This window comes from Lissotriton vulgaris, chromosome 4_1 (genome assembly GCF_964263255.1).
Source record: "Lissotriton vulgaris chromosome 4_1, aLisVul1.2, whole genome shotgun sequence".
In the NCBI taxonomy this organism is placed as follows: domain Eukaryota; kingdom Metazoa; phylum Chordata; class Amphibia; order Caudata; family Salamandridae; genus Lissotriton; species Lissotriton vulgaris.
In genome coordinates this window covers 1,490,848,714-1,490,920,802 of record NC_141691.1, presented here as the reverse complement: position 1 = coordinate 1,490,920,802, position 72,089 = coordinate 1,490,848,714, and positions in this window count along the sequence as shown.

Below are 72,089 nucleotides of genomic sequence, written 5' to 3'. Positions count from 1 at the left end.
GCGGCGGGTTTGGCGCGGTGAGTTTAAAATGGCAGTGCATCAATTCCTAATTCATTTGTGACATTCAGATTCAATCAGTGTCAATGTTTTTAAAAATATGCGGGCTTAGCGCTTCGCGCAGGCAGCGGCACATTTAGAGTGGTTATGTATTGTCTGGTTTGGAAACAGGAAACAAAGGATTGTTCATGGACGAAGTGCATGTTTCAATCACCCCTTGGTATTCAAGTTGGTTCTAGGACGGCCCTGATCTGTATTAGATGTAACAAATGTTTGTGATGAAAATCAGATTAGTTACTTTGGTCCATCAGGAAGACAGTGGAGAAAGTGAGAGATTAATAGAAAAAAATGTGGAAGAGAATGTAGGACAGTGCAATGTAGAAAATTTTGAGCAAGAAATTATACAGTTTAAGGTGATTTCAGGTGAAACACAAAATTTTTCTTGTATCTGTTGTCGACAAATTCCTTATATAAATCATACCAGGACTGTTGATCTGGATTTAAAAAGGAAAAAAATAATGAGTGGGAGGATTTTGCAACTTATTTGTTGGTAGAGAATTGGTTTGATTTGGATTCTGATCAGCGTATTTGTAAATATCGTTATAATAAATTAGATGAGAACAAAATGCCTGCTGGAGCTGTGCATAATAATCTTGATTTGGTAAATATTCCTTCGGAACTGATGGATTTAAATACCTATGAGACTATTCTTATTCAATGTGTGCATCCAATTCAGGCTATTGTTCGTATGGAGCCTAAGAAATGAAAATTGCCTCCTTCTGATTTACAGAGAGGATTAAAGTGAAGAGTTGTATATTTGCCTCTATATTTAAAGACAAATATTGAGACTATTGGTGTAGAAAATGTAGAGGATGAACGTTTAGTTATTCTTGTTAATGGCGTTCCTACTAAGAGTAAGAAAATCTGGCAAGAATTAGTGGATGTTAGGAAAGTAAAAAAGGCAACGTTGTATCTGGTAAAAAATATTCAATATTACAAAAATGTGTATGTGGGAGATGAAGAAATATCTGTACAAGAAGATAGTGACTTGCCATCTGGACAAATTGAAAAAGTGGTTGTGTCCAGAACTGAAGAAATCTATGAACATTACAGTGTTCGTCCATTGTATTCCAAAGAAATGATGGGGAATGCTATAGAGTTATTTCAAATGAAAGAAGCAAATGGAAGTCCCATTAGTGTATGGGAAAAAAGCTTCGAAGCTCGTTGTTTCCCTCAGTTGTTTCCTACAGGAAAAGAAGGACGATATGATGAACGACCTGTACAGATTCCTGCATCTGAATACCGGACATCAAATTTAAACGCAGAAGATCCAAGATTTCGACAATGTACTCTGTATTTGTTTCATCTTTTGTTTGAGAGTGATTTGTCTGGAGTTTCTTATGCAGTAAACCATATATTGAAAACAGGTGTATATCTGCAAAATGTTTCGGCAAAGGAATTTATGGATAAAGTACAGCAGAAAGATAATGTTTTGGAATCTCAGCTGATTAATCTGACGGCATGTCAAAGTGGTACTAATGAGTACTGGTACCGTCGTCACAGAGAACTCAATTGTATGCTAAGGAACTTGGGGGCATATTAACAACAACTAGCGATAATTTTTGTCTCTAACTTGTTTAGAGACAAAAATTATCGCCGCACATCGGCGATTTTTATCGCAGATAAACCTTGCTATTAACAAGGTTTATCGCAAATGCGATAAAAAACGGCCGAAATGCATGAATATCGCTGAAAAGTCAGCGATATTCATGCATTATCGAGCAAATGCTCTTAGCCATGTTATCCACCTCCCATTGGATAACATGGCTAAGAACTGCTCAGGGCAGGTGTTAGCTTTTGGAGATATTCCCGCTTAGCGCGAATATCTCCAAAAGTTGGTAATAGGAGATAGCGATGTTAGCGACTGTTTCCAGTCTCTAACATCTTGGCACGCCCACTTTGCATCTCATTAGTGATAAATATCACTTACATGCAAAGTGGGGCCCAAGATGGTCGCTATCTCCTACTAGCTGTCGCTAACTGGTGTTAGCGACAGCTTGGTAATAGGGAGATAATTTTATCTCCGCTTTCTTGGCTTTTAAAGCCAAAAAAGCGGAGATAAACCCCCTTGATAATATGCCCCTTAGGAACTCCTACATGGTTCCTTACTCTAAGCTGTGCTGAATATACTTGGGATGATTTACTTCAATTTCTTTGAGAGGCAAATCCAAATATACTAAATATCGAATACAAGACACCTGGAGAATTGTGCTTTTTGGATCCTGTTAATGTATGCAGGTATTTCAATCATAGATTCGAAGCTATGATGTCTTTATCACCAACAAAAAAAATCTTCCTCTTGGGGAAGTTCTGGATTTCTTTTGGAGAAAGGAGTATCAAGCAAGAGGTGCTCCTCACATACATATGCTATTATGGATCAAAGATGATCCCAAATTTGGAACAGACTCAGATGATACTGTGTTGTCTTTTATTGAAGAATATGCTTCATGTGAAGTAACCAGAAGTACACAAGATAAGGACTTAAGACAAGTCTTACGATTCCAAAGCCATCGTTGTGGGAAATACTGTCGTCGAAAGTACAAAGCTAAGGACAAATTCTACAGCAAATGCCGTTTTGCATTTCCTCGACCTGCAATATTGAAATGAAGAGTGAACAGTTTTATGTCATCTTTGTCACATACTATCACAAGAAAGTCTCCTAAAAATACCTACAACTTGAGAAGAAATGAAGAGTTAAAATACATAAATGACTACAACCCAGTCATTTTGTCCATGTGGAATGCTAATATGGATATTCAATATGTTGCAGACAATTCCATTGCTGTTGTGCGATATGTGACTTCGTACATAACAAAGTCAGAAAAGACGGAATTAGAAGGAAATGTGGGAAGAGATTTCCCATGAGAAGAGTATAATGAAGAAATTATACAGTTACAGTTTGAAGATGTTATCTCATCGAGAAATTGATATGAATGCTCGAATCGCTTACCATCTGCAAGTCTGTACTCTAAATCTAGAAGAATAATTTGGGTTAGTCTAGGTCTTACTGCAACACGAAACCGAGTTCTTAAATCTGTACAAGAAATTTAATATTTAGCTGAAAAAGAGCCAGAAAGTACAGATAATGCGAAAACAAATATGTTGGATACATATTATCCAAATAGAAGTAATCATCTTGAGAACATTTGTCTCTATGAAGTGCTGCAAAACTATATTTTTAAACAGAATATTACCAAAAGCATCATTAATGGTATATATGCCATGATTGGTTCCGAAGGATGTCTGGTGAAACAAAGAAAAGGACATGTGATTAATCACCGTAAACTGAGTTGCGAAACACCTGGCAAAAGGTAATTTTACTATTTAGATCTTTATCAACATTTCAAGCCATGGTGTTCAGAATTGGAATTACCTGGAGATTTTGAGAGCTATGAAGATTCCTTCAATGCAACTAAAGATACTAGAATGTCCTGTTTTTGCTAATTATGTGAAAATGTTGAATGACGAAATTGAGCAAGAAGCTACAATTGCAGCTGAGATTGCTAGAGACAGTTATCAAGACAGTCAAACTTCTGCTCCATTGAGTCAGAACTCATTAGGAGAACCAATTGTCCAAATGAAGCAGCAACTGCTATGGAAGAGGTGGAAACAGCAATGTATCAACGTTAAGAAGATGTAACAAACTTAGGAAACTTGGAAGAACAACTAAATCTTGAGCAGAAAGAAATATATGAGCAAGTTAGAGAACAGATTGACCATGGATTACTTCATCAGAAGAAAGAATGCTCTTGCTCATCATTTGAACCTATCCGTATGTATGTGAGTGGACAAGCTGGAACAGGAAAATGTTTTTTAATTAAAGTAATCACAAGTTTTCTACATAAAAGAACTAAGTCGCATTTGTCTTGTGTTGTCACTGCTCCAACTAGATTAGCAGCTCACAATATTAAAGGAATTACTTTACATCGTTTATTAATGCTACCAGTAGAACATGACAACAAATTAGAATACCACAAGATATCTGAAGAAGCGTCTTGTGAAGTTTCAAGAGTGTTGAGGAAAATGAAGCTTCTCTTTATTGATTAGGTAAGCATGGTCTCAAACTTAATGCTTGCCTTTGTGCATTTAAGAATGCAGCAAATTCTTAAAACAGAGTATGACGTATTATTCGGAGGAAAACATGTCATAGTTTTTGGAGATCTTCTACAACTTACTCCTGTAAAAGGACAGCCAGTGTTTAAAACACTGGTGCATGAAGATACTAGAAAGTCTCTGGGAAGTATTGGCAATGTAAACATTTGGTCATATTTTCAGTATAAGGAACTTACTACAAATATGCGACAGGCAAATGATGTTGATTATGGAACTATTCTTCAAGATATAATATTATCCAAATAGAAGTAATCATCTTGAGAACATTTGTCTCTATGAAGTGCTGCAAAACTATATTTTTAAACAGAATATTACCAAAAGCATCATTAATGGTATATATGCCATGATTGGTTCCGAAGGATGTCTGGTGAAACAAAGAAAAGGACATGTGATTAATCACCGTAAACTGAGTTGCGAAACACCTGGCAAAAGGTAATTTTACTATTTAGATCTTTATCAACATTTCAAGCCATGGTGTTCAGAATTGGAATTACCTGGAGATTTTGAGAGCTATGAAGATTCCTTCAATGCAACTAAAGATACTAGAATGTCCTGTTTTTGCTAATTATGTGAAAATGTTGAATGACGAAATTGAGCAAGAAGCTACAATTGCAGCTGAGATTGCTAGAGACAGTTATCAAGACAGTCAAACTTCTGCTCCATTGAGTCAGAACTCATTAGGAGAACCAATTGTCCAAATGAAGCAGCAACTGCTATGGAAGAGGTGGAAACAGCAATGTATCAACGTTAAGAAGATGTAACAAACTTAGGAAACTTGGAAGAACAACTAAATCTTGAGCAGAAAGAAATATATGAGCAAGTTAGAGAACAGATTGACCATGGATTACTTCATCAGAAGAAAGAATGCTCTTGCTCATCATTTGAACCTATCCGTATGTATGTGAGTGGACAAGCTGGAACAGGAAAATGTTTTTTAATTAAAGTAATCACAAGTTTTCTACATAAAAGAACTAAGTCGCATTTGTCTTGTGTTGTCACTGCTCCAACTAGATTAGCAGCTCACAATATTAAAGGAATTACTTTACATCGTTTATTAATGCTACCAGTAGAACATGACAACAAATTAGAATACCACAAGATATCTGAAGAAGCGTCTTGTGAAGTTTCAAGAGTGTTGAGGAAAATGAAGCTTCTCTTTATTGATTAGGTAAGCATGGTCTCAAACTTAATGCTTGCCTTTGTGCATTTAAGAATGCAGCAAATTCTTAAAACAGAGTATGACGTATTATTCGGAGGAAAACATGTCATAGTTTTTGGAGATCTTCTACAACTTACTCCTGTAAAAGGACAGCCAGTGTTTAAAACACTGGTGCATGAAGATACTAGAAAGTCTCTGGGAAGTATTGGCAATGTAAACATTTGGTCATATTTTCAGTATAAGGAACTTACTACAAATATGCGACAGGCAAATGATGTTGATTATGGAACTATTCTTCAAGATATAAGAATTGGAAAATTGACCAAACATGGCAAACAAACTTTACAGAGACGATTACTTTCCAATTTGTTTCTAAATGCAAATATTATCCCAGAGAAAATATACATGAGAATTGCAGAAAACAAATATGTAATCTGCTTAATGCCAACACTGCGTGAATGTTCTATATTCAATGAAGAAATGTTAAAGTTGGAAAATGAAGAAATTATAAAATTGGAAGCAATTAATAAAATAGAACATGAAGGAATCAGTATTATTTTGAGTGAAAAGTTGAAGAGGAAATTGGACTGTTTAGAGAAATCGATAAGTAAAACTGCTGGTTTAGAAAATAATTTATATGCATGTGTAAATTGTAGGGTAATTTTGCAACATAATTTGAATGTGGAAAAAGGTTTAGTAAATGGAGCAATGGGTAAAATTGTTGATTTTGTTAATTATGAAAATAGAGGTGGGATTGAATTTTTGAAAATCAAATTCGATGAAATTGCTGAAGTACAACAAGTTAGTAATTGTGCAGCTCATATTTTTGCTTGTAAAAGATTTGTATGTCTGCAGAAAACAGTTTCCTGTTTGTTTGGCATATGCGGTGACCATTCATAAATCTCAAGGTTTAAGTGTAGATTGTGCTTTAGTGAATATTGTAAGTACTGTGTTTAAAGAAGGTATGCTTTGTCGCGAGTCAGAACTTTATCTGGATTGTACTTGATTGATTTTGATGAGACAAAGTTTTGTGCAGATGCAAACTGTGTGAAAGAGTATAATAGGTTAAGAAGAGAATGAGCACCCAATTTAGGTCAATATCCAGTATTTGAAAAGCGTGTGGTATGTAGAAAAAGAAGATTTGAGGATATCTGTTGTGAAACTGTAGAGAAAGAAAAAAAAATGAAGTTGTGCCTGCAAGCAAAAAGAAAAAGAACAGTGTTGAAGAAAATGTTGGTTATCGGCTTGAAAATAGTTATGGTGTCAACTGCTATGCTAATGTAGTTGTTAATGTTGTTTTTTTTCTTGAAAGTTTGCAACAACAAATTATAGAAAGTCGGGACAAAAGATTCTGTTCATTGTTGAATTCTGTTTATGAGAAATGTAGTAGTGATAAAAGTAAAATACAAAGTGTTTCTGATATTCGAAATGTTTTGGACATATGTTCTGGTTGTACTCAATTTACGCAGAATATTTAGCAAGATTGTCAGGAATTTTTAATGTTTATGCTTGGTGACCTGGAAGATGAAGGTATAGATATTGAAAACCTTTTTGGCCTTTCTTATAAATGGCAACATGACTGCCAAAATTGTTTGTATACATGTAGCACTGACATAGACACTGAGAGTTTCATATATTTGACTTTACCTGACTGTGAATCAGTGTCTTTTAACAATCTAATTAGAGGAGCAAGTCAAAACATGGAGTGTAGCCAATGTAAATCAGAAATGTCATCAACATTACTTAAAAAAAAGATATGGACAGTATATTATTTTAATGCTGCAACGTTGTAGAGCTGATGGAAGAAAATTTAAAACTTTAATTAAAAATGTTGTAGCTGGTCAATATTCAATATCAGGAAGAACTTTTGTAGCTGTTGCTATTATTTGTCATGATGGACCTTCTACCACATCTGGACATTACATTGTTTATTTAAAATGTCTGAAAGGTTGGATACATTTTAATGATACACAATTAGTTTTTAAGCAACGTTTGCCCAAAGAGTTACCAAATTCTTAACTTATATTTTTAAAGGCAAAATTTTAAGATCAAAATTTGCCCTTTAGGATTACTGCTGTTAAGGTAGATTAGTCTGGTGTTATAGAGTATTTTGTAAGTGAGAGTAAGAGCTTGAAGGTGATCCTTTTGTTGATATTGAGGCAGTGTAGGTGTATCAGGTGGTGGATGATGTGGGTGCAGCCGGAGACATTGATGATCACTCAGGTGGAGGTCTTTTGGATTTTTTGTAGTTGTTGTAGGTATTTGGCTGGAATTCATGTGTTGAGTGTTTTGCCACATTGTAGTCTGCTGCTGATGAGGGCCTGTGTCACTGTTCTTCTTCTTTTAGTTAGGATCTACTTGTAAATGTTGCGGAGCATGTGGAGGGTGTTATAGCAGTACGAGGAGACGGTGTAGACTACACATGGAGAGGGAGGAGTTGAGGTTGAATCCTATGTTGTGGACATGGTTGGTAGGTGTTGGTACTGTTCACAGTACAGTCAGGTAGCAGGAGTTGTCTGAGGCTGAGAGGGTGGGTCTGAGGATGAGTACCAGTTTGTGTTTACAGTGCTGCTCTTTATTTGGTTGGTGACGTCCTTCATTGTGTCGTGGAGGTTGCTTTTAGTGGTATGTGGCTTCTTGGTGAGGAAGAGGATGAGGTGGGTGTTCTTTGTGTTGGAGATGTTGTTGAAGTTGTGATGGTGGGCTACTTGTGTTAGGGTGGCCATGTAGATGTTGAACAGAGTCGGACTGATGGATGAGTCCTGGGGGACCCATAGTCGTAGATGATGTCGGTGGTTTTGGATCAGAAGGCTGGGAGGCGGACGTTCAGGATTACTATTGAACAACTTCCAAACAAAGGACTTGATGCATACTATTTGGTCGTAAGGAAAAGTGTGTGAAACCATTAAGGAGTTTTTGCTGTGTAGTTTGTCAGCATATATTTGTAAGCAACAATATTTACAGTGTAAGAAAATTAATCATAATGTTTTGTTATTTTATGATTGTGTCAGATGTGTCATATTTACGTAGGAAATTGCTCTTAAAAAAAAACATTTAGGACATGTTTTATTTCTATTTTTATATTGTTATTGGGAATGTTGACTGTTTTTTTTAAAGATATCCTTATGGATTGTCTTTTTTTGCCCGCTGTTATGTGATGGGTTCTATTGAACTCACTGTTTGTAGTGAAGTTCAATATATTCTGAGAACAACAAAAAAGGCAAATGAAATGTTTCACAAATTATTTTGTTTTGTAAAATATATATTGTAACTATGTTTTTTTGTATCTACCACAGGTGATAATTTTATAATATATAATTTTTTTATTATTTATTATGCTTAAGGTAAGTACAAGTAACTGACTCAGCCGCGGCCCGTGTAGGGAGTTGTGATGGGGTAGGCAGGTGGGGCAGGGGAGGGGCAGGGTGGGGGGTTATAAACAGTGGAATCTGGATGATTGCAGGTAAGTAAACAATTAAATGAATAAAATTAATTTTGTATCCTGCGCCCTGCATCGCAAAATGCAATGCAGGGCACGGAACGAAGGGGCATATTATCCACAAAAGGTGATACATTATCGCCGCTTTTGTCGGCAGGAAACTGCCGATAAAGCGGCGATAATGGGCTTGATAATAGGGCCTTGGAAATTCCCATAGCAGCCCAGGTTCTGGTGTTAACTTAGGCTGTTATGGGAATTCACAAGGGCCTTCTATCAAGCCCTTTATCACCGCTTTATCGGGAGTTTTCCTGTCGATAAAAGCTGCAATAATCTAATATGCCCCATAGTTCTACCACGCATGCTTTTACAAGTACTATCCATTTACCACGCATAATCGTAATAATGTCTTTGTGTTGACGAACACGCGTTGTAATGCCTGTGACTTACATCCTTCAAATTACTTTTTAGGTATACGTGTGACCAAGTCTGATAACATCAGAGTTTAAGGACAAACACCGTGGTGTCCGTGCCTCGAAATTTCGTCGATCACAAAGAAAGTTGCAGGACGATAAAATGAAAGTAACAAATATAATAAAAACAACGGTGAAAAACTACTAAAATGGAGCTGGACGAAGTACGTGATCAACGTTTGGCGCCTCGACACTACGTTCCAAATAAATCTAGATATAATACGATTATTAATATATTACAAAAGTACAGCAGCGGAAGACACACACAACCCGAAAAACAAAGCAGCAAATTTAATAGCTGAAATAAAGAAAGGTTTATTTGTTGTACTTGAAGAAAAAGAAAAAAACGTGGGCTTCGAAACGAGGCTGCGCATACGTACAGACTACAACTGCTACACAAAAAAAGGAAAGTTTTACATACTATCATGGAAATGAAGGAGCATATTATCAACAAAAGGCGATACATTACCACCGCTTTTATCGCCAGTAACTGCTTATAAAGCGGTGATAATGGACTTGATAATAGGCCCTTGTAGTTTCCTGTAGCAGCCCAGGTTCTAGTATTAACATGGGCTGCTATGGCAATTCACAAGGGCATAATATAAAGACCATTATCGCCGCTTTATCGGCAGTCTCCTGCCGATAAAAGCGGCGATAATGTATCGCCTTTTGTTGATAATATGGCCCATTGCTCTTTTTTTGACCAGTAAACTTAGGTGCATATGATCAAAGACCGGTGTAAAAATTATCACCGTTTTATTGGCAGGAAACTGCGGATAAAACCACAATAATGAGCTTGATAATACGTCCTTGTTATTTCCCATAGAAACCCATGTTAACACTAGAACATGGGCTTCTATGGGAATTAACAAGGACGTATTATCAAGCCCACCCTCCCAACATTAATAAAAAAAACCCAGACAGTGCATATACCCTTAGCTGGAAGATCATTTTACATATTACTGCCCTTAAAACGTGGCATTCCCCGTGATGTGTACGGGGATAGAGACAAAAAAATAGAGCCTAAACATCCATGTATGACCCCCTGAGCAAGCCTAGAGGTTCAGAATGTTTCTAGCCTGTCCCTTTCCCTTATTTCTCAACTTTATTTTACTGTTTTCTTGTGACTCGGTTCTACCGAGGCACAAGATGACCGCCAACACTTCCTTGTTTTGAGTGTTGACACACAGTTCACAGCCAATCAGCATGCAGCTCGCACTCTTAATTGAACGGATTTCCGTACGCTTGCTGAACTCTGGGCCCGATTCACAGAATGAACTTAAGACTCAATCCTAAATTTACTACTATTTTGGTATTCACAGAATGCACTTACTACTTTTGGCATTCATAGAATGCACTTACTACTTTTGGCATTCACAGAATGAACTTACTACTTTTGGTATTCACAGAAGTTAGGATTTTGTCTTAAGTTTGTCTTAAGACAGACTTAAGACAGACTTAAGACAAACTTAAGACAGACTTAAGACAGACTTAAGACAAAATCCTAACTTCTGTGAATACCAAAAGTAGTAAGTTCATTCTGTGAATACCAAAAGTAGTAAGTGCATTCGGTGAATGCCAAAAGTAGTAAGTGCATTCTGTGAATACCAAAATAGTAGTAAGTTTAGGATTAAGTCTTAAGTTCATTCTGTGAATCGGGCCCTCTGTCTCTAGATATCGCTATGATTTTACTTGCAATTTTCTCAGAAACTAAAGAACGGACTTACACCATTTAACAAAAAAGCACAATCTGCAAACAGAACTCTACCTCTCTGCCGAATTTTGTGTAATTCCGTTCAGCCGTTCTAGCTGTAGCCCTGGCTAAATGTCCCTATGAGTGGAGTGGTGTGGCTCACTGGTTAGAGGCGGCAGACCCGTAAGCAGAGAATGGCCCGGGACCAGGGTTCAATTCCCGATGCGGCAGGGTCGTGGACCAGGGTCAAAACGGACTCGATAATTCTCGCCTCGGTGCCTACTCTAACCAGGGAACACACTCGGCAATATGGCCGGGATGCCCGCCACCCCCTCCCAACACCAATTCCCCATGGCAGGAGACAAACACAAGTTTGAGTTTTTGGAAGGCGGGGGGAGTTACCCCCCCTGCCGTATTTATTAAAATTTGAAACAAAATTTAAAACTTTAAATTAAAACGTTTCATAAATTATGTACAATTTTACTTTCATTACATTTTGATGAAGACATGTTCTTTGGCTAACCTTAACAGATCTCTAATACAAAAGTTTCCTAGCCAAGTCTAGCATCCTGAAAATGCATAACATTCTAAAATAAAATTGTACATCCTAGCATTAAGGGCCAATGGCAAGGTCTTAACCGGTGTCAGATCCCTACTACCAAATTCCCGCCCTCACGGTGTGAGTGGCGCATGCGCAGAGGACTTTACCCTCGTTGCCAACTGTAACTTCCCTTGTCGTGGGGGCCCCCTTTCACTCGACGCCATCTTAAAGGTCGTCCGAGTTCCCGTGTGAGGTATCTGTAAGAAGGACAGCGTGGACTCCCCCCTTCCCCACACTCTCTTCCGCCTGAGCGGATATCTGGCCCCCGGGAAATTCGTAGGAGGGGCATATAGCCGTCTCCCCCCTGGGAGGGGCGTATGGCCATCTCCCCCTAGGCGACCCATCCATAGTGGGTGCCGCCTCCCTGTGGGAGGGGCCAATGGCCACCTCCCCCCGGGCGCTCCCATTCGTACTGGGTGGCGCCCCCCCTAGGGACCTTGAAATCACTGCTCACCGATCATGACCTTACCGCCACAGGCCGGATAGTTGACCGACTATCCGGCCCCCCACACCTCCTAAAGGTCATGCCTCCTCAATCCCACTAGCCAAGCTATGAAGTCTCCTATGAGTAAATCATTCCCCGCCCTGGACAGGTGAACCCCATCATTCAAGTAACAGTGATCACCCCGAATACACCCATGGGGAATGCTTTGCAAATGCGCGGAGCGAAACAATTTCCCAATTTTATTGTTGACCCTCTTTACCGAGTGGTTCAACGCTGTTACAGAGAAACCCCCCCGCCAAACTCTCCTGGGATCATGTGGGACCAGGCAATTGTGCACCCCGGGAGCCTCCTAGCCAACCAGCTGACTGCCGACAATATGTGTTCCACTAACACCCGTCTTCCCAGTCTTACCAAGTCATTGCCCCCCAAGTGCACTATGATTACAGATGGCGGTGACCTTTGCCGCCCTAAGAGTCCCTCCACAAACGCTTGAAATTGGTCAAAACAGAGGCCTCCCTTCCCATGGAAGGTCACTCTGAACCCGTATTCCCCAGATGCGTGAGTCGCGTCACCTGCCATGAATATGTCCCCAGCACGCCTCACGTATGAGTGGCCCACGACCCATACCACTTGATCTCCAGACGGTGATCCTTGACCGCTGGTCCTCTGGTGTTGGGTCGATCCCCAATTCCGCCCGCGTTACAGGTTTGCAAAACTGTAATTCAAACAAAAGACAACAAGCGTGAGTGCATTTCATCAGTCTTTTACAACATGTGCAGTCGCACATACCTCTTGAAACAGTTCGAGGACCAATGGCCCAGCTGTTTAACCTCTTCCGCACCCAGACCCCGGGCCGTAGCTTCAGTAGCGGCCCCTATTCTGAATGAGTGGGTCCCAAAATCGCACGGGTTCAAGCCCGCCGCAGCAATTGTAAGTGCCAGCACCCTCTGAAACTGAAATTTCGTCAACGGAGTGCCGTCCTTGTGTCTAAGCAGGCTCCCTCCCCATGTCGCAGGCCTCTGTGCCAGGTAGTCCTCTAAATACCTTATCGGACAACTGGGGCTCCCTCGGGCGCGCTGCACAACAACACTACTCCCCAAAGCTTCCTGGTCTGTCTTGGACCTGGCTATCGAGATTAACATAGAATCACCCCGTATTTGAACGTTATCCCTGCATAGGCCTCCCTCCACATCCTTCTTGTTCCTCGCCACGAGTTCACTTACCCGCATGGCCCTATGGAATGCCAATGCGAAAGCCGCTCGGAACAGAACTACCTCGGAAGGGGAGGAGCATGTCTCATCAAGTTTTGATAGTAGCAAAGACAATCTCTCTAAACCAATCAGGTGCCTTGTATCTTGTCTGCAACCCTCCAGGCGTTGCCAACCGCGGAGCGCCTTCCTGAATAGGAAGGAACCCGTCGGGTCCCGTATGCCATGGAGCTGTGCCATGAATGATATGGCCGCCCTATGTCTGTTGGCAGTTGCGGCTGATCGGCCTTCTCTATGAAGCGCCACTAAGAACCCCAGGAAGGATTCCTCCTGCCCCCAGCTATGTCTCCCTACCGGCCCTAAAAAGGCGCAGTATGAACAAAACGCTCCCTCATAGGCTTTCCTCGTCCTGGGCGCTAAGCTGGCTGCCACGAGGTCCTGTAATCCAGGGCACCGATCAGCCATAGTGCTTCTGGGAATGGTGCCGCCACTAGATCCGCTGTAGGTAGATAGCCCCTGAAAGCCTGCATGTGTGAACGAGAGAGTGCATCAGCTGCATTATTCAGTACACCCGGCACATGTTTTGCCCTGAACTGTACATTCAATCTCATGCATCGCAATACAATTTCTTTCAACAGTCTTAAGATCCACTTGCAGCGTGCTGCCTGGTGATTAATGCACTCGACCACCGTCATATTGTCAGACCAAAACACTACTGAGCGGTCCCTAAAATCTTCTGGCCATGCCAACAGAGCCACCCAAATGGGAAATAGCTCCAAGAACCCAATGTTACCTGTTAGGCCACTGGAGTGCCACCACGTCGGCCATACTTGCGCCGACCATCTGTTACCAAAGATTGTGCCAAATCCCACGCTCCCAGCTGAGTCGGTCCATAAACCCAGTTCATCAGACGATGCTGGGGGTTTGTTCCACAACACCCGACCGTTGAAGTCCGCCAGGAATGCCAACCAAATGCGCATATCCTGGCGAACCTCTGCCAACAGTCTCGTGCAGTGGTATCCCTCCTTGAGGCCGACCATAGCTTCTGCAATGGAACGTGAGAAGGGGCGAGCCATCGGTATTACTCTTAAGGCAAAGTTAAGCTGGCCCACTGTTTGTTGTAACTGGTGCAGGGTCACCTTCTCTTTACCCAGGCATTGTATTAAGGAAGCCCTGAACTTAGCCACCTTCTCCATTGGCAGACGGAAGCATACCTCCACAAAATCGAGCTCAATTCCCAGAAACTCCAGTGAAGTAGATGGCCCCACTGTCTTACCCGGTGCCAATGGGACCCCAAACTCCTGCATGAGAGTGCAGAAGTCCTGCAGTGTCTGTGCACATTTTGTAGTGCCTGCCGGCCCTAAGAACAGGAAGTCGTCTAAATAGTGCATCACCTGTCTATGCCCAGTGGCCTCGGTGAACGCCCATTCCAAAAAACAGCTGAACATTTCAAAATAAGCACAAGAAATTGAGCAGCCCATGGGCATGCATTTATCCATGTAATACTTCCCTTGGAACGTGAATCCTAGCAAGCGCTGGTCCCGCGGGTGTACCGGGAGCAACCTGAATGCTGATTCGATGTCTGATTTCGCCATCAAAGCACCGGGGCCCAGGCGATTCAGTAGCTCGACGGCATCGTCGAACGATGCGTATCGAACTGAACATACTTCAGGGTCAATGGCTTCATTCACCGAGGCCCCCCTCGGGGCCGACAGATTGTGAATGAGTCTATACTCCCCTGGGTCTTTCTTCCGAACCACTCCTAGAGGTGAACACACGAAATCCCCCACTGGCGGGCATGGAAAAGGCCCTGCTACCCGTCCCAAGCTGACCTCTTTGGTAATTTTCTTGGCGGCCACTGCCGGGTTGTGTTGAACAGATAGCTGATTCTTACAAAAGGGGCTCCCCCGAAAATTCCCCGCCGGGATGTTGAAGCCATACATGAAGCCATTCCTCAAAATCCCAGCGGATACATGATCAGGGTATTTGTTCAGCCAGGGAGTCAAAGCCAGGATGTCGATGGGTGAAGATGATTGCTTCCCAGGCATCACATCAATCCTGCTTGGATCCCCCCTTTCCTCCCGAACTACCGCTCTTGGACCTACAGCTACTTTCCGGGTGTGAGGAGTTCCCACAGCCCGCACAAGCATGCCGGAACCTACATGTTCCCTGGGGCCTGTTACAGTTACCTCTGTTGAAACCCCAACAAACCCCACGCTTGCCCCCATTCCCGCCGGTCTTGGGCTGTTATTCCCCACCGGCGCTTGCTCGAAAGGGCTGCGCCGGTCTTTGTTGGACTGTCCCAGACCCACTCCCACCTGGCGAGGACGTACCCGCCGATCCAGGCAAGAGCTGTTTGTGCCATGACACCGTGTCGAGACAATCCCACGTTAAAGTCTCATCAAACTCTTTAGATTTTCGAAAGTGAACATCATAACCCTTCCATTCAATCCCCCCGTACATTGTATAAAAATCCATGATCCTGTTCTGGTAACATGATAAATCGGGCAACACTTCGGATTTACGTTCCCCCATTACTGCTGTAAATATAGAAAAGGCCTTCACCAAGTTCGCCATGGTCTCATCGACCCTAAATTCTGCCATCTTGGCCCGCCATACGCTGGGGTGCCATAAATCTTTCTGGGTCTTTGCGTACTCTATCTCACGATGGTCGGTCAACAGTGAAAACATATTAATATATTTGTCCCCCCATATCATTTCCTTCGTGGCCGCCGGGATGTGCTGAGACAACCTTTCCCGCCTCGAAGGCACTGAACTCTCCCCAACCATTGGCAATGGGTTCTTACCGGGTTCAACCGCTGTGTCCGCTGTCTTTGCTCGGCCATCCGTCATGACTCCCGGTGCTACCTGTGGGGGAATATAAGGAACATTCGCCGTCCCGGCTTCCCTTGACTGCCGTAACTGCTCAATTATTATTCTGGCTTCCTCGGCCGGATCCCCCGCAGCCACTGCCCCCCCTGCTTTCTTCTTTAGCCAGGGTAACACTGCCGCTAACTGAAGGGCCAGTTCTGGGGGCATCTGATCATCCTCAACAGGCGTTATCACAACAGGGATTGGTAAACCCACGTCTGGACCTGGTACCGGGCTGTCCACCGGTGCGACTGGGCTTGCTGGGGGCACCTCTGGGACTGGGCCCACCCTGGAACCCGCCCTCCTCTTACTACGCTTCCCCTTACCCTCTGGGGCGACGTCCGGCAAGGCCGGTCCTATCACTTTCTTAGGCCGCCCCGAGAGGTTGTTCTGGGCCGCCATCTGCTTCTTAACCTCTGCTAAGCCCCGACCGATTGAATCCACTTTACCCAGTTTTCGGTCCATCACTGCCATTCGGTTCACCAAGGTGCGTAGCATCTTCTCCATCTCGGAGCTCTTTCCCGCTTTGTTGCCAGACATGCCTTCGGTTACTCCGTCTGACTTGATCCACAAGGTCCTAGATCCTCCACACGCCTGACACTGAAAGAGAAACAACAAAGATTACAAGTTCTCAAAATTGCTTCTTGTTCCGTCGAGGGCTCACGAGCAACGAGTGGTGCAGCCTTCCGAGCACTGGAACAAGAGGACGCTTCATTGGATTCCCGCTCTATTTATCCATCTGCGGGAGGGCGGGGGCCCTCCTCGGGTACGCCCATCCGTGCGCGGACTTCCGGGCGGGTGTCTAGGACAACCCTTTCTGGGCGGGAAGGGAGTGCTCCGGCTACGCCGCTTTGGGCATACCAGCCGAACCACGCCCCCGCCCAAAATGGTTTCCCGGGGGGATCAGGGCACCCATCCATACGTTCGGGGGGACCGAGTGGTCTTCCCTTTCCACTCTGGGCTTTAAGCTTGCCTCATCTCTACAACGGCCCCCCACAGATGCCGGGGATGCCTGGTTTCACCTTGGAGATACCCAGAAAGGGACCATCTCACAGGGAAAACCAGGACTGGTTCCCCAGTGGTCTTCAGCGCCAGGATACTCCATTGAGTCGCAGTGCGCTTTACAAGTACACCCACACATATGGATAATTGCATGGGGAAAACACGTTTTGGGAACCCCCTTTTTTCTCAACCCCAACATAACGAATCACACCCAAACTTTCAGGGAAGGAGCGGAACCAAGCAGGCCATTTTCTTGGAGAAATTCATGAAGATACGTCCACTGGCACCAAAGTTATTCCAAATAGAATGTTGTGGATTTCCTTTGGAAACTAGGTCCTAACTATAACTACCTACTGGCGACTGGAGGATCGTACGCAGCAATTGGTCACTAATTGCCAGTGATCAAGTTTTAGGAGATCAACTGCGTACCCCTCCCAACATAACATTCAGGAAGGCTAAGTCTATGCGTGATTGTCTGGTTTCCAACAGCCCGGAGATAAGATCATCTGGAGATTGGCTTTTAGGGAGCAAGGGATTTTGTAAGTGCTCAGTGTGCAAAGCGTGTAGGAAAGGCATCAATAAGAGCGAGTATTTGATTCCCTTTAGTAACCAACCTGTGCGCATCCAAGCTAAGCAAACTTGCAAAACAGAGTACGCAGTGTATGTGCTGGAGTGTCCGTGCGGCCTACGGTATGTGGGCAGTACCAAGTTACCAGCACACAAAAGGATACTCCAGCACATAAGAGCCATCACCAACGGTGACACCACGTACCCTGTTGTAAGGCACTTCAAGGAGGTGCATAACAAGAATCCAGAAGGGTTGAAATATTTTCTGATCAATGCAGTTCCTCCTTTAAGGAGAGGGGTGACCGTGAGGGCCTCCTGCATAAATTAGAAACACGTCATATAATACTGTTCGATTGTAAGATCCCCAACGGAATGAACTCTAGTGAAGATACGTATACCCATCTATGAACGTAACCTGTTGTCCTGAAATATTAATCCTTGTACTTATTAACCACTCTGTATATATATATATATATTTGCTGCTTCTTGCACTAACTGATTGAAATATTTTAATATTTATCATTAGATGTATTTAGTTTTAAGTGTGACACTTTTTTCAAGTATTTTTACACTGGGTTTGATCTAGCGTGGTAAGGTTTCATGAATTGTGCAATTTTTGTTAGTTATCTATCTTGCTATTTTGCACAAAGAATATGGCCCACTTGGGCTTTATTGCTCCCTGATTGCACGTATGCTTTGCAAACACACATAGGACATATTATTTACAAGAGAGCGATGATATAATATGGTTTGATCTGATTATCAGGACAAATTATGCTCTTTTGTGATAAGTGTCAATATCACAGGCTAGCGCGTTATGGAAATCATTTTGGTAAAACAGTGAGTGGGATAGAACATGAGAACATATAGATATGTAGAGATATGTTTTACAGTTTTTACATATTGTTATAGTTTTTACGTTTTTATTCCATTCTCATCGTTTTAAAGATTGTAAGTTTTTTACCTATATGTGCCCTCTTTTAACAACCTGTATTGATTGTATTTAAAAAGTTAGTATGTGTTTGCATATTGCTCAATTGTGCGTAACGGGGATGTTTGGTATAATGGAGGAATTGACATGAGTGTATCTTCTATGTCTACCTAAGTTTGCAGGCACGCTAGCACTTTAAAAGGGTCACCTCACCTGTTCAGTGTTTGTCATGTGATCAAGGCACTTCGAGGGCTGAAACGCGTCATGGTCGGTGTGGTGTTTGGGCTCCATTAAACATTATCGCACTATTTACGGATTTCAAGACGTTGTATGCCTCATATATATATATATACATTTGAGATGTCATCAGTGATGTCATGAGTGATGTCACTGACCATGTCATGAGTGATGTAATATGTGACATCACCAGCAGTGTATTGCGGGCGCGCATGTAATAGTTAGCTGAGCTAACTATAATGGAGGAATTTCAAAGGTTTTGTATGAGAGAAATGTTCAGCTAACTATAACGTGTGAATCCTATGGTTTTTTCAATTAATTTACATGGTTTTTTAAATGCTAATTCCTAACTATAACGTGTGTGAAACCTATGGTTTTTTCAGTGAATTTCATAGGTTTTGTAAATGATAATTTATAAATGTATTAATTATTATGTCTTTCTTTTTATACTAATTTCTTAAATTTTTAATATAAATATTTATATTTATTCAGTTTTTTAGATTATATTTCTTATTCTTAATATAAAATAATAACAAAACTAAATTGCAAAGTAATTTTTGGATGAATTATTGCAAGTATATCACAGCTCCAGCAATTCTCTTGGGGCCCTATGCTCACAATGATGTATCAATCCCTACACCTGCTTCAAGCATGTGCAAGGTTTTGACGCAGCATAAGCTCAAAAGTCACTGAATAAAATGTTATACATTTCACTCAGTCACTTTTAGGATGACTTGCTGCACCCCCTTCTGCACAAGAAACCCTCTTCTGGTGCAGCGCTTTACAATGTAATACACCCTCCAGATGCGTCACATTGTTAATACCACACACCCTGACACATCTTTTGCACCACTGCTGTGTCACAAAAGTGACACATCGGCTGTTTAAAAGAGGTACAAGGGGATTGTGAATCCACCCCTAAGACATACAAATTCAACCAGGCACTTTCACCAGCAACGCAAATTGAAACATAGACTTGTAACATATTTATGTACATATGATACATTCAAGTGCTTTGGACATACCACAGTATACTATTGATAAACACCTTATAGATTTATGCTGTAGCAGTTCCTTATAGTTCTGCACTTTCACATTCTCCATACACTAGTAACATATTCATTCATTAATTTATGAACTACACATTCATTCTGACAAACTTTTACACACTAACATAGAAACATAGTTCTTTCTTTGACCAGTTAAGGTAGTTCTAAAAAGAACTGTTTTTTTTTGTTTTGTATTTTTTTTTTGTGTTTTCTCAACAAATTTCAAGCGGAACAAAAGAATGAAAAAAAGAACAACTAATGTCGAGGACAGCAATGATCCTGCTTCCTGCATTTCATCAAGTCTATAGACTGTTCTGCATAACGCAAATGTTTATCGCAATAAATGCATAGAATTTTTACTTTAGCAAAGTCAGAATCAATATGTGGGTGTGGACTGCTTGCTAAAAATCCTGGTGCCGCAGTTGATGTGCTTGGTGTAGAAGCAGGTGGGTTCTCGTGCAACCTCCGTCTTGCAGCTCGAGCAAAGTTCTTGGGGTGCAAATTCTTCACTTGTCGCACCATATTTGCTGTGCCAAAGGAGTATTTTTTACATGGATCACCCCTTGAAAGAGTTGTTTCGCAAATTTTACAGGTTACTTTTGAAGCATTAACCTTTTTTTGATCTTCTGGAAAAGTGAAAAACTTCCAAATTAGAACTTCTTTCCTCTTCTTTGGAGGTTCTTCAGGAATGAAATCTCCCTCTAAAGAACTGCTGGAAGATGACTCCATTGCTCTTATTATTGTGATCTCCTTCTTTTTAAGAAGATTCTCAGAACAAATGTTTCTTCTTAGAAAGTCAAAGTCGAATAATTATAATGGGTCGGAATTTCAACAGTCGCAATAGGAAAAGTTATGAGCCAATCAAATCTCTACTTTTTAAGTCATATGGCTTTGCTTACTCTTATGATGCGCTTGCGCAACTCTTTAAATACGAGTACGCATGATGTTCCTACGCGATTTGTGTAATTCTTTTTAAAAGTAATACATGAATATTACAAGTATTAAAAAAATTCATAGTTATCCCAAATGTCTGCCCTTAGTATGTATATTAAATACATACATGTTTTAACCAAGTAGAAACATTGCCCCATTTCGCGTACAGAACGCCGTACATGACGTCATACCGAAGCTTTAATGTGACGCGTAACGTCAAAGCATATTCGTACTGGATGCGTGGGTACACGCTGAGTATGATAAGCAGTACAAACTATGGTGCGATCACCTTTCAGTGACAAATCAGAGCTCAGGGCGCGCTAAGGAGAACGATTAGAAGTGCTGACTCATAATACTATTTTTTTATTCTTCATATGGCTTTCCTACCCCTCAATGGTTTTAAATTGTACTTACATAATTGAAATATTTCTTTATAAGTCACGAGGTCCTATACACCTCTAATCTTCAAAATTGTGCGTGCATAAATTTCTGTGTCGTATTTCTGTACTACGCCACGTGCTTAGGCCTCTATTATTATTAATTGTGCATCCATGATAGTATTTTTTTTTCTGCGTCACGAGGCAGTCCCAGGCCTCTATTAACCTATTGATCTTCCTTTGTTTGCTGGAGCTGCAACAGTCTTAACTATGGAATATTAAGAACCCACATTAAAATTCACTTTTGATAGTAGTTACGCAACTCAGTTTACGATGACTAATCAAAATGTCCTTTTGTTTCCTTCAGCAAACATCTTTCAGAAGCAACCATGGCCTATCGAGCAACAGCAATGGAATTCTCTACAACTTATTGAATATACTTTGACGTATAGAAGCAGAGTTCAAGTGGAGTGGTGAACTCCGGTGGCCGCACTCTTATGGCCGGGATGCCTGTCACCCCCTCCCAACACAATCCCCAAGGATGGGAAGACGGACGCAGTTCTGAACTTTTGGAAGGCGGGAGGGAGTTACCCTCCCGGCCGTATTTATTAAAATATGAAACAAAATTAAAACATTAAAATAAAGTTTCATATCATGTACAATTTTCATTTATTACATTTCGATGAAGACATGTTCATTGGCTAACCTTAACAAATCTCTAGTACAAAGGTTTTCCTAGCCGAGTCTAACATCCTGCAAATGCATACTTTCTAAATTAAAATTGTACATCCTAGCATTACGGGCCAACGGCAAGGTCGCAACCGGTGTCAGATCCCTACTACCAAAACTCTCGCCCTCACGGTGTGAGTGGCGGCCACGCAGAGGACTGTACCCTCTGTGCCAACTCCAATTTCCCTTGTCTTGTGGGGGCCCCCCATTTTAACTCGACGCCATCTTAAAGGTCGTCCGAGGACCCGTGTGAGGTGTCTGTAAGAAGGCAGCGTGGACTCCCCCTCCCACCCCACACTGTCTATCACATCCGCCGTCGCGGATATCCGGGCCCGGGGAAATTCGTAAGAGGGGCATATAGCCGCCTCCTCCCCTGGAAGGGGCCTATGGCCGTCTTCCCCTAGGCGACCCATACTTAGTGGGTGCCGCCTCACCGTGGGAGGGGCCAATGGCCACCTCCCCCCGGGCGCTCCCATCCATAGTGGGTGGTGCCCCCCTCTAGGGACCTTGAAATTACTGCTCACCGATCATGACCTTACCGCCCGACCAAAAAATAAATACGACATTTGATTACCTACTAAGGGAGAAAATTATCCTGTTTATTTGCAATATTTGTCTATACTACCAGAAAACAGTACCTTCAGACATTCATCATATCACTAAAATAGACCTTTATATACCGCTAAACAAAGGGAAGAAGATGTTATCAGGAAAAATACTTTATTGCAGTACTAACATTGCCATAAGGGGCTGGTGGGTGGGTCAAAATTGCTCCTTGTTCCGTCGAGGGCTCACGTGCAACCAGTGGGTGCAGCTTCCAAGCACAGGAACAAGAGGATGCTTCTTCGGATTCCCGCTCTCTTTATTCCTCTTCGGGAGGGCGTGAACCCTCCGCTGGTACTGGGCGTGGCCATCGGTGTAGGTGTCTAGGACAACCCCTCTTGGGCTGGAAAAAGGCGCGCCCCGGCTACGCCGCTTCAGGCATACCAGCCGTGACACGCCCCCCGCCCAAAATGGTTTCCCGGGAGGATCCGGACCCCCAACCATACGTTCGGGGGGACCGAGTGGTCGCCCCTTTCCATTATACAAGGTAAGCACAGCAGCCTAGATCTACAAAGCCTTCGTAGGAATGCATTAGAAATAAGTCGCCATAACGGGCGTCAGTAACGCAGTAGGCACTTCCATTTAGACACCACTTGAACGCGGCACTATAACAACTGAAATATACCAGGTACACTGCACTCGTAAAACTTTAGTGTTAGCTTTATTTGTGAAACGAGAGAGGGCCATATTATCGAGCCTGGTCGACAAAATGATCGCCACTTTATAGGCAGCAAACTGCCGCTAAAGTGGCTTTAATGGGTTTCATCTATAATTACCTCCAAGCAATGACAACAGATAGGTTACAAATTTGTTCCAGGTGCATAGCCCTATTTCAAATACATTTTCAAAAAAGGCTCCAAACAAGTTTGAAAGAAGTTTTTAGGTGTTCCACGGGTGGCGTCCTCCGTCCAACGACACCTATTAAACATGAAACTGTGCTTCTAATGATCCATTAGTCGCATCCCCATTGGCACACTAGCGTATCTCCCCAGTTGAGAAAAATGAGAATTCCACTCAATTTCGTCTTTAATTAAATGTTCTTTAATTCATTCCACTTTTTTCTGAATTACTTTCATGCATTGGTTCATCATGATACGTTTTATAATCTGATAACATTGCTGTATTATCTCCTATGCATTTCGGGCATGATAGGGCCCTTCCTCAGGGAGTAGCACTAAAAATGTCAAAAATTAAAGTGTATTATAATCCAAGAAACATAATAATTGTTATATACAATCCAAATAAAACATGATACCCAAGTGTTGGTCACACGTGCATTTGAGTGAAAAGAGTGCAAAAAACATAACATCGCACAGTGAACTAGCGGGTGCAGTGAATCAGTGATGAAAAAACTGTACGCACATAGTCTGAACACTTACATGAAATCCATTAGTGTCCTCCAACAAACACCATTCTGAAATGAGCATAATGACAAGAAATAAAAAATAGAATGTCCGAATAATACTCGAAATTCCCATACACGTATTCCAAGATAGTTTAACCAACCTGAAATTCACACAGAATTCTCCTAATCTCAATTCAATCGTAAGGTTTCCAAAACCGGGACACCGATCGTCCTACCATGTAGTATGACCCAACGGTCGAGATTGGTTTAAAGTCCGATCATGTGATCGGTTAGTCATCATGAAGAAAGAAGAAAGACTCTGAGCTGGTGATCCGACCCATACTCTCCAAAACTTCAACATTAATTGCCGTGATCCAAAGATAAAAATTACTCAATAAAATAAAATAACGGCGTCAATGGTGAGCTCAAAAACCTAGGTTAAACATGCTGTTAAAAAATCAACGGAAAAAATCTGCCCAAAAAGTGAATGTGAATGAAAGGTTACATAAAAAATCATGTGTGTGTTGTGACCAATAAAGTTATCTGTTTTGAAATATAGAAACCACATGTTAAACAATAAACCACATGTTAAACAATACATGATAATACAATATGATTCACAAATCTATCCAAGGATACAGAAAACAGTTTGTTATAGTTCATTAAAGATAGCAAGCTAGTTCAATCCGATCATTAAGACCATTTGGTTTGCTCGAATGAAGTCTGTGGATCCAAACATTTTCTCCTTGTATTAAATATTTATTGTTGTCTCTTCCTTCTTTTTTATCCACACATACCAGTATCAGAAATTTCAGTTGAGATATATTGTGATGTTCCTCATAGAAATGGGCAGCAATGGATGATTTCATGTTGAGTGTTCGAATAGACTTGTGTTCTGTCACTCTGATTTAAGTTTTCCTCTTTGTTTTGCCGACATAAACTTTTCGGCAAGGGCATTTGAGTAAATATATCACATTGTGACAATCCTTTTGAATTTTCCACTGAGTGTTGAGCATTTTGATACTGCCACTATTCTAGTGTCATCAGATTTCTTTCTTTCTTTCAAACCAATTTACAAAGGAACAAGACCTTGCTTGAATTGTGGAAACTGTAATAGTATCATCAACGGCAATACTATTAACCACCCAATGAAGGGACATGCAATTAAACTGAAAGTCACTGCAACCTGCGACACATCAAATGTGATATATTTACTCAAATGCCCTTGTCAAAAAGTTTATGTCGGCAAAACAGAGAGGAAAATTAAAATCAGAGTGACAGAACACAAGTCAAATATTCGAACACTCAACATGAAATCATCCATTGCTGCCCATTTCTATGAAGAACATCACAATATATCTCAACTGAAATTTTTGATACTGGAATGTGTGGATAAAAAAGAAGGAAGAAACAACAATAAATATTTACTACAAGGAGAAAATGTTTGGATCCACAGACTTCATTCGAGCAAACCATATGGTCTTAATGATCGGATTGAACGGTCTTGCTATCTTTAATGAACTATAACGAACTGTTTTCTGTATCCTTGGATAGATTTGTGAATCCTTTTGTATTATCATGTATTGTTTAACATGTAGTTTATTGTTTAACATGTGGTTTCTATATTTCAAAACAGATAACTTTATTGGTCACAACACACACATGATTTTTTATGTAACCGTTCATTCACATTCACTTTTCGGGCAGATTTTTTCGGTTGATTTTTTAACAGCCTGTTTAACCTAGATTTTTGAGCTCACCATTCACGACGTTATTTTATTTTATTGAGTAATTTTTATCTTTGGATCACGGCAATTAATGTTGAAGTTTGGGAGAGTGTGGGTCGGATCACCAGTTCAGAGTCTTTGTTCTTTCTTCATGATGACTAACCGATCACATGATCGGACTTTAAACCAATCTCGACCGTTGGGTCAAACTACATGGTAGGACGATCGGTGTCCCGGTTTTGGAAACCTTACGATTGAATTGAGATTACGAGAAGTCTGTGTGAATTGCAGGTTGGTTAAACTATCTTGGAATACGTGTATGGGAATTTCGAGTATTATTCGGATATTCTATTGTTTATTTCTTGTCATTATGCTAATTTCAGAATGGTGTTTGTTGGAGGACACTAATGGATTTCATGTAAGTGTTCAGACTATGTGCGTAGAGTTTTTTCATCATGGATTCACTGCACCCGCTAGTTCACTGCGTCGATGTTATGTTTTTTGCACTCTTTTCACTCAAATACACGTGTGACCAACACTTGGCTATCAAGTTTTATTTGGATTGTATATAACAATTATTACGTTTCTTGGATTATAATACACTTTCATTTTTGACATTTTTAGTGCTACTCCCTGAGGAAGGGCCCTATCATGCCCGAAATGCATAGGAGATAATACAGCAATGTTATCAGATTATAAAACGTATCATGATGAACCAATGCATGAAAGTAATTCAGAAAAAAGTGGAATGAATGAAAGAACATTTAATTAAAGACGAAATTGAGTGGAATTCTCATTTTTCTCAACTGGGGAGATACGCTAGTGTGCCAATGGGGATGCGACTAATGGATCATTAGAAGCACAGTTTCATGTTTAATAGGTGTCGTTGGACGGAGGACTGCCGATAAAATGGCGATAATGAGCTTCAAAATACGACCTTGTTATTTCCCATAGAAGCCTATGTTAACACCCGAACATAGGCTTCTATGGGAATTTACAAGGAAGTATTATTAAGCCCACCCTCCCAACATTAATAAAAAAACTCCAGACAATGCAGGTACACGGAGCTGAAAGGTAATTTTATATATCACTGCCCCAGAAATGTGGTGTTCCCTGCGACGTGTATGGAAAGGGGCGACCATTCGGTCCCCCCGAACGTATGGTGGAGTACCACGATCCCCCCGGGAAGCCATCTTGGGCGGGAGGCGAGTCTCGGCTGGTATGCCCGAAGCGGCGTAGCCGGGGCGCGCCTTTTTCCCGCCCTAGAGTGGGTTGTCCTAGACACTGACGCGACTGGCCACGCCCTCGGAGGCAGGCGGGGGCGGGTTTACGCCCGCCCGGAAGACGGATAAAAGGAGCAACAAGCCAAGAAAGCATCCTCTTGTTCCTGTGCTCTGAAGCTGCACCTCCCCGCTGCACGTGAGCTCGAGACGGAACGAAGAGCCAATTTTGAGCGTTGTAATCTTTCTTTTTGTCTTACAGATATCCCGTCTGAGAATGCCCAAGAAAGTCGGAAAGCGGGTCAGTACCGATCAGATGCTCCGCATGCTCATGAAGGAGGTAGCCGATTTGAAGAAGCAGATGGCGGCTAAGAACGGGGAGGGAGGACCGAAACGGCCTTTGCCGGGAGTAGTCCCCGGTGGGAGAGGCAAGAGGTCCAGGAGGGGGGCGCTTGGGGGGGAAACCCCGGTTCCCGATACCCCACTTGAGGAGCCAACCCCGGTGCCGAAGGAGGGAGCCCGATCCCCGTGGTGGTCACCCACGTGACCGGGGAAGATATGCCTCCCGAGTTAGCGGCACAATTGGCAGCGTGGTTGGGAAAAGATAGCGAGGGCACCACGGCTGACGACGCCCGGGCAGTATTGAGACAACTGCGGGAATCTAGGGAGGCTGTGAAGGCACCATCTTCTGTTGCAGCTTCTGGTTCAGGTAAGCGGCCATTGCCGATCGCGGGGGAGGGGTCTGTACCTTCACGAAGGGAGAAGGTGGCTCAGCATGTTCCACTGGAAATTAAGGAAAAGATTTGGGCGAATAAGTATGTTAATATATTTTCTTTGCTTACCGACCATTACGAGATGGAGCATGTTAAGAGCCAAAAGGAGCTCATGCATCCGAGTGTTTGGCGCGCAAAAATGGCCGCCTTTAAGGTTGACGAAAACATTGGTACTTGGGGCAGAGCGTGGGGCATTTTTACTTCCATCATGGGCGAGCGCAGGCCCGAGTTGCTGACTGAGTTGCCTATTTATCAATCACGTATCATGGAGTATTCCGTAGCGTATGGGGGTAATCAGTGGTTCTGCTATGACAATATTTTTAGAAAAGCTAAGGAACACGACCCAGTTCTGACTTGGGATTGTTACGACTCCGTGTCATGGCAAAAAATGGAGAGTACAGGGATGTTAAAAGTGCCATTGTCAGGGAGTAGCGGGGGTGAATCTTCCCGCCAATACTCTGGGACACCCTTTCGGACGGGTGCAGGTAACGAGTACCACTCGAAGCCGAGTGGCAACGCAGGTAAAAGGGGGATTTGTTGGAATTTTAACAGAGGTAAATGTACGAGGCCCCAGGGGTCATGCAAGTTCAGACATGAATGTGGGGGGTGTGGGCAGCCATCCCATCCAGAGTCCATGTGCAGAGCCAAAACGGGTGATAACGGTGGTAAGGGGAGCGCCAAACAGGTCTGAAATAGTCCGAGGGGCGCCTTTACCTACCCCGATTGATACCATGGCAATGATTCCTTGGCTCAGCGAATACCCGGATCATGCTTCCGCTGGGGTGTTGCGAAACGGGTTTACATATGGTTTCCGTATCCCAGTGGGGGATTTTCAGGGTGTAGCAAACTGTAAGAATCAACTATCGGTCTTGCAGCATACGGCTGTGGTACAGGTAAAAATTGGGAAGGAGGTGACTCGAGGTCGTGTCGCCGGTCCATTTGATTTGCCACCGGTTGCTAATTTTGTTTGTTCCCCTCTAGGGGTGGTCCCCAAGAAGGACCCGGGTGAGTTTCGGCTGATACATAACTTGTCAGCCCCACGTGGTCTTTCCGTGAATGATGCGATAGACCCGGAAGTATGTTCGGTGCGGTACGCATCTTTCGATGAGGCCGTCGCCATGTTGAATCGCCTGGGGCCCGGGGCGCTGATGGCAAAGTCAGACATCGAGTCAGCGTTCCGGTTGCTCCCGGTACACCCAGACGATCAGCGTCTCCTTGGTTTCAGGTTTCAGGGTCGCTATTACATGGACAGGTGTATGCCAATGGGATGTTCCATATCTTGTGCCTATTTTGAAAAGTTCAGTTGTTTTCTGCAATGGGTCTTCACAAAGAAGACGGGTTTTCGCCATGCTATGCATTATCTCGATGATTTTCTGTTCCTGGGGGCAGCCGGGGATCCAGAATGTGGACAGGCTTTAAATGAATTTTGTGTCTTAATGAACCAATTTGGTGTGCCACTGGCGCCAGGTAAGACCGTGGGTCCCTCGACTTCCCTCGAGTTTCTGGGGATCGAGCTCGACTCGGTAGAGGGTTGTTTTCGATTACCAAAAGAAAAGGTTTTAAAATTCAGGGCATCCCTTGAAACATGTATTGGTGAGATTAAGGTAAAACTGCATCAATTGCAACAAGTGGTGGGCCAGTTGAATTTTGCCCTGAGAGTAATGCCGATGGCCCGCCCCTTTTCCCGCTCGATTGCACAAGCCATGGTCGGCCTGAAGGAGGGTCACCACCGCACGAGGCTCTCGGCAGAGGTTCGCCAGGACATGCGCATTTGGTTGGCATTTCTGGCGGATTTCAATGGTCGAATTGTCTGGAACAAACCGGCTGTGTCCTCTGAGGAGCCGGGGCTGTGGACAGACTCGGCGGGGAGTGTAGGTTTTGGTGCCATATTCGGCACACAATGGTCGGCCCAAAAATGGCCGTCATGGTGGCATGAGTGCGGTTTGACGAAGAACATTGCTTTTCTCTAGCTTTTCCCTATTTTGGTGGCCTTGAAAACTTGGCCTGAGGGGTTCCGGGATCATTCTGTGGTGTTTTGGTCTGACAACATGACCGTGGTTGAGAGTATCAATAGTCAGGCAGCACGTTGCAAATGGATGCTGAGACTGCTGAAAGAAATTGTGTTATTGTGCATGCAGTTGAATGTGCTCTTTAGGGCAAGACATGTCCCGGGGGTACTGAACCAAGCGGCTGATGCGCTTTCTCGTTTCCATATACAGGCTTTTTGGGGTTTTCTGCCCACAGCGGACCCGGTGGCAGCACCCTTTCCCGAAGCTCTCTGGTCTCTCGGTGCCCCGAACTACAAAACCTCGTGGGAGAGAGTTTAGCACCCAGGACAAGGAAGGCATACGAAGGGGCGTTCCGTTCCTATTGGTCCTTTTTGGGTTCTGCTAGGGGGGAGCTTTGGGGCCAGGAGGAGCTTGTCGTAAAATTTTTGCTGTCTTTACATCAGGCAGGCAAATCAGTAGCTACGGCCCAGAGGCATCGGGCCGCCATTTCCTTTATGGCAAGGGCTCATGGGATCCAGGACCCGACAGCGTCTTTCGTGGTGCAGAAAGCGCTACGTGGGTCGCAACGCCTTGAGGGTCGCAGAGTAGATGAGAGGCACCCGATAGGTCTGGATAGGTTGGCCCTGTTATTATCCGTACTCCCTGCAACGTGTTCATCACAGTATGAAACGGTGTTATTCCGAGCCGCTTTTGCGCTAGCATTCCATGGGGCTATGCGGGTAAGCGAACTAGTGGCAAGGAACAAGCAGGATACGATGGGGGGACTGTGCCGAGAGCACATTCAGGTCAAGGGGGAGACGATGACTGTCTCGTTTGTCAGGTCCAAGACCGATCAGGGTGCGATTGGGGACTGCATAATCATACAAAGGATCCCCGGGTCTTCCATGTGCCCTGTGGTTTGCGTAGAGGAATATTTAGCGCAAAGGATGGCATCATGGGGGGGGATCTTGTTGAGACACGCTGACGCCACCCCACTGACGAGGTTTCAGTTCCAGCGGGTGCTTGCGATGTCGATTTTGGCCGCGGGCTTGAACCCCGGCGAGTTTGGGACCCATTCCTTTCGGATAGGGGCTGCTACAGAGGCTACAGCCAGGGGTCTGAGTGTAGAAGAAGTAAAACGTGTGGGGCGTTGGTCCTCGAACTGTTATAAAAGGTATGTGCGGTTGCACATGTTGTGAAGCTGTAATGATGTACTCACGCTTCTTGTTTTTGTTTGGTTTTTCAGTTGCGCAAGCCTACGAGGCGGGGCGGACTGTGCAGTCGACCCGACACCTGGGGACCAGCGGTCTGACATCACCGGCTGTAAAAAAGGAGGTGTGGGTCGTGGGCCACTCATACGTGAGGCGTGCCGCGGACGTATTCAAAGCAGGTGACATGATTCACGTGGCTGGGGAATACGGGTACAGTGTGTCCTTCTACGGAAAGGGCGGGCTCTGTATTGACCAGTTTCAATCCTTTTTTGAGGGTTTGTTAGGGCGGACAAGGTCACCGCCGTCTATAATCATAGTCCATCTTGGGGGCAACGATTTGGTGGCCACTGGTAGACGACTTCTTCTTGAGGCAATGCTTTCCACAGTAAGTTGGTTGGCAAGAAGAGTTCCGGGGTGCACAATTGCATGGTCCCATATGATCCCACGGAAAGTGTGGCGGGGGGCTATTTCGGTTTCTGCTCTGAATCATTCAGTAAGGAAAATAAATAACAAAGTGAGTAGATTGTTTCGTTCAAGTACACTGCATTCTGTTTCGCATGGTTGTATCAAAGGGGACAGTATGTATTTGGGGGATGGTGTTCATTTGTCCCGGGTGGGGAATGAGTTACTCATAGGAGACCTCATAGCTTGGTTAAAAAGTTTATAACATGACCTTTAGGCAGGGGTGGTTGTGGGGGGTCCGGATAGCCGGTCAACTATCCGGCCTGTGGCGGTAAGGTCATGATCGGTGAGCAGTAATTGGAAGATCCCTATGGGGGGGCGTCACCCATTACGGATGGGAGCGCTCGGGGGAGGTTGCCATTGGCCCCTCAACGGGGAGGCGGTCCCGTCTAAGGATAGGCCGCCGGAAGGAAAGGAAAGGTGGTCAAGGCCCCTTCCTGGATAGGAGGGGCTACGGGCCCTCCTGGGGAATTTCCCGGGGCCAGGACATCTGCGACGGCAGATGGGTAAGTTGTGTGGGGTTCGGGAGGGGGTTTACGCTACCTCTTAGACACCTCACACGAGTCCTCGGACGACCGTTAAATGGCGTCGAGTTCATTGGGGCCCCCGTCAAGTCCAAGGGAAATTGGTAGATGCACTTGAGGTACGCCTCTGTGCGGTTGGTCCCCTCACAAGTGAGGGTGGTATTTCTGGTTTAGGGATCTGACACCGGTTACGACCTTGCCGTTGGCCCTTAACGTTAGGATGTACAATTTCAAGTCAAATGTTTTGTAGGATGTTAGTTCGGCTAGGAGAACCTTTGTATTAGAGATCTGTTAAGGTTAGCCAAACATCGTAATGTGGAAATGAAATTGTACATAATATGAAACTGTTATTTTAATGTTTTGCTTTTGTTTCATATTTTAATAAATACGGCCGGGAGGGTCACTCCCTCCCGCCTTCCAAAAGTTCAGAACCGTTTCCGGTTTCCCATCCTTGGGGATTGTGTTGAGAGGGGGTGGCGGGTATCTCAGCCATATGGGGAGAGAGAGAAGAGAGCTCAAACATTTTTTTTTTTACGAGCAGGAGCTGCATGCTGACTGGCTGTTAATACTCCAAAGCAGGAAGTGTTGGCAGCCATGTTGTTTGTCGGGAGAGCAGAGTCAGAAGAAAACAGTAAAACAAAGTTGAGAAATAAGGAATGTGGGTAGAGTAGAAACATCCTGACCCTCTAGGCTTGCTCAGGGGGTCGTACATGGATCTTTAATATCAATTTTTTTTTTAAAATAAAAAATCGGGGGGTACGTGTATGGTATACGTACGCGGTGGAAAAGGGAAATAAAAAATAGAAGTCCGTTTTATTCATTAGGTCCCGGGGGCAAATTTCGGGGGCAATTTTTTTTTATAGTGGGGGGCATGTAAGGTGCCCCGAGCACCCGTCTGTGGTTTTATTTTGAAGTATGTGGGGGGTTACGATCCTCTTCCCCTCAGTCTCGGGGACGTCACCCGACGAGGCTTTTTTTAAAAAAAATCTAAGTATGTTTTCAGCTCTCCCTCTCTCTCTCCCCGTACACGTTGCAGGAACCGCCACCTTCCTGGGGCAGTAATATGTAAAATGATGTTCCAGCCCCGGTTACCTGTACTCCCTGGGTTTTTTTTAATGTTGGGAGAGGGTTGTGCTGCCCCCCTCCTGGAACCCTTGGTGGCCCTGGTGTCCACCATCTCCCAGGGTTGGTTATTGCAGTGTCTCGGGGTGCGTACTTCCGGGACACTGCTGTTTGGTATGGTAGGGCGGTACCTTCATTGCTTTCACTTTACCACAGGAAACCGCTTTCCTATTTGAAAAAGGGAGCAAGTTAATCTGTTCTCTCTTTCAAGAAAGCAGATTGTTTTTCGAAAGAGAGAGCAGCATAGAAGGTGATGTCTCTGATAAAGCAATGCGGGCTCACGAAGGACGCGGGGAGCCGTCTCCCATCATGGGGGCATTGGGGCAACATTTTTTTTTTAAAGTTATTTTTAGGAACTAACTTTACTGGTCAAAAAAATAGCTATATTTCTATGATAGTATGTAAAACATTCCATTTTTTTTTGTGCACCAGTTGTACTATCTACGCATGCACAGCCTTGTTTCCAAGCCCAAGTTTTTTTTTTTCTTCAAGTTCGCCAAGCAAACCTCTTCTCATTTCAGGGATTAAATTGGCCACTTTCTTTTCCCGAGCCGTGTGTGTCATCCGCTGCTATACTTTTGTAATATATTATTAAACATATTGTATCTATGTTTATTTGAAATGTAGTGTTGAGGCACCAAACATTGATTACATACTCCGTCCACCGCCATTTTAGTAGTTTTTCTCCGTTATTTTTATTATACCTGTTACTTTCATTTTACTCTCCGCTTATCTTCTCTAAGATCCATGAGATTTCCTGGCATAGACACCACAGTGTTTGTCCTTGGCCTCCGATCTTATGACTTGGTCACACATATACCTAAAAACTCATTTGAAGGACGTAAGCCAGAGCCATTACAAAGCGTGTTCGTCAACACAAAGATATTATTAAGATTATACGTTTATGATGCATGGTAAATGTTTACTGGTTATAAAAGCAATGCGTGGTAAAGGCATGCATGGTAAAGCCATATGCATGCTAATGGCTTTGTGGTGACGATCACGCGTGGGTATGACCGAGTTGTAATGGCTGTTTCCCCCCAGGACACTGCAGGAACCGGGTCTGGGCGTGGTGGACTCCAGGGCAGCAGGCGGAGGGCACGCAGCCCCTCTCATACAATATAGACATTTTTGTGGGGTGATTGTTTCCGTGGTTTGAGGGGCGTCATTAAGGCCCACACTTAATTTTGTAGGGTGGTAGGTTTGCATGGGAAAATGTTGCAAGTGGTTTGTAAATGTGGTACACATTGTTTCATATTAGTTTGATTTCTTTACCATGTTATAGTGTACCCAGAGAAAATATAAGTCAGTACTTTTCAATCTTACTCTTGAACATCTTACTATAGTACTTCAACATTATAAATATTATTTTTATTGTGGACCGTCAACCCCCCACAAAAAAAAGAAGTATGTCATTTTGTTAATTATCTTTTATTAAAAGAATAACTGTAAACAAAACTTAATGATAACTATAATATGTAGAACTAGTAAAATAACTTAAAAAAAACAATAGCATAAACAAATTGTGAAATAGACTCCAAAGGACGTTGGATTGGTAATCTGCAAAATAAAAAAGAAAATTAGAGTTTAGACTTATGTAGATGTGGGTAAATGAGATGAAGCATTACAAGTCAAGGTAACAGTACGATTTTACGTGTGCAGTGGGACTGATACATTTTACTTTTGTTATAGTGCTGCGTTCAATTGGTGCCTATATGGAAGTGCCTACTGTGTCAGTGACAAAAAAGTGGCACAACGGGATTGTAAATATGCCGACTTATTTCTAATGCATTGTAATGAAGGCATTGTATTTCCAGGCCTCTGTGCTTACCGTTGTATAAACACTGTGGCCAGTGGAATTCAAAACTTAAAGACTTCTTTGCTTTTACATGTGAAAGCAGACAGCATTTTCTATAACTTTAAAAGAGAAAGAGAAATGATGTCACAGAAAGTGAGAGAGAGAAAGAGAGAGAAAACAACATTAAAACTGTCTCGCAGAGTCTGGAGTTGAGATTTTTTCTTGAAAAGTCAGACGTAGATTTACAAGCTGCTTGCGTCACTTTTCCCATGTTAAAAGTGAGACAAAAGTGACGTAAAAAGCTTGTAGATCTGTTTGTCAGACTGTTGTAACCTACCTGTCGGCAGTGTTCAGAGGTAATTATACATTTTAGTCAATGAAACTGCTGCACACTATCCACTGTCTCCTTTCACAAATGAAGGTAACACTACAGTTTTACGTGTGCAGTGTGCCTAGTACATTTCAGTTCTTTTATAGTGCCGCGATCAATAGGTGTCTATATGGAAGTGCCTACTGCGTTACTGACACAAAAGTGGCGGAACGGGATTGCAAATATGCCATCTTATTTCTAATGCATTGTAATGAAGGCATTGTATATTTTATTTATTTATTTATTTTTAGCATTTATTAAGCGCGAACAATTGCCCGCAGGCGTCTCGGCGCTGTACTGTGTTACCCTCCTATGTGATCTAATGAATTTTATCAGAGGTTAAATAGCCACGTTTTTAGTTTCTTCCTGAAGGACATTAGATTTGGGCTTGATCTTATGGTTTGTGGAAGTGTATTCCATAGTCTTGGGGCGGCAACTAGGAAACGTCTGTCTCCCCAGTTGACCAGCCTAGTCCGTGGCACTACCAAGTCATTCTGTCCTGCTGATCGTAGCATTCGAGTGGGAATGTATGGGACAAGATGGTTGCACAAGAACTGAGGCGCTTGATGGTGTAGTGCCTTGTAGACGATACATAACGTCTTAAATTTAATTCTATTCCTAACAGGAAGCCAGTGAAGACTCCTCAAAGATTCAGCTATTGGCTTGAATTTGGGGATGTTAAGGAGAAGTCTGGCTGCTGCATTTTGGATTGTCTGCATTTTCTTGATAATCCTGACTTGGGCATTAGCAAACAAGCCATTGCAGTAATCCAGTGCTGATAGAACCATAGCGCTAACCAGTGTCTTTCCCACATTAGTAGGAAGAAAAGGAAGAATCTTCCTAACCAGTCGTAGCTTATAGAAGGCAGTAGAGGCCGTCTGATTGGCGTGAGCCATGAAATTTAGATTGTCATCAAAGATGACACCCAAATTTCTCACTTTCGTGACTGGTTTGGGTGCAGCTCCAAAAGATGATGGCCACCAAATTGGGGACCAGCTAGGGCTGAGGTGGCCAAAAGTGACCACCTCGGTCTCTGTGGCCTTAGGCCTTAGGCCTTAGGCCTCTGTGCTTACCGTTGTATAAACACTGCGGCCACCGGAGTTCTCAACTTGAGTTCAACTGTTGTTCTAGACGTCAAAGCAGACAGCAGTGTCTATAAGTTTAAAAGAGAAAGAGAAATGATGTCAGAGAGAGAGAGAGAAAGAAAGAGAGAGAAAACAACATTAAAACTGTCTCGCAGAGTCTGGAGTTGAGATTTTTTCTTGAAAAGTCAGAGGTAGATTTTCAAGTTGCTTGCATCACTTTTTGCTTGTAGATCTGTTTGTCAGACTGTTGTAACCTATCTGTTTGCAGTGTTCGGAGGTAATTATACATTTTAGACAGTGAAGCTGCTGCACACCACCCACTGTCTCCTTTCACAAATGAATGTAACACTACAGTTTTACTTGTGCAGTGTGCCTAGTACATTACAGTTCTGATATAGTGCCGCGATCAAGTGGTGTCTATATGGAAGTGCCTACTGCGTTACTGACACAAAAGTAACAGAACGGGATTGTAAATATGCCGACTAATTTCTAATGAAGGATTGTATATCTAGGCCTCTGTGCTTACAGTTGTATAAATACTGCGGCCACTGAAGTTCACAACTTGACAACAACTCTTGTTGTAGACGTCAAAGCAAGCAGCAGTGTCTATAAGTATAAAATAGAAAGAGAAAGTATGTCACAGAGAGTGAGAGAAAGAAAGAGAGAGAAAACAACATTAAAACTGTCTCGCAGAGTCTGGAGTTGAGATTTTTCTTGAAAAGTCAGATGTAGATTTACAAGCTGCTTGCGTCACTTTTCCCATGTTACACGTACTCCACATAAGATTCTAATTATTCAAAAACATATATTTATGTATTTAATGTACATATTAAGAGAAGATATTATCTGGGATAATCATAAAGATATTTTTTTTTAACTGTAAAAAAGCTCATATTACTTTTAAAATCAATTATGGAAATTTCGCACATACATCATAAGAGTAAAGATAGTTTGAAGACTTATACATTTTATAAAACAATATAGCACTGCACACTAAAGAAGAAAAGTCAACACAATTATTGATCCCTCTCCGAACATTTAAAAGCCCCTTGGGGAGGTGATAAATTAATCAAGACTGAATACGTTAGTACAGCCTACTGTGCTTACGCTACCAGAAAAACACAACAACAGTACAATGCCCAGATTTCCATTGTAGTGATTTCTTAATTGCATGTCTAGTTGTCAGATCGACACACACTCCCTCATGGCTGGTATACACCTACACCCTACCTATCCAGCACATCCGTCACTATACACATGACCCTATGTATAAAAAAAAAGACGGGGCGCACGAGTTCTATGCCATTTTAGAGTTGTTCCCAAAGCACCGAACAAGGGGCCCATTACCACATGCGTGGCCTCTTTGGTCACTGAGTTAGTGGTGCCTGAACACTGAGTGGGTAAAGAACCTGTGATGATGATGATGGGAGCACGAGTATGTCGTTAGCCATAGAGATATCAAGACTCTGCACCATATATGAGACTTCTATGTTGGAGATCGGAACTACCTCATGAAGAAGGTGTCTTTTCCACGAAAAAGGTGAGCAGTGAGGCTTGAGTATGCATCGAAGGAGTCAAAGGGTTGTAGCTGACTATATACAAAAAAGCGACTTAGTATTTTAGATGAACGCACTCCTACATAATGTATCAATTTTCATATTTATTTTTTTCCCCAATAGCAGTAACGTTTTTATAATCGCTGAAATGTCCGGAATATATTCACAATACAAACAGTTCGTAGAAATCTGACAATCAAATGTCTATAAAAGCGCAATATTATCTAACTCCAAATTAATATAGCAAGAATTACCAATCATAACATCTTTATTTTAATATCTTTCAGATGTACAGCTTCAGGATGGATTATGTAACACGGACAACGGCAATAGCACAAGGTGAGCAAACAAGCTTGTTTCTGAAACAACAACAAGTTATCTGTCAAAGAAGAGAATATGTAGTATGCAGCAGGCGCAAAAAAAACATTGGGCAACGGGGCTTCAGCAAGGATGAGATAGGTTCCTAGGCCCACACACACTCGCACCTGAGTATGTGACAGGTCTTTTAAAGATATTTTGCTTGCTAATGAGGCTTTGATAATCGCCCCCGCTTACAGCCCCTGCAGCTCCACTCTTCTTTTTGCTTGAACTAAAGCCCCACCCCAAATTTTTTCTAGCCCCCACTCACCCCCGTTATTTTTGACTGGTTGCGCCTCTGGCTTCACGTACCCCTCCCCTGTTGTGTGTGTCTCTCCCACGTTTTAATATCCTTTTTTCCCTTTCTCTTTCTTACTCTCTCACATCATTTCTCTTTCTTTTTTAAAGATTTGGATGCTGCTATCTCCACTCTGCTGTATACAACCTTATCTGAATTGAAATGATTAACTCTCTTGATTACAGTGAAGGCTTCTTCCACATGTAGAGCATCATGTTTCAATCACGCCAATGGCACTAGGTGACAAACAATTCTGTTTCCGAAACAACAACAAATTATTTGTGAAAGGAGTGAGTGGGTAGTGTGCACCAGCTTCACTGTCTAAAAGGTTAAATTAGCTCCGAGCAGTGACAACACATAGGTCACAAAAGTCTGACAAACAGATCTACGAGCTTATTACGCCACTTTTGTGTCACTTTTAACATGGGAAAAGTGATGCAAGGAGCTTGTAAATCTACGTCTAACTTTTCAAGAAAAAATCCCAACTCCAGACTCTGCGAGACAGTTTAAATGTTGTTTTCTCTCTCTTTCTTTCTCTCTCCCACTCTCTGTGACATCATTTCTCTTTCTCTTTTAAACTTATAGACACTGCTGTCTGCTTTGACGTCTACAAAAACAGTTAAAGTCAAGTTGTGAACTCCGTCACGCAGGATATTTTTTTTATTAAAAAAACGCAGAGTGCTCGTTTTGGGTGAAAAGAAAAAAAACGTGAAGCCCGCTTTATTGTTAATTAGCCTCCAGGGGGGTCAAATCTCTGGGGCTATTTGTTTTTCAAAATGGGGGGTCTAGAGGATCTCCCCTGCATGGGGATCGCTACCCCCCGGATGTTTAACTATATGTATGCGGGGGACTCAAGGCCCCCCGGAGTTCCGGGGACTGCTTTCTCCTCTACTCGATTTCCTCCCCCCTCCCCCACCTCCGGGGCCTCTTTTTATTAAAAGAAACCGTGCAAAGGTGTTGCAAATGTGGTATTTTGGTTTTGTTTCTGTCTTGTGGAGGATCCAAGGGAAATATAATGTTTTTTTGTACAACCACTACTTTTCTGCCTGTTACTACAGTAACAGTTCCTGGATAGGTTATGTGAGTACAGAGTTTAGAATTACACCACAATATGTTGCTAATTGAAATACTTACTGTGATGGAGATTTATATATTTTTTTTCATAGGAACCAATAGTCGTAGAAGAAGTTTGTGGAAAAGTTTTCTTAAGGATTCCTTCCTGTTCAGGGAGTATTAGGGTAGCGTGCTCCAAGCGGGACTTTCCGAAGTTTAATGTTCATTGTCTATAAAGTATTAAAAGTAGAAGGCTTAACAGTCATTCCTTGCTCGTCTTTGGAGAACATGGACATTTTATTAGCTAAAGTGTTCCGAACACAAGTTTGCTCCTTATTGGTTTGGGAAGGGTTCACTGTTGTCAGTGATATTGTGATGCATTTTCCAAAGGAGTATGGGGAAAGAACGTAGTAGAGGGTAGGTTAGGAAAACTATTAACTGTGTACAGTGCCCATAAGGTGGTAGAGAGGAATTATGTGGTAAACAATTTTTTATATATGTTTCAAGGGCCATTTATATAATTGCCGTGTGGTGTATAAATCATGGCGGAAAAATTACAGTGTTTTGCGCTGTTTTCTTTTATCAAGTTTGTAGGTGACATACTTCTTACTACTACTATTTACTTATAATTTGGTGTTTACTTTCATGATTTGGAGGTGTGATTGTGCAGCAAAAAATTCAGCATAGGTTTGAAAAAGTTTTTATTAAGCAAATACAAATACATTTTCTTCAGAAACTGTTGCAGAATATATGAAAGCGGTGACAATTAAAAATGGAATTTCCTAAAATATCAGTTAAGCGTGGCTATATAGATCATTTTTGTGCTACAGTTTGTAAAAGTGTTGCCCCACATTCTTGGTGATGTAAGAGGGCATCAGTTACTTTTAGATAAAGTAGAATAGAAGTGCTACAACAAACACTCCTGCACTACATTATCTCAGATCAAGAGAACAAGTAAAACAGTAAAATCTAAATGGTTTCATATTACATAGAAATGCATGCATTATTATTTTTAAGATTTGTATTATGTACAATTCAGAAACATGCTGTCGTAGTGTTTACAAGTTGCAGTTAATAAATCACATACTCACCAAAGAATATATAGAATGTTACTCTTTTTTTAAGTTCAAGTAAAGTTTTTATTAGAGTAAAACAGGTGTCATTACAGAAAGAGAAATGAGATGCAAAATCATCAAGAAGGTAAGGTAAATTAGGTTACAACAATAAGTATCAGAAAAAAATATATAAATAAATAAATAAATAAATAAATAAATAAATAAATAAAATGAGGCTAGAAATACATAATATATGAGGCTGTCTAAACGAGGGCATGGCAATAGATATTGTGTAAGAAAAAATAAGTTCTAAAGAAAACAAAGGAACGAAAGGTAACTTAGGGGGGTTTTGAAACCTCTTGTTGAGATGGAGGTAGGTGAGAGGGGCGTTTAGCACAATCATCAAGGTATAGGGTGATGGGAAGCCATAGGGCGTTATAATCATGTTATAATCATAGACTTGATACTGCTTTTGTCTATCCACTTAATCTTGCCCCGAATAGAATGTTACTCTTATAATATATAATACAGGTCCTATATATTCTTTAGGGAGAAGGTGAATAGGAATCGTAAATAAGAATAGAAATTAGAAAATAACAATCAGAAATGTAGGCTTTATTAAATAATTAAAGTAACAAAGTATGCATGATAGCTATATTTTAATATATATAAAAATATCTGATCAAGTTTTTATAAATATTTGATAATTATATTACATATGGCGCTGACAAATCTCCCATTCCTCTTCTGTAGCAATAGGACAATCTATTATAATATAATGATTGATACCATTGTTACAGTAAAAAGAAAAGGAAAATAAAGTTATGTATTTAACAGAACATCCATAATGAAAGAGTTTAGAGCGGTAATTATTTACTGAACTTCTTTTCTCCGGGAGGTGAAAAAATTAGATCTTCGTGGCGACGGGTCATAAACTCCTCTGAGATCAGGACGTTGAAAATAATAATATGTATATATTCTCACAACATATGATCACAAGGAGAAAATAGACTGAAAGCCGCAAGCCTATAACGTTGCTTACTTATCGTTGCTCTTTGTGACGACGGATTGTGAATTCCGCTAGGATCACTAAGACTGTTAATGTTATAATATACATATTAACAGTATGTGATCTCTAGGGGAAAACATAATAACAAGTGTATCATTGTCATGTTGATTGTAAATGTTTAGGGTTTGCGTCGACGGGTTAGCAACACCTCTCGAGCGAAGTACAGTATCAATATTATAATATAAAAAGTCACTATATATATGGTAAAAGGAGCCAGAAAAGGAGTAATATTTGTTATATTATATCTGTTTGTCAGAACAAGCTGCTGACGTTACAGAGAAAAAGGGAAAAACATGCAATAACATGTTTTTCTACATATAAATGTTTAAATATTGACAAATAGTCACAATTTATGACTAAGTACTATGCCTATGCCATCTTGAAACAACGTATAACTCCGGAATATGTTTGTTGACGCAAAAGGAGAATCCGATGCTGGAGAACGGAACCTGCAACAGAGATTGGCGATTCAGAAATAACTTGGGAAAACAAAACTAATTGCACAGGAGGTGTGGTTTACATAGTTTTTTGTTGTTTAGAAGTCTATGGAAGGAAGATGTGGCTCCGCCTATGTAGATGGCACGTTTTGCAGTTTGCACATGATCACGTTTTAACTGTTTTTTGTCTGCACGTGTTCGGAAAAGTTTCAACCTGTGAAGCTGTAAAGGTTTCGATTTTGATAGTAACACGTATAAGGTATTATTATCTACATACGTTGGAGAGTTTAAAAAGTGTTACTCGTTAAAATGTGTTCTTTGCATTTTCATGATTAAAGGCATCTAAATCGAAGACGTATAAAAAAATATCGTTATCATAGAAGAAAAAAAAGGTTTAATATTTGTTATTTTTATGGTTCTTAATTTAAAACATGCTAGCATTTGTAGATCATAATCCTACCCTCGGAAAGGTGGGCTGGCACTTGGGGTTTTGGGAAGGTTATTAAATATTAAGGGAAGCTTGATTCCGGTCCAGGAAAGACATGGCTTGGCAGTTCGGGTTGGACTGTTCCCATGAGGCACAGGGTCAGACTGATTTGCATACGGCCATGTTTGAACTGGGGTGGCGGAGTGAGCTAAAGAACAGTGATGGATTAAACCCAGATCAGTTGACTGGGAGCGTGTGTTTGTATTGTCAAAGCTCCATCCATCATCACCTTTGGTTTTTCTTTGTTCGCCCTAAGTTGGCAGGGTATGCTCAGATGTGAGTCCCTTGCTCACTTTGCCACTGGAGTCAAGCAAGCCCAGCTGAAGACGGCTGTAATGCCAGAAAACGGTCCTGGGAAGCTTGATTCCGGTCCAGGGAAGACATGCCTTGACAGTTCGGGCTGGACTGTTCCCATGAGGCACAGGGTCAGACGGATTTGCTTATGGCCATGTCTGAACTGGGGTGGCGGAGTGAGCTAAAGAACGGTGATGGATTAAACCCAGATCAGTTGACTGGGGGTGAGTGTTTGTATTGTCAACGCTTCATCCATCATCACCTTTGGTTTTTCTTTATTAAATAATAAATACCATTTTCTAGGCACCTGTAGACTTGGATTTTAAACTTTCAATTGCCTAGTCTGTATATTTACACTTCCTCTAAACATTATGGTACTGCTATTTTAGTATTGCAGTGAGCCATTCAGCAGTATGTGTTTATGTATACACTGTTCTAAAAGTGAAGCTGCTGTACATTTTGCCAGACACTCTCCTTGCAGAATTGTGATAATTCAGCCAGTACCCAAGTAGTCATGGCGGTAAGTGGGCCTTAGGGCATGGACTGCTTCAAAGTCCTATACACTATGCATGCCGTCTTGTATGCATGGGAAACTTTTATTATCCAGTCTATGTTCTTACACTTCCAGCAAACTCTTTTTGATTGCTGATTCAGTATCTGTAGTGAAGTATTCAGCAGAATGCCCTTATGTATGCACTGTGCTAAAAATGAAGCTCTTCCAAATTCAGACGGACACTCTCATTGCAGAACTGCAATTATCCAGTCAGTACTCAAGTAATCATGGTGCAAAGTAGGCCTTAGGCCATGTACTGCTTTAAACCTGAATAGAGTATGCATGTACTCTTCTATGTAGGTGCACATTTGTTTTTTATACATTCAATTGTCCAGTCTGTATCATTAGACTTTCACAATCACTCTCACTCTTCTGTTTCAATATTGTAGTGAGCCATTCAGCAGTATTTCCTTATATATGTACTGTGGTAAAACTGAAGCTCTTATAAATTCAGTCATGCACTCTCTTTGCAGAACTGTAATCATGCAGTCAGAACCCAAGTAATTATGGAGCAAAGTAGGCCTTAGTATATGGACTGCTTGAAACTCCTATTTAGTATGCGTGTACTCTTCTATGCACCTGCAAATTTACCTTTTATACTTTGAATTCCCCAGTCTCTATCCTTACACTTCCAGCTAACACTCCTGTTATAGTTTTCTAGTGACTCATTGATTAGTGTGTAGTAAGCCATTCTCTACATTGAAACAGCATTCAGGAGATGTACAATAAGTGGTACATTCCCAGAGATATGTTATTGTGCACTGTAATATCAGCACTATGGATGCACCGTATCTACAATGTAGTGTATTATGGAGCAAAAACGGCACAGATATGTAATGTATTTGTGTTGTGAAGGTGGTGCATTGCTTGACTTGCGTTCCAAGTGCAACGCAGCTCCAACATTGCTCTTGGGGTTCTATGCTCACAAAGCTGTGTCAATCCTTACACCTGTTTTAAGCAGGTTAGACTTCTAACATATTTATATGGATGTGTTACATTGAAGTGCTACGGAGGTACTACAGTGTAGTATAGGTAAACACCTTATACATTTATGCTGTAGCACTCTCTTGTAGTTTTGCACTTTCACATTCACCATACATAACTAATTCATTCGTTCATTTATGCGCTACACATTCATTCTGAGTTTTACACATTAATATAGAAATATAGTTCTTTTTTAAGCCAGTGGAGGTAGTTCTGAAAAGAAGTGTTTTTTTTTCTTTTTAGTTTTCTATTTTTTTTTTTTCAGCAAGTTTTTAGTTGTTTTTTTTTAAACCAAAAAAAATGAAACTGGAAACAAAAAAACTGTGGAACAGGAAGAAAAAAGAGATGTCATCAGTGATGTCATGAGTTGTGTCACTGACCATGTCATGAGTGATGTAATATGTGCGACATCAACAGTGCATTGCGGGCGCGCGAGTTATAGTTAGCTGAACTAACTATAAAGGGGGAATTTCAATGGTTTTGTATGAGTGAAAAATCCAGCTAACTATAACGTGTGAAACCTATGGTTTTTTCAGTGAATATATATATATATATATATATATATATATATATATATATATATATATATATATGTGAAGTTCAATGGCCCAAACGCACACGACAGCAAGTGCAAACCGAAGGTTTATTTCAACAAGGAACCAGCATCTGCATGTCAGTTTCCTTTTCCTAGTTTACAAGCCACATAATTGTTGACAATGTGAAGTGAGTTCATATACTCAACTTGCCTTAGAAGAATTCATTCTTCTAAATCAACAGGCACTAAGCCCCAAAGATCGACCTTCACATTGTCAACAATTATGTGGCTTGTAAACTAGAAAAGGAAACTGACATTGGTTGTAAAACAACCAGAAAACTACCCCTCCCACCATGCATCCTAATTGCTAAGTGGGCAGTCAGGGTATACATACTGAAAAGCAAAAACGGACTTGTTACTACCGTGATCAAGAACAGTCTTTTGTTCGAAACGCGTAGGTGAGGAGGTTTTTCTGAAGATGGATTAAAAAAGCTTGAAAACATCCGAGAAGAGTGCGGTGTCTTTTTTGAATTGCTCGGAAAAAAAAAATAAAAAAATAAAAAAAAAAATATATATATATATATATATTCACTGAAAAAACCATAGGTTATAGACCATATATAGTTAGGGATTAGCATTTAAAAACCTTATTATACTCGCATAAAACCATTGAAATTCGCATATATAGTTAGTTGCGCTAACTATATATCGCGCACCCGCAATCCACTGCTGATGATGTCACATATTACATCATTCATGACATGGTCAGTGACATCACTGATGACATCATCCAGTGACTGTATGTTTCTGTAAAGTTAAAATATGTCTTACATATTGAAGAATGAGTGGATGTATAAGTGTCTGGATGAAGGATTTAGTAGGTGCATGACTGACTGTATGAGAGAGTGATTAAATGTGTCTCACTGAGTGCATGGGTTAGTGACTAAACTGTCTTAATTTGTGCATCATTATATCTGTTGTTCTATGAACTGCTGCATGTGTTGATCAGTAGCTATATGAGTAACTGTATGGGTTATTGATTGGTTGCCCAAGTATTTGTATAGAAGAGTGAGTGTGTGTGTGGGGGTGGCTGGGAGGTGTGTGACTGTGCATACATGTGTGAACAGTTTATTTACTAGATCTATGGGTTCAAACCTGCATGTGGAAACAGCTGTATGAGTGGTTGACTGTGTGCATGAGTGTATTGGTGAGTGAATGGATATCTCAGTGCTACATGTCAAAGTAAGTACATATGTAAAACACAGTACATGTGAGAGTTCACATATATAAATAACTGTGCATAAGAGCCAGTGAATGTGTGAGTGGCTGTATGGATCATTGTGAACTTGTATCAGGGATTGTATAAAAGAGTAAATATGTGTTGGTATATGTTCGAATAAGTAAGGTGTGTATAACTGTATAGTTGAGGAAATGGAGATGTGATTGATTCTTTGCATGACTGACTAGGTGTGTGAGTAACTCCATGGATGAGTGACAGTCTGTGAGTGTCTGTTTACACTGAGTGTATCTAAGGTTATATTAGAGTCTGGAGAGGTTCATCGTATTATCACATGAATGATGTCATCATTGATGTGATCAGTAATGTCAAATGAGATGTCATCAGTGATGTCATTTAAGATGTCATCATTGATGTCATCAGTGATGTCATCAGTGATGTCATTTGAGATGTCATCAGTGATGTCATCAGTGATGTCACTGACCATGTCATGAATGATGTAATATGTGACATCATCAGCAGTGGATTGCGGGTCCGCGGTATATAGTTAGCGCAACTAACTATGTATGCGAATTTCAATGGTTTTATGCGAGTAAAATAAGGTTTTTAAATGCTAATCCCTAACTATATATGGTCTATAACCTATGGTTTTTTCAGTGAATTTTCAAGGTTTTGTAAATGCTAATTCCTAACTATATATGGTCTATAACCTATGGTTTTTTCAGTGAATTTCAATGGTTTTTTAATAGCAAATATCAAATGCTGTCAAATGTCAAGTACATGATAGGTAAAAACATTTTTGTGTTTATGCACGCTGATGTGCTTTGAACGCTGCCCCCCCCCCCCTCTTTTCTCTTAGGAGTATTCTCTCTTTGCAGATAGTGAAGGGTAGTTAACGCAGGCCTTTGCCCCCGTTGTAATCCATCGTGCCTGCTTCTCTCTCCATTTGATTGATTGTTATCCAAGCATTTAATGTTTTTGAATTGGTTCTCTTTGGTTCATTCTGTATTTACAAACAAGCACAGAGTCGCAATACTCTGTTTAGTCTTTGCAGATAGTGAAAAATCGTTTAAAAAAACAAAAGGAATCGAGCAAAATCAGTAGGCCACTAATGGGATCTGTTTTTGACCTCGCTAAAATAGAAACATTAAGAACAACCCCTCATGAGAAATACGAAACTAGTAAGATGAACTTAGCTCCACACCATGATGGCTGCAAGACAGCTCGACTCCGCCGCCCACCCCACCCCACCCAAAATAACGACAAACCCTATGCAAATATTATAAAAATATACAACACACCAGCAAAGTAACAGGGTAAAACGTTTTATTAAATAACTATATACATGACAGCCTGCTGCAACATCGATCCAAATGCCTTTTGGTGACTCTTCCATTGTGAACATTGTCCCACAATCCGTTTGACCTGAAACGATTACACAAATAAAACATTTGTGAGTTTTAAATTTCCGGAGAAGTATAATTCACCAATAGTTTTCTCTGTAGATCTTTTTCCATTAACAATCCCAGTTCCATCACCCGCCCAGGATATCACTACTGTTAGTTGTCATTGTTGCTTCTGTTTTAATAAAAAATGTTTTAAGGTGTTTACTGTTTTTGTTGCGATGTATATATTTATAAGTTATTAAAGTGTTATAATCCTACTATTTTTTTATCGATTATTGCTGTTTGAGATATTCCCTATCTACAAACAGAGAAGAATAGAAATATTCTGTCTCCCTTTGCAGATAGTGAAGGATAGGTAATGCAGACTTTTGTCCCCCGTTGTAATCCGTCATGCCTGATTGATTGATTGGCTGGAAATTTATTGTTCAAGGAATAGTTCTTTCGAGGTACTCTCTGTTTGCAAATAACGTGGAATAGAAATATTCTGTCTAGTCTTTGCAAGTAGTGAAGGGTGGGTAATGCGGACCTTTGTCCCCCGTTGTAATCTGTCACTCCCCACTGATTGAGAAACTACTTCCACCCGGACCATTTATTAGAGGTACATCATCTGACTCAACCGGAGAGAACCCCTAATAAAGAAGACATATGTAAAATACGAAGTAATCCCTGTATCCTGTTAAACAGAAACTTTAGCATGAAACACACTTGAAAAGGAAAGGAAAAAAATCGAACAAAATCAGTAGGCCTCTGATGAGTTTTTGACTTCGCTAGAAATAAGAAACATGAAAATGGTGAAAGAAGCCAAGCTTGACATTACGGCAGCCACAAGGTAGCTAGGCTCTGCCACCCCCCCACTGCTCCAAGCATGTCTGCCCCACCGCCCGCTACGCCCAATAACGGTAACATGAAATAAATACAAATCAGCAGATACCTACCCCCATTCCGGAAACTCCCGAAGTGCAACAGGTCCAGGGTTAAGCCCATCCGGAAGATGAGGCCTCGACACGTGCAGGGCGGGGCCTGACTAGCCGCCATCAGCCGGAGAAGTCGTGGGATGGTCGGCCCGGAATGTACTGGTCTTCCCATTCTCTTCTGGCACCCTGCAGGCCACGGGGGGGATGTCTTGCCTCTGCCTCCGACCCCCCCCCTCGTATCTCCTGGTCTGGCCTCGGCTTGATATGAACTCCCCGTTCGGGCCTGAAGCGGCGCCCTGCAGGCCACGGGGGGGGGATGTCTTGCCTCTGCCTCCGACCCCCCCACCCTCTTATCGCCTGGTCCGGACATCACGGATATCAATGCCAGGTGTCGGCGTGGGGTGCGCTGGGAAGGAGAAGCGGCGCGAACGAGCCTCTCCCACCCCCCCCCAGGTGGGGGCCCCTCAGCTGCACCCCCAACGCTCCACTCACTCAACAAAAGGGTTTGTCCACTCTTGCGATACAGCGACGCTCCACTCGCCCAACAAAAGGGTTCGTCCACTCTTGCGATGCAGCGACGCTGCACTCACCCAACAAAAGGGTTCCTCCACTATTGCGAGGCAATGATGCTCTACTAACCCAGCGGGGGTCTCGTCCACTGTTGCGGTGCAACGGCGCTTCTGAGTTCAACTAGAAAATGAGTCCTGCATCCAGAAACGTTCTCCCCAACTTTGAAGATTCTATAAGAGCCACGGGGGCCCCCCGACCCCCGATGGGGAATGACTGCCATGATCACCCACGGAACGACCACGACATAGCCGCGGGACGTCGGCGCGCTCATGCCGGCGCCGGCCTCAGTCTTGAAATCACCAAAATCCTGCAAGACTACCAACTTGATCAGTTCCGGTGGGACACCAGTATGCCCCGGTAGGAGAGACTTTTGCCTCCCACCCCTCTTTGACTGATGGTTCATGTCGCCAGTCCCCTCTACTATCCTTCAACGAAAACTTTTGGACTGCCGAAAGAGGTCCCGGTCCAACCACGAGTTGGTGGAGACATTTTGACTATACTTGCACCTTCCAGACCTCACCCAAAATGGCGCCGGTACAAATAAAACTATTGTGACCCGATTGCTCAGCCTTGATATCATGAGATATGTATGCAGTTTTTAGCACATGAATTGAAATGGGATAAGACTGATTATATGTTCGGACAATGAATTGATCCGGGATAAGACTGATTATACGTTCGAACAATGAATTGACATGGGACTTGTACTGATTACACATTCGGACAATGACTTGATATTAAGTTCTAATGCATCATTGATTACTATATTTATTGAAGGTTAGAATTGTCGACACTTTTGGTACTTGCTCACAATGAATTATCGATATGATTTTGTTGCACTTGTCGCACTTTTTACTGATTATATGTTCGGACAATGAATTGATCCGGGATGGGTATTGAAGTTCGAACAATGAATTGACATGGGACAGGTACTGATTACACGTTCGGAAAATGAATTGATATTAAGTTTCAATGCATCATTGATTACTGTATTTATCGAAGTAATACTGATCTCTCCGCATGAAATTAATTTTCCACATGCTACACAAGTCAATCTCATCTGCCCAAAGTTCTTTTGCAGATTTGGGACCGTTTCCCTTGCCTCTGACTCACTTATTGCTAAGTCATTGGTGGATGTTTTTGCCGGTCGGGAGTTACTCCCCAAATCTCGAAGTTATACTTTAGAATAATTAAGAGGGTGCCACCTCTCCATGTGCCGATGCATGGTATGATTACCATAGCGCTATTTTTTTTCGGTCCCTCTCGAGAGTTTTTTTTTTGCAGATGAGGCAGGTAACGAACCTGGCTTTAACTTTCTTTTCATGAGAAGGAAAAGAAAAAAATTGCCAGATAAAATTCACTTTCACAATGGACGTTCTTGGCATTTCTTTTAGTTTTTTTTAATGTACATGTTCATAAAACGATTACACAAATGAAACATTTGTGAGTTTTAAATTTCCGGAGAAGTATAATTTACCAATAGTTTTCTCTGTAGATGTTTTTCCATTAACAAACCCAGTTCCATCACCCGCCCAGGATATCACTACTGTTCCCCATGTCATAAACCATTGTTGCTTCTGTTTTAATAAAAAATGTTTTAAGGTGTTTACTGTTTTTGTTGCGATGTATATATTTATAAGTTATTAAAGTGTTATTTTCCTTCTACTTTGTTGGAGTGCTATATATTTTTAATGTGACACATAATTGTGAAGACTTTGATGTACAAAAAGGCATCCCTGGAATCTTCCGCTTCAGGCTCGGACCCACACACCCTCACAGTGAGAATCCCCTCCCCAAGCACAATACAGGATGGTTATCAGATAGTAGGAATGCGTGTGGTGTGACGGATCTCATTGGGTGGGGGCCTTGATCTATTGTAACTCCTTTGAACAGGGGTGATTCTCTACAGCTGGAGCCATAAACTACATCGGCAGGACTAAGTGATAGACTGAGACCGGCCTGCACAATCAGACACAGAGGAAGAGGAGTGTCAGAGAGTGCTGTAGTGAATAGGGTGAAAGGTAGGTGTCGGGCGGGCACAGGGTGTGATTCTCAGAGAAGAACAGCGCAGATGGGAGGAGGTTTCTGGCCCATGCATGAGAGAGAGAGCGGGGGTGACTAGTGCGTGGGGGAGATGCTTGCGAGGGTGGGGAGCCGTGCTGAGGATCGACGGCGTGCAGAGAGTGGGTCTGGTCAAGGCATCTAAAATGGCTGCTGTGCACGACAAAATTGTGGCATTGGAAAAAAGGCAAGATAGCGCAGACAATGTTTATCAATAAGGATTAATTTATAACAAAATATTTTATCGCAGTGACAAAATGGCGGTCAACAGTTCCTGATTTCCATCGAATCGAACGTTAACAGACGTCACGCAGCAACAAAAAAAAAACCGCTCACGCACAGCCGCTGGAAGACATGTATCAACATATATGAGCCTCCTCAGCCACCCTCAGAAAACATAAGGGGTCAGGATACGTCTCCCGTCCCCCCTTATACCCTGTAATTTAAATAAAACGAAACACAAAATGGCAAATTCCCGTTTCGCTACCAGTTTGCGGCCCAGTTCGCGGCCCGGGAAGCGCTTCTACCGTGAAAAATCAATTTTTTTTATTTTCCCCACGGGACCCTTTAATAACCCCAACATCATTCCTAGGGGGTCAAGAGGGGTCTACCTTGCCCCCTTTCATTAAATTCCCCCTTCGTTTTTCACCTCTTCTTGTCTCTCGATCCTACCGAGAGACAAGATGGCGGCCGCACCGGACTGTTTAGAATGTTGACAGACGCCGGAGAGCCAATCAGCTTCGCTACGCAAAGCTCCGTGACGCGAAAAGTACGCGATCTGGAGCGCTATCTGGGACGCTGTCACAGATATATTAATTTTTTAAAATGTTAATTTCTCAAAATCCACTGGAGCACATATATTGAGACCCAGCAAAGGCACATCGGGCTAACAGTCCCTACAATTTTGCCAAGTTTCGTGCAAATCCATTCAGCCGTTCGAGCTAAAAGTGAGGCCAAACGCCCTATGGAAATTAACATGGGAAAAACGCGTCTTGGGACCCCCCTTTTTTCTCGGCCCCCCATTAACGAAACCCCCCCAAATTTTCAGGGGCTGCTCGGAAACAAAATGTGCCATTTTCATGAAAATTTCAGCCGATTCTGTCCACAAACGCCAAAGTTATTAGACATAGAATTTTCAAAAGTCCCATAGGAAAAAAATCCTAACTATATATACCTACTGGCGATAGCCAGTAGGTAATATATATATATATATATATATATATATATATATATATATATATATATATATATATATATATATGGAATTCCGATTGGCCCCAGTTCAAAGGTTCCCAGGTGCTCTGGGGCGGTGCACGTGAGGCGCAGCAGGACCGGCTGCGATTACGTGAATTTGGCTTTTCCCCGTGGGGAAGTTTGATTCCTCATGCACTCCCGTGTGAAGGTAGCAATTCAAAAACCACACCGGGTTTTAAGTCAAATTACAGTTTCTTTATTCAGCATCCAGCAAAACCTAACGCATTTTGGTCTCTACGGAGCAAGGTCCACGGGGAAAAGCCGAATTCATATATATATATATATATATATATATATTCACTGAATAAACCATAGGTTATAGACCATATATAGTTAGGAGTTAGCATTTACAAAACCTTGAAAATTCACTGAAAAAACCATAGGTTATAGACCATATATAGTTAGGAATTAGCATTTACAAAACCTTATTTTACTCACACAAAACCACTGAAATTTGCATATATAGTTAGTTGCACTAACTATATATCGCGCACCCGCAATCCACATAGATATGGTCTATAACCTATGGTTTTTTCAGTGAATTTTCAAGGTTTTGTAAATGCTAATTCCTAAGTGTATATGGTCTATAACCTATGGTTTATTCAGTGACTATATATATATATATATATATATATATATATATATATATATATATATATATATATATATATATATATATATATATATATATATATATAAACACAGATATTGTGAGTTAATAAGCATTGCATTTGATGTGAGAGTTATGGACACAGAAGGAAATAAAATGGTACCCCAATGTTCTGGGTAGGATCTAGTCCCCTGTGCCGCTGCACCTCTGCTGAGAAGTACTGCTTCTCTCCAGTTCAAATTAAAGAAGAATTTGCAAAGCCAATAGGTCTCATTTTTAAAAGGCCAAGCCATTGGATTTCCCAATGCCCTTTTGCATTGTTAATTGTTACTGCTAAAATTGTCACCAGTACTTCACAATGAATAAGAATGCCTGTATCATGTTGCATTCACAGATATGTAGACACGTGGGAAAATATTTTGAAATGGGTTTCTTTCATATAAAAGTCATTCCAAAATGACCACCAATGTGTATGCATGTGTTGTGGATCCTGCATGCAGTGCAGCCATTTTTGCATTTATAGTTTATTGTTCCAACATGGACAATTGACATTTTAGCACAGTAATTTAAAAGTAAAAAAGAAAAATAGAGCCACATCACTAAACATTACAGTGAGTGGCCTGGCCCAAATACATTAAAAATAAGACAATGGGAAACGAGATGGGGAGGGGGATCTGCAGAAATTGTGAACATTGTAGGTAGAAGTCAAATAAACAGTGTTTAAGGGGCAGGGAGCCACAGGGATGGGGAAGGGAGTAAAAATAGGATACCATCAGATGTTAGAGGGAACAAGTGGAAGGGGGGCAAAGGAAGCCATGTAGACATCCACATCCAGATTTCCTGGCTTCTAAAAGTACGGCTATGAGCATCAATAAATGTACTTCATCTAAACAAGCAAAACACAGAATTCTTACTCATCTCCCCAGAAACAAAGCAAATTGGACTTAACCCCACTAAACAAACTGTTAATAAAGGCCCTCCTAGCATCTAATCTACTGTAAATTCTCTGGGCTTCATTATCAACAATTCTCTGTCCCTTTTCCCCCACATCAATAAACTAGTTCAACCAGCTCATTACGTTCTTCCCGCCCTGGAAAATACAAAGTGATTACTGACCCCCACACCAACTAAAAACTGAAAACCCTTGTCCATGCCCTGAAAAATATAAAGTGACTACTGACCCTCACACCAACTAAAAATTAAAAACTGTGGTCCATAGCCTAATCATCTCCCATCCTGACTAATGTTGGGCTTGCTCCTCTCCAGATCATGTGTGTGTGGGGAGCAGAGTGAGCCAGAATTAAAAAGGCAGAGCAGGACTGAGGAGTGTTTTATGTTCTAGTTGACGCGTATCTCACGCCCTGCCTTTCTTCACTTACCTGACTTCCTTCTGGGTAGCTCTGAAGTATGTTGGAGTCTTCTCACCAGAATCCTGTCTCTGCCATTGATTTTACCGGATGCTTTGGGGGCTCAATTAATGTTCTGCTCCGCTGATTTTTCCCATGCTTGGGGGACCTTCAAAACCTTTCCTAATTACGGTGGTTCACCTGACGCCACAGTTGACTTCAGACTTTCTCCAAATTATGGCAGCTCAACCGACTGCGCTGCGGGAGCCTTAAAAATCTTTCCTACTTACAGCAGTTCGCTCGATGCCTCAGGGACCTTCAGTTGTATCCTGAAAAAAAAACACAAAGAAATTGATCACAAAGAATCCACCTTCTTCCCTTTAGTAACATTTATTTTACTATTGCATGAATCATACATGGTACTTATCTGAGATAGTCTCCTCAGTGTATGGAGATTCTGCTGCCTTGCTTACATTGCTTAATGTCTATAAATAAATAAATATACAATATTAGTCTCCTGAAATTGAAGGGGCTGAATTATATTCTTAGTAACTAGCCCTGGACATTTTTGTGTATATTTTTTTATTATTTATTATCCTTTCTGGGAGAATATGTTTTTGGTTTTCTCCAGATTCAATTAAATGTGAATAAGTTGGGGCCTATTTGGATTCTATGCTCGTCCTCTTTTAGGTTAGTTATATGTGTACCTCTTTTGATTACTGTGTCTTGTTGTCCTACGTTTTTGCTTACAATATCATGTCTCTTCCTTGTAGATATATACCAATTACCCTGTTTGTTAAATATTGAAATACCTAAGTGGAAGAGGGAATTCTGCATTTAGTTATCCTATTGCATTATCAATTGGAACTCAGTTTTATTTTCATTCTACGTGCTCTTTGTAATACCTATAACCGTATCTCTACTATAGGAATCACATAAGGACTATCCAACAAGAATATCCATACCTGATGCATGTTGATGCATTATGTTTTCCTTTTCGTTTTCCTTGTTGTGTTTCCCCTCTTTCCCCATATCTACCATGTTAGCTTTGACACTGGTGGGCTGACATTGGTGGGTGTGGAAGTTGGGACCTATCTTCAGATCTTGCATCTCGCCCCTGCAGAAACAACAAGTGCGAATTACAACTATGGTGATGAAGTTCTTGCAAATCTCCCAAAGGCTTCACTCATCTCCGTCGAAGGAGTCTTCCATGTACATTTTCCACTGTGTTCCTCCCCAAGAAAATGTCTAATCCATTGGAAATTCTACTGGCTCTCCATTCATACCAACATTTAATTTGAAAAACAAATGAATCACCCACAATGCTCTCCATCTCAAGCCCTCTCCTCATCTTACAACTCTTGTCATATTCTCTGGTGAAGATAGAAGGTTTCAGAGGAAAAACTCTCTTTTTGTGGATACTCCTGCATTGAATTTAATCATTCCTTCTATGAACCTACAACCAGCTTATGAAATACTCTTCCTCCGACCTATCCTCAGGAACTGTCTAAAAACCCATCCATAATGCATTCACCTCAACTAACCCTAATATCTCCATTGCTGGTCACGTTTTCTGTCTTTGCTATATCTAATTGCTCTCATTACTCCTCTTTGGCATCATGTTCCTGTAGTACTCTGTATTCTATTTTGTATTTGATATTTGCATCTGCCTATTTATTCAATAACACACACCAATATATTCCCGGTAAAGTAATGCTATAGAGAAGACTAAATAAATTAAATATGAAAGAAAGAAAAAAAGTCCCCTTAAGTCAGCAATGGAGATATACAACTCTAGTAATTAAGACACTGTGAGACTGAAATGCAACTCGGGAGAACAAACACAACAATAAGGGGGAAAGCAATTAATTCAATATTCAAGAGAACAAGAGCGATAACAAAGCCATTCAATCAATGCAAGGAGGTGACCAAAGCTCACTCTCTGTATATGTTATATTTTGGTGATAATAGGTCTGCCCATTTCAAGTACTGTCTGTTGCCTTCGACTATATACAATAATGAACAAAAACATACATTTCTACAGATGTATGTAACAGAAGGAGCACTGGGCAATCCATACATGAACTATTTAATACCAAGTAATAATTTGAGTTTAGAAGGATAAAGTTCCTCACATAATTTCGGATGAAGGCTCTTGGGGAGTGCTAAATGAGACAATTATTTCAAAGTGGTACACCATTTAGACAATGCTATTTTAATATGAACATCAATGAAGTTAATCATGCAAAAGGCTTAGCACATTTTCAGAAAGTATAGGAAAAAGCAACCACACCTGTCAAAGCAAATCTAAATGTCAGGATGACCTCTTTCTGCATATATTTAAAAGAAAAGACACAAAAATAAAGTTCTAAGGTGCAAGCAGTTTTCAATGTTAAATTACTGTGATGCAGAACGGGCACAGACCAACAGCCAAATATCAATGTATGCATGTGTTTGCTTTTAATAATGACCCTCACAAGTTATCATTTTCGCCTTGTAATAATTTATGGCATAGCCGAGGCAAATGTTTCTGAATTGCAAGTACAGCATTCCTGGTATGAGGGGGCCCATCATAATGTTGAAGGTAATGATTTTGTACCGTTAAAGCATACAGACTATGTTAGTGCTTTTCTACTCTGTGTGCTCTGAACCTGCTCGGTAAGGTACAAGGGATTCAAATCTTAAAAAATTATTGGCCTCTCTTACAGGACTGACAAGTAACAATTCCAATTAAAATACATAATCCAAAATACACAAAATATTTTTACTCATCTCTCAAAACTTTTAATTGTGAAATGAACTAATGGTTCAGTACATTCTAGTAGAGGAGTGATCAATCATCTGTCACCATGTGGTTTATATATTGGATTCAAAGCAATCCAGTTTGTGTGGGCATAGTGCCACTGGGAAAAAGACACAATGAGTGTTTGCGGGTCTCAAAGGGTGGGTTAAAATAGAATATGTTCCTAAAATATATTTTAATTGTATTCCATGTTGAGTATCATAAAGATCAAAGCATTTTATTGCAGGATTTCTGAATCACAGATTCAGAATAATTTTCTACTACCCGATTCCCTCATCCCCTAACATAAACCGGCTTCAAGCACATATATTGGGAAATCAATGTGTGAATCTCAAAGACTTGAATTTTTTCAAGAAATGCTCCGTGCAAAAAGGATGAAAATAACTCAATTTTTATTCAGTAAAAGAAACTCCAGACACAGCCTCCATCAATTCTCACAGATAACTGACCATTCCAGTTTCAACTTCAACAATAAAAATTCTACTCAGAACCCAAACCAAAGGAGGGGAGTTCATCATTTAGATTGGGTAGCCATAGATGCAGATAACTCTGTACAAAGTTAAACACAAATACATATATACACATTACCACATACCTTCCCCCTTCAATAAAGCAACCCTACACAAATTACTTGTTTGTTACAACTACCATATGATTGAAATTCCAAATTAGACCATCATTCAATTTGGCCACCCCTCTGAAGACTTTTGTAACACAGTTTATTCCGCTAAATTGCGCTAATCCTCGGATTTTCTCCGGCAACTTTACTTTGACTACATTACCACTCTTATGAACAAGGACGTGATTGCCTTGTGACTGACATACCTCTCTTTTCTCATACCCTAGATGGACTTCTTTAGCCTTGGTTTCCTCCATTATCTCGTCATACCTCATATGGCTGAGATACCCGCCACCCCCTCTCAACACAATCCCCAAGGATGGGAAACCGGAAACAGTTCTGAAGTCTTTGGAAAACGGGAGGGAGTAACCCTCCCGGCCGTATTTATTAAAATATGAAACAAAATTAAAACATTAGATAAACAGTTTCATATTATGTACAATTTCATTACCACATTGCGATGTTTGGCTAACCTTAACATATTCTCTAATACAAAGGTTCTCCTAGCCGAACTAACATCCTACAAAACATTTACTTGAAATTTTGAAATTGTACATCCTAACGTTTAAGGGCCAACGGCAAGGTCGTAACCGGTGTCAAGATCCCTAACCCAGAAATATCGCCCTCACTTGTGAGGGGCGGCCCAGAGGCGTACCTCAAGTGCAATTACCAATTTCCCTTGACTTGACGGGGGCCCCAATAAAACTCGACGCCACTTAGAGGTCGTACGAGGACTCGTGTGAGGTATCTAGAAGGTAGCGTAGACCCCCCCCCAAACCCCACACAACTTACCACATCTGCCGTCGCAGACGTCCTGGCCCCGGGAAATTCCCCAGGAGGGGGCTGTAACCCCTCCTACCCAGGAAGGGGCCTTGACCGCCTTTCCTTTTCTTTCGGCGACCCATCCTTAGAAGGGACCGCCTCCCCATTGAGGGGCCAATGGCCACCTCCCCCGAGCGCTCCCATCCGTGCTGGGTGACGCCCACTCATAGGGATCTTCCAATTAGTGCTCACCGATCATGACCTTACCGCCCGACCAAAATAAATACGACAATGCTAACTAAATGACTAAACTAAAAGGACCGTAGCAACTACACTTTTATTAAAAGCATGCTTATCAATGAACACTAAAGCAGAATTTCCTTATTTACGAAACTTAACACAAATTGACCATTCTTTATTACATACTCAAAAACATCACGATAATACCACAACCTGTAAACGAAAATCAGAGTTATCCATCAACTTTATTCGAAAACCACTTGCTGTCCTCAGGGGCTGGTGGGTGGGTCAAAATTGGCTCTTCGTTCCGTCTCGAGCTCACGTGCAGCGAGGAGGTGCAGCTTCAGAGCACAGGAACAAGAGGATGCCTTCGGATCTTGCTTCTCCTTTTATCCGTCTTCAGGGCGGGCGTAAACCCGCCCCTGCCTGCCCTTAGGGCGTGGCCAGCCGCGTCAGTGTCTAGGCCAACCCACTCTAGGGCGGGAAAAGGCGCGCCCCGGCTACGCCGCTTCGGGCATACCAGCCGAGACGCGCCTCCCGCCCAAGATGGCTTCCCGGGGGGATCGTGGTACTCCGGCATACGTTCGGGGGGACCGAGTGGTCGCCCCTTTCGATATGGCTGAGATACCCGCCACCCCCTCTCAACACAATCCCCAAGGATGGGAAACCGGAAACAGTTCTGAAGTCTTTGGAAAACGGGAGGGAGTAACCCTCCCGGCCGTATTTATTAAAATATGAAACAAAATTAAAACATTAGATAAACAGTTTCATATTATGTACAATTTCATTACCACATTGCGATGTTTGGCTAACCTTAACATATTCTCTAATACAAAGGTTCTCCTAGCCGAACTAACATCCTACAAAACATTTACTTGAAATTTTGAAATTGTACATCCTAACGTTTAAGGGCCAACGGCAAGGTCGTAACCGGTGTCAAGATCCCTAACCCAGAAATATCGCCCTCACTTGTGAGGGGCGGCCCAGAGGCGTACCTCAAGTGCAATTACCAATTTCCCTTGACTTGACGGGGGCCCCAATAAAACTCGACGCCACTTAGAGGTTGTACGAGGACTCGTGTGAGGTATCTAGAAGGTAGCGTAGACCCCCCCCAAAACCCCACACAACTTACCACATCTGCCGTCGCAGACGTCCTGGCCCCGGGAAATTCCCCAGGAGGGGGCTGTAACCCCTCCTACCCAGGAAGGGGCCTTGACCGCCTTTCCTTTTCTTTCGGCGACCCATCCTTAGAAGGGACCGCCTCCCCGTTGAGGGGCCAATGGCCACCTCCCCCGAGCGCTCCCATCCGTGCTGGGTGACGCCCACTCATAGGGATCTTCCAATTAGTGCTCACCGATCATGACCTTACCGCCACAGGCCGGATAGTTGACCGGCTATCCGGACCCCCCACAACACTCCTACCTAAAGGTCATGGTGTAACGTTTTTAGCCATGCTAAGAAGTCTCCTATGAGTAACTCATTCCCCACCCGAGACAAATGCACCCCATCCCCCACATACATACTGTCATCATTAATACACCCATGTGAAATAGAATGCAGTGTCTTGGAACGGAACAACCTACTCACTTTATTATTAAGCTTTCTAACAGAATGATTTAAAGCAGGAACCGAAATAGCCCCCCGCCACACTTTTCGTGGGATCATATGGGACCATGCAATTGTGCACCCTGGAACTCTCCTCGCTAACCAACTTACAGTGGAAAGCATCGCCTCAAGGAGAAGTCGTCTACCAGTGGTGACCAAATCATTACCCCCAAGATGTACTATGACTACAGACGGCGGTGACCTCGTCCGCCCTAGCAAACCCTCAAAATATGATTGAAACTGGTCAATACAGAGACCGCCTCTTCCGTAGAAGGACACACTGTACCCGTATTCCCCAGCTACGTGAATCATATCACCTGCCTTGAATACGTCTGCGGCACGTCTCACGTATGAGTGGCCCACGACCCACACCTCCTTTTTCACAGCCGGTGATGTCTGCCCGCTGGCCCGGTGTTGGGTCGACTGCAAAGTCCGCCCCGCCTCGTAGGCTTGCGCAACTGAAAACCAAACAAAACAAGAAGCGTGAGTACATTGTTACAGCTTCACAACATGTGCAAATGCACATACCTTTTATAACAATTGGAGGACCAACGCCCCACCCGTTTAACTTGTTCCACATCCAGACCCCTGGCTGTAGCTTCTGTAGCAGCCCCTATCCGAAAGGAATGGGTCCCAAACTCGCCCGGGTTCAAGCCCGCAGCGGCAATCGACATCGCAAGCACCCGCTGAAACTGAAACTTTGTCAGTGGGGTGGCGTCAGCGTGTCTCAACAAGGTCCCCCCCCATGATGCCACCCTTCGTGTTAAATAATCTTCCAGACACCTTACCGGGCACATGGAGGACCCGGGAATCCTGCGTATGATTACGCAGTCACCCATCCCACTTTGATCGGTTTTGGACCTGACAAACGAGACCGTCATCGTCTCCCCTCTGATCTGGACGTGCTCCAGGCACAATCCTCCTGTCACATCCTGCTTGTTCCTCGCCACTAGTTCGCTTACCCGCATAGCCCCATGGAATGCCAGCGTAAAAGCGGCTCGGAATAACACCGTCTCAAACTGAGATGAACACGTAGCAGGGAGTCTGGATAGCAACTGGGCCAGCCTATCTAAACCTATCGGGCGCCTTTCATCTACTCTGCGACCCTCAAGGCGTTGCCACCCTCGTAGCGCTTTCTGTACAACGAAAGACGCTGTCGGGTCAAGGATCCCGTGGGCCCTAGCAACAAAGGAAATGGCAGCCCGATGCCTCTGAGCTGTGGCCACCGATTTCCCGACCCGATGTAAGGACATCAGAAAATTCACCACCCACTCTTCCTGGCCCCAAAGCTCCTCTCTATCAGTCCCCAAAAAGGCCAAATAGGACCGGAACGCCCCTTCATATGCCTTCTTCGTCCTGGGTGCTAAACTCTCTCCCACGAGGTTACGAAGTTCGGGGCACCGAGAGACCAGAGAGCTTCGGGAAAGGGTGCCGGCTCCGGGTCCGCTGTGGGAAGAAAACCCCAGAAAGCCTGCATACGAAAACGAGACAGTGCATCAGCTGCCTGGTTCATTACCCCTGGGACATGTCTTGCTTTGAATAACACATTCAATTGCATACACAGTAAAACAATTTCTTTGAGTAGTCTCAAAATCCACTTGCATCGTGCTGCCTGGCTATTGATACACTCGACCACGGTCATATTGTCAGACCAGAATACCACAGAGTGATCCATGAACCCTTCGGGCCAAGTTCTCAGGGCTACTAAAATGGGGAAAAGCTCCAGGAAAGCAATGTTACTTGTCAGCCCACTGTCATGCCACCATGTCGGCCACTTTTGTGCAGACCATCTTGTGCCGAAGATGGCACCAAAACCTATACTCCCTGCCGAATCCGTCCACAGCCCCAGCTCATCAGAGGACACGGCTGGTTTATTCCAGACGACTCGACCATTGAAATCCGCCAAGAATGCCAACCAAATGCGCATGTCCTGGCGGACCTCAGCCGAGAGCCTCGTGCGATGATGGCCCTCCTTCAGGCCGACCATGGCTTGAGCAATCGAACGAGAAAAGGGGCGGGCCATTGGTATAACCCTCAGGGCAAAATTCAACTGGCCGACTAGCTGCTGTAACTGATGCAGGTTAACCTTGGATCCATTTATACATATTTTCAGAGATGTCCTGAACTTTGACACTTTTTCGGTAGGTAAACGAAAACACCCTTCCTCGGAATCCAACTCGATCCCCAGAAACTCGAGGCAAGTGGAAGGGCCCACAGTCTTACCAGGTGCCAATGGCACGCCAAACTGATTCATTAAAACACAAAATTGAGCCAAAGCCTGCCCACATTCCGGATCCCCGGCTGCCCCCAGGAACAAAAAATCATCAAGGTAATGCATCACATTTCGGAAACCCGTCTTCCTTGTGAAGACCCATTGTAGAAAGGTACTGAATTTTTCGAAATAGGCACAAGATATAGAGCACCCCATCGGCATACACCTATCCATGTAATAATGACCCTGAAACATGAAACCTAGGAGACGCTGATCGACTGGATGTACCGGGAGCAACCGGAACGCTGACTCGATATCAGATTTTGCCATCAGCGCCCCGGGCCCCAGGCGATTCAAAATGGCTACGGCCTCATCGAAGGATGCGTACCGCACCGAACATACTTCCGGGTCTATCGCTTCGTTTACGGAAAGACCACGTGGGGCTGATAAATTGTGTATCAGCCGAAACTCACCCGGGTCCTTCTTTGGGACCACACCTAAGGGGGAACAAACAAAGTTAGGAACCGGTGGTACACTAAACGGACCGGCGACTCGACCTCGAGTCACCTCTTTCCTGATCTTATCCTGTACCACGGTCGTATGCTGGAAGACCGATAGCTGATTTTTACATTTCGTGGCACCTTGAAAGTTCCCCACTGGGATGCGGAAACCATAAGAAAACCCGTTCCGCAACACCCCAGCAGAAGTACGATCCGGGTATTCACTGAGCCAAGGAATCATCGCCAAGGTATCAATCGGGGTAGGTAAAGGCGCCCCTCGGACTATATTAGACCTGTTTGGCGCCTCCTCTACCCCCGTTATCACCCGTTTTGGCTCTGCACGTGGACTCAGGATGGGATGATTGCCCACACCCACTACATTCCTGCCTAAATTTGCACGATCCCTGGGGCCTGGTACATTTACCCCTGTTGAAGTTCCAACAAACCCCCCTTTTACCTGTATTTCCGGCAGGCCTCGAGTAATTGTCGGTACCTGTACCTGATCGAAAGGGCGTCCCCGTATACTGGCGGTAGGATTCGCCAACGTTACTTCCCACCAATGGCACTTTCAACATACCAGTCTCCTTCATTTTATCCCAAGACACAGAATCATAACAATCCCAAGTTAAGCTTTTATCATGTTCTTTAGCCTTTCAAACAGATTATCATAGCAGAACCAATGGTTACCCTCATGTGACACCGAGTACCCCATGATTCGAGACTGATAAATCGGCAATTCGTGCAGCAGATCGGGCCTTCGTTCCCCCAAGATCGATGTAAAGACCCCCCACGCTTTGCCCCAATTGCCAATATTTTCGTTCACCTTAAAGGCGGCCATTTTTGCGCGCCAAACACTCGGATGCATGAGATCCTTCTGGCCCTTAACATGCTCCATTTCATAGTGATCAGTAAGCAACGAGAAAATGTTCACATATTCTCCCGCCCATATCTTCTCCTTAATAGCCAAGGGAACATGCTGACCCACCCTTTCCCTACGAGAAGGTGCTGACTCATCCCTTGCAATCGGCAATGGCCGCTTACCTGAACCGGACGGCGTCTCTGCGACCGAACCTGTCCCCTGTGGCTTCTCTACTACCGCAGCCGGTGTGGATACCTTCGCTGCTTCCCGTGACTCACGCAGTTGCTTCATCAGCACCTGCGCGTCGACAGCCATGGCGCCCTCACTATCTTTACCCAACCACGCTGCTAGTTGTGCTGCCAGCTCAGGCGGCATATCGTCCCCGGACACGGGGGTGACCACAACGGGAATCGGATTCCCTCCCTCCGGCACGGGGGTGGGTGTCTCTAGCGGGGCACTAGGGCCCGGGATGTCTTCCACAGCTCTCCCTCTCCTGGGCCTCTTGTTTTTCCCTCCCGGGGCCGCTCCCGCCAAAGGACGTTTCGGTCCCCCTTCCTCGTTTTCATCCATTCGCCTCTTTAACTCAGTCATCTCTTTCATAAGAACGCGCAGCATCTGGTCAGTAGTCATGCGCTTTCCCGCCTTCTTCGGCATTCTCCAACAGAGTATCTGAAAAACAAACAAGAAAGATTACAACGCTCAAAATTGGCTCTTCGTTCCGTCTCGAGCTCACGTGCAGCGAGGAGGTGCAGCTTCAGAGCACAGGAACAAGAGGATGCCTTCGGATCTTGCTTCTCCTTTTATCCGTCTTCAGGGCGGGCGTAAACCCGCCCCTGCCTGCCCTTAGGGCGTGGCCAGCCGCGTCAGTGTCTAGGCCAACCCACTCTAGGGCGGGAAAAGGCGCGCCCCGGCTACGCCGCTTCGGGCATACCAGCCGAGACGCGCCTCCCGCCCAAGATGGCTTCCCGGGGGGATCGTGGTACTCCGCCATACGTTCGGGGGGACCGAGTAGTCGCCCCTTTCCATTTGACCCTTTCTGTAGCTTCTCAACCAAGGCGGATCAACTGTAATATATGTTCTAAATTTCCTGAGCCAAACAATGGTACTCCCCCCATGGTAGAATGCAGAGTAAATCTATACTCCTTAGCTCGCTTCTTGACAGTCTGAACTTAATAATTTCCATCATCTTTAGCAATTTAAATGGCTTCCTTCAACATTCCATTGTACCTTTCAACCATTCCATTTATTTTTAGATTATGTAAAACACACTATTGTATTAGATATTCCCTTACCACCCAGAAACAACATATTTTCCTTTAAGATCCGTTGCAACCCATTATCCATAAGGATAGTCCATGGAATGCCTTCTCTTGCAAATACCTCAGATAAAAATTTAAGACTGCGGCGGTGTTGATGTCATTGGTCACGCCCATCCCTGATCACCTGGAATGCATATCCATGATCGCAAACAAATATTTGGAGGTGCTCCTCACATTGATGGGTCCAACAATGTCTAACCCAACCTCTTCCTAAAGTTCAGTGGGAATGCCCCAATAAATCATTTCCACCACAATGTCTATTCCAAGCCACCAATACACACACCTGAGCATTTCTTTCATCATACTAGTGCCCTCATGACCCTCGTGAGAAAGCTGTATCAAATGTTCACTGACCTTGGGGTGGAAACAATTTGCTCCCTCTCATCAGTATGCCATTATTCACTGACAATGCATCAAAAATCTTCACAAAAACTGGCAAACGTTTTATTTTTTTCAAACTCTGGTCTTCAGATAAGGCAACTGATACATGTCTTTCACAGCCTGATCTTCCTCCTTCTCCTACCCCCATTTACTCTATTTTATACACCACATTGCAACATTACACATCGTCACTTCATCTTCATTCCACTAGTTTTCTTCATCATCTCTGGACCAAAATCCACAGCCAGCCTTCACAAGCAATCTGCAACTTTCTTGTCAACATTGGGCAAAAAAGAAACACCACAATGAAAATCCTCAAGTGCCACAAACCACTTCTAAATTCTATATGAAATGCAATCCAGACCCTTCTTCCCAAAACCGTCCTGTAATGGCTTGTGGTCTGTCTTCAGTTAGAATCTAACACCCTAAAGAAACTGGCACAACTTTCTTATTGCCCAGCACACCCCAAGTGTTTCTCTCTCAATTGTTGAGTACCTCACTACTGCTCCTATCAATGACTTAGATGCAAAGCCAAGGGTGACCTTCTCATCCTTCTGTTTCTGCTTCAAAACAGCTACAAGCCATTTTTTGCGGATGTCAGTAAGAACTACACAAGGCTACCACAGGACAAAGCTCTTTAATAATTGACCACATGCCAAAGCAAACTGTAATTCTTCAACTTGCAGCACTCCTCTGTCCAAACAAACTGGACAACTTTCTTGGGAAGGCTCCTTATTTCTACTTTGCAACCTTCAAAGTTGGGAGCAAATCTGGTATAGGACTCTGGCATTTCAAGAATGTTTGTACCTCTTCCTTCTTGGAAGGCTGTGGCAGCTGGGATACTGCAGTGATAAGCTTAGCCTTGGGTCTTGCACCATGACCAGAAAGGACGTGTCCCAAATATGTAATTTTCAACTGACCAACACCTGCACTTTCTAATCTTGAGAGTGATTCATTTCAGTAAAAATATGCAAAGTACTTCTTTCACCCTGTTTACATGATCATGCAAGTTGTAACTAAAGATTAGCATGTCATCCTGAAAATCCCTTCAACAGGCTAGTCGATTCTCTGAAATACAGATGCGGTAGAACAGAGTCAAAGTGACATTCTGTTGAAACTGAACACACCAAACAGTGAAATAAAAGCAGTTAAGTCTTTTGAGTCATCACTCAATCTGAAACAGATGATAGGAAGACATCAAGTCAAGTGTGGTAAAATACAAAAAATCTGCCCATCAACGTTACCATCTTTAATATGTAGGACCGGGGAACCTATCTACAATAACCTTCCTATTTAGATGGCGAAGTTCAACACACACACAAATCTCATCTGAGGACTTAGAAACATCAACACTGGTGCCAACAATTGCGAAGCTTCTACAGCCTCAATAATTTCCTCCTTTTTTTAGGGGAATTGTATATAGCACAAACTCGACACAAAGGTGTCAGAGTGTTTTTCATGAGCACCAGTTGCGTTACAGATGGACACACTCATTTTATTAGGCACGGGTGATTAGGTGATTTGCTATAATCACAGGATGTTGAGCGTCCCCGCTGAGACTTGAACCTGGATCCCCAGCTTCGAGGTCGACCGCTCTGGCCATTAGGCCACATCCATTGATTAATTCTACTCCATTCACAATGAACAGCACTATGCAGACACCAGGGCGAATATTCATGACCTTACACACAATCAGTGTGGCTCCCCCCTTGATCCTAATATGATGGACATACCCTTTCACACATCCCACTTTATAACAGAACACCAGAGGAAACTACTGCTCAGCCATGGTATCCACTCTCCGGACCTGCACTTAGAGATTCAAGTTAGGATCTAGAAAAATACCCAAAAGTTTCTGTTGTGGCGAACTTAGGATGGTATCTCCCTTGACTGGGATATATTCCTTAACAGAAGTTTGATTTTCTTGGAATTCAAAATCTGCATAAAAGTAATTAATCGCATATATAGGTTTTTCCCTGTAACTATATGGCACGACATCAGGAGGATTGAGAGTAGCTTTTCCTTTGAAATAGCAGTCATAGTCCCCATTGGATATCAATGACAATTTATCAACTGAGTCCATCATCATCACCACATCGACCCCGTTCAAATTGACCACATCTGTGGGCCGTGTACAATTGGTACTTGTAAGAATATTGACATCAACACCATATATTTACAATACAATATCTTCCTCATCTGCACACATCTTGTTCGCCTTTTCTTTACCAGAGAAAGACTGCAACACTTGGCAAAATGTCCACTCCTTACACACACTCTACAAGATACACATACAGCGGGACAGTATTTGAAATTTGCCAAATGATTGGGATTGTCAAACCTGTAACAATTCCCCTTTTGTTTAGGAAAAATCCGTTGGTTTTTCTTCTGTGAGGCAATCAGGTGAATAGGATTTGTCTCACATTTGACATCCTCTTTGGCCTCAGTTTTGGATATCCGCAAATCCTATATACACTACATGGAATGTTCCACTTATCGAGCTATTGTCAGACCTTCTGTGACACTTGGATAATTTTTGACCCACAATTCTTCCCTAACCTTGTCACTCCTACACTGTAATATAAACTGTTCACAAATCCTTTCCTCCATGTTTTCCCCTAAATTGCACAAGCAGCTAACTTTCTTAGAGCTGCTGCAAAGTCTTCAACTGATTCACTTTCTTTCATTCTGTTTTCTTTTGCCAAAACAGAACCTCTGCAATATTATGGAAACTTTGGGGAAGTAGGGTACATCCAATTTTTTAAGTGCAAGCTCAAATTTGTTTAAAGTATCACCACCCCCTACCCAACTCATGTCAGGTAAGCTCTCAAATACATCTTGGCCCTTGGCCCCTAAACAATGTATTAACATGAAGAACATGAAGGTTCTTTTCTCCACCAAGATACTGGGACCACATACTGAAAGATAATTAATGAACACTTTTTCCTCTTCTGCAACATTAAGGGCAGATCCCTAGGAGTAGAGAGAAAGAAGGGGTGTGATGAAATATGTTGCATGTTGAAGGCTGGGAAAATAAATAGGATACGTGCAAGAATTAAAGATGCAGACAAAAAGAAGAGAGGAAAAGAGGGAAGAAAAATATAATAACACAGCTAAAACTGGAGAAAAACCATGAGCAGAAGAGAAAGAAAAGTAAAGAAGAACAAAAATAACAAGACAAAGTAAGAGAAGCTCACCGATGCACAATATTTTATCCCATGTGCACCTAAAACCTTTTTGTTAATGGTACTAAATATAAAATAATACTCAAGTTCAATCGGAATTCACTTCAAAGTGGTTCCAGCTTTGCTTCTAACTAGAATGTAATTCTTATATTTGTAGTACTAATTTTTTAGTTTTCATTGACATATTTCATGTAATCAGAGATGAAAAATCCATCTTTTTTTTTGTTTTGTCTGGCCAGAAACATGCACAAGACTCTGGATGACCACCTCGAGGAGCACAGCAAGAGCCGTGGTCTGGTTGATTAATAATTGCGAAGCAGTTTGGGCACAAACCCTTTAGATTAGAGCTCTTGTGAGTCCAGATGTGGTTTGAGGATCGGTGCGTGCACAATATAAAGCATGTTGGGTTACAGCAAAGCTAAGATGCATGTGAGCTGAAATGCGGGTCAAAAATCAGTGTGCGCAGAGATGAGAGGTGGGTCAAAATCAGGGCCGGACTGGGAACTGAAAGCAGCCCTGGACAATTTTTCCTGACCTGCCCCTGTCTGGTGCATAGCGAGCGAGCGCACCGAGTGTGCCCAACCGCAAATTAGGGTATTTGGGGGGATTCTCCCCCCAAGAACATTTTGGAAAAAGACAGACCAAAATGGTGAATTTTACAGCACCTTTTTCATTACATATTCAACCCTATCAACTTTCAAAGCAAAGTAAATAGTAGATGAGGACCTTAAAGAGCACCAGGTTACCCACCAAGTTATATGTACCCATAGACCTTCTTTCAAAGAACACTAAAAATAGACACACATAGTGAATCAGGGAGAACAAAGTAAAAGTGAGACCAGCCCCCACACGGTGTGTAGCGAGCAAGCGCAGTGAGCAACCACTACAAGGGGTAGTTTGGGGGGTTTTGCCCCCAAGAAAACTTGAGACAGAAAGGCCAAAACAAATCATTTTTCAACACATTTTTCATTACATATTAGATTGTATTAACTTTTAAAGCATTGTAAATGATTACCTTATGGACCACCAGGATACCTACCCAGTCATAAATCACAGACATTCCTACAGAGAAAACTATAAAATGAAATTTCAAGCACGAAACATGAATTTAAATATCACCAATTTATTCTTCACATAAAATAGCATAAACTCCTATAAAAATGCACTTAACTTCAAACAATTGTGCAAAGGTTCAGAGTACAAAGTGTACAAGACAATGTGTACTTCAACCCTTGTGGTACCAAGACTTTTGCAAAGAGCTGCTACTCTTTAGTGCAACCGGAAGTAACACTTCTAAAGAGGACTGATTTCCTTTCTTGGTACAGCATGTCACTGCCAGGGTGTAATAACTGTGATAGGTCAGTGACTGCACTTCTGAGGTGAATGCAGCAATATGGGACAGCGAGCATCCACTTTATTTATTTTAAAGTTTGCAGCAATGCTGTATGTGGGCTGAGGCATTTTTTGTTTGCTTTTCATGCAGAATGACTGATCTTTATAGAGGTCTGGTGCAACTGCAAGATGTAGGTGCCCTTTGTAGTAAGTTGTTCTGCCATAAGGGCGCACTCACTGAATAGTTCTTGAAAAGGGAAGTGTCTGAATTTCTCTGTTCATTGAGGGAAAAAAGGCCCATAATAATGATAATAAAAAAAAGTAACAGAAGACCAGTTAGGTTTACCCTGAGTGAGGCAATATACGTTTTGCCAATTAGTTTTGCTGTGTATGTATTCTCTAATGAGTTCTGGATAAGGCCCGAGTGATGCTTTAGCTGAAATATAGCGAAGGCTCTCCGACTACTCCTGCCCCCTGCTCACCACATGCCCTCGAGGTCCTCTTGGATTTCAGGTTTATGCATGTAGCATGTTTCGACCTCTGAGGGGTGATGATGGCTCATGGCTGGTTAAGTTACACGGAGGATCGGGGTACGGTATAGCCGCTCCTTGAGTCATCAATCAGAGCCTGCCTGGCCTAGAGTCTGAGGCCTGCCACCACCTCGCTCCGCCACTGCTCATAATAAACACTGCTGACCCTTTCCCCTTTAGACCCCTTTTTCTCCCGTTTGCTTTTAATCCATTTCTCTGGCCCGGTCGCAACGACCCCCATACAGTGCCGCCCAGCGCCCACCACCCAGTGGTTGAAGTGGGGCAAACAAAAGTAAAGGAACTGTGGGTGGAGAATCAGAGAGCGGGAATAACCCGTCGATTGCGTCAGTGGGCGAAGTCAGAGGTGTGGCAGAAACAGCAAAACATCCCAATTTTTAGAATTTGTTTCCCATTCCACTAACCGGTTACAGCTTATTACGGTATTTAATTTAACCAATGGATACACATGTTTATTTAAGGTTTAATACTAGTTATCAACATTAAAATAAATTCACAAAGGGGGATACGTTTCCAATCATAGAATGTCCCAAATATCCTGAAAAGTGGAATCGCAAGTCTTTTGTCTCCCAGCCCTGGAGTTTCTGTCATCAGCACTTCCCCTCCCTTTCCACAAGAGCGGCTCACACGTGAATGGAAAAATATCCTAGTTTGCACATGTTTTCCACATAATTCCGGCTCTGTCATATTTGCCACATAATACACATCTGCTGCATAATGGGACGATTTTATCTAATAAATTGTTTGTACCTCAAACGTATCAAAAGTTACTAAGAAATGTGACGTGTGCTGCTGTGCGGTGGAGGGCCCCATGAAAAGATTGACTGGTCACATCTGCACATCTGCAGTTGTATGTTCCACTGCTACTACTAAGTAAAAATCTTTGCAGAGGCTGTTATCATGTGTAAAAATTTCAAAATAATAAAGTATCAGAAAATTTACAACACCACTTATACCCGTTTAGGGTGTCAGAGCACTTTACATCACACATGTTACACAGAGACAATCAATCATACGTGTGTAAATCACTGTATAGGAAATGTTACATAAGAAAAAGGACTACAAGGTGTAGGAGACACATGTCAACCATACTGGTAAACAGAATAGCTTAATAGTGATTGGTTTGCAGAAACACAAACACAGAATTTAAAACGTAATACCATGGTGGGGGGTTCTTTTTAATAATCAGAATTGATTTACACCCCAATGAACCCTTTTTTGTAACATTAGGATAATTGGGGAAAAACCATAACACTCTAATGTATACCTTGCAATTTGCTTGCAGTTCTTACATGACAGTTAATAGCTCACTGTTCTATGTTAGGATTTTAACTTATTAACTGCAAGTAACAATAGAGCTTCTCTGGCTAAAGCAGGAACCCACTGACCTATTTACATTATGTTAAAACAACAATTGATGAACATAATGCAGAACAATGTCATGCAATCACCCCAGTACAGAGATCTGGGACTAAATCCATTGTTTTTCTGCTCACCATGCCATTCCAGTTTGAATCCAGCCATATGCAAATCAGTCTT